Source organism: Lepeophtheirus salmonis, chromosome 1 (genome assembly GCF_016086655.4).
Source record: "Lepeophtheirus salmonis chromosome 1, UVic_Lsal_1.4, whole genome shotgun sequence".
Taxonomy (NCBI): Eukaryota; Metazoa; Arthropoda; class Copepoda; order Siphonostomatoida; family Caligidae; genus Lepeophtheirus; species Lepeophtheirus salmonis.
In genome coordinates, this window is record NC_052131.2 from 1,129,994 (window position 1) to 1,199,386 (window position 69,393).

General features: G+C 32.2%; 10 protein-coding genes and 5 long non-coding RNA genes across 22 annotated transcripts; 8 read left to right on the forward strand and 7 right to left on the reverse strand.

Moving 5' to 3' along the window:
- Positions 1 to 4,300: 4,300 nt before the first annotated feature.
- Positions 4,301 to 5,976, reverse strand: LOC139904880 (uncharacterized). Its single transcript, XR_011779140.1, has 3 exons — positions 5,286 to 5,976; positions 5,096 to 5,234; positions 4,301 to 5,033 (listed from the first exon to the last, which is right to left on the reverse strand). It is a non-coding gene; the product is annotated as an uncharacterized lncRNA (long non-coding RNA).
- Positions 5,977 to 14,801: 8,825 nt separating this feature from the next.
- Positions 14,802 to 16,144, reverse strand: LOC139904881 (uncharacterized). The gene is made up of 3 exons (XR_011779142.1): positions 15,759 to 16,144; positions 15,584 to 15,708; positions 14,802 to 15,518 (listed from the first exon to the last, which is right to left on the reverse strand). It is a non-coding gene; the product is annotated as an uncharacterized lncRNA (long non-coding RNA).
- A 2,286-nt stretch (positions 16,145 to 18,430) lies between these two features.
- On the reverse strand, positions 18,431 to 19,165 carry LOC121132646 (histone H2A). Its single transcript, XM_040728073.1, has 2 exons — positions 19,127 to 19,165; positions 18,431 to 18,946 (listed from the first exon to the last, which is right to left on the reverse strand). The coding sequence occupies exon 2, from the start codon at positions 18,917 to 18,919 to the stop codon at positions 18,521 to 18,523; it is 399 nt and encodes a 132-aa protein (XP_040584007.1). The 5' UTR covers positions 18,920 to 18,946; positions 19,127 to 19,165; the 3' UTR covers positions 18,431 to 18,520.
- Positions 19,166 to 19,418: 253 nt separating this feature from the next.
- On the forward strand, positions 19,419 to 23,423 carry LOC121132657 (vam6/Vps39-like protein). Of its 2 annotated transcripts, XM_071886871.1 has the most exons (6): positions 19,445 to 19,540; positions 19,873 to 20,477; positions 20,553 to 20,997; positions 21,055 to 21,393; positions 21,462 to 22,375; positions 22,495 to 23,423. In XM_071886871.1, the coding sequence occupies exons 2-6, from the start codon at positions 20,274 to 20,276 to the stop codon at positions 23,173 to 23,175; spliced, it is 2,583 nt and encodes an 860-aa protein (XP_071742972.1). In that variant the 5' UTR covers positions 19,445 to 19,540; positions 19,873 to 20,273; the 3' UTR covers positions 23,176 to 23,423. The 2 variants fall into 2 exon arrangements, with proteins under 2 accessions (XP_040584017.1, XP_071742972.1); XM_040728083.2 differs by having other exon boundaries at positions 19,419 to 20,477.
- A 231-nt stretch (positions 23,424 to 23,654) lies between these two features.
- On the forward strand, positions 23,655 to 25,468 carry O-fut2 (O-fucosyltransferase 2). The gene is made up of 6 exons (XM_040707311.2): positions 23,655 to 23,804; positions 23,857 to 23,974; positions 24,030 to 24,168; positions 24,234 to 24,676; positions 24,725 to 25,035; positions 25,096 to 25,468. The coding sequence occupies exons 1-6, from the start codon at positions 23,731 to 23,733 to the stop codon at positions 25,286 to 25,288; spliced, it is 1,278 nt and encodes a 425-aa protein (XP_040563245.1). The 5' UTR covers positions 23,655 to 23,730; the 3' UTR covers positions 25,289 to 25,468.
- A 3-nt stretch (positions 25,469 to 25,471) lies between these two features.
- LOC121132665 (uncharacterized) lies at positions 25,472 to 27,612 on the forward strand. 2 transcript variants are annotated; one of them, XM_040707293.2, is made up of 5 exons: positions 25,472 to 25,669; positions 25,786 to 26,296; positions 26,580 to 26,728; positions 26,790 to 27,186; positions 27,238 to 27,612. In XM_040707293.2, the coding sequence occupies exons 1-5, from the start codon at positions 25,472 to 25,474 to the stop codon at positions 27,468 to 27,470; spliced, it is 1,488 nt and encodes a 495-aa protein (XP_040563227.1). In that variant the 3' UTR covers positions 27,471 to 27,612. The 2 variants fall into 2 exon arrangements, with proteins under 2 accessions (XP_040563227.1, XP_071742990.1); XM_071886889.1 differs by lacking the exon at positions 25,472 to 25,669 and having other exon boundaries at positions 25,786 to 26,018; positions 26,072 to 26,296.
- Positions 27,613 to 27,792: 180 nt separating this feature from the next.
- On the forward strand, positions 27,793 to 30,032 carry LOC121113585 (uncharacterized). Its single transcript, XM_040707407.2, has 3 exons — positions 27,793 to 28,724; positions 28,791 to 28,918; positions 28,995 to 30,032. The coding sequence occupies exons 1-3, from the start codon at positions 28,689 to 28,691 to the stop codon at positions 29,752 to 29,754; spliced, it is 924 nt and encodes a 307-aa protein (XP_040563341.1). The 5' UTR covers positions 27,793 to 28,688; the 3' UTR covers positions 29,755 to 30,032.
- On the reverse strand, positions 29,942 to 31,970 carry Sirt7 (sirtuin 7). Its single transcript, XM_040707353.2, has one exon. It carries the CDS (start codon positions 31,968 to 31,970, stop codon positions 30,315 to 30,317), a length of 1,656 nt encoding a protein of 551 aa, XP_040563287.1. The 3' UTR covers positions 29,942 to 30,314.
- Positions 31,971 to 33,031: 1,061 nt separating this feature from the next.
- Positions 33,032 to 35,983, forward strand: atos (atos homolog atossa). 6 transcript variants are annotated; one of them, XM_040707393.2, is made up of 5 exons: positions 33,032 to 33,140; positions 33,983 to 34,228; positions 34,548 to 35,201; positions 35,258 to 35,498; positions 35,581 to 35,983. In XM_040707393.2, exons 3-5 carry the CDS (start codon positions 34,643 to 34,645, stop codon positions 35,747 to 35,749), a joined length of 969 nt encoding a protein of 322 aa, XP_040563327.1. In that variant the 5' UTR covers positions 33,032 to 33,140; positions 33,983 to 34,228; positions 34,548 to 34,642; the 3' UTR covers positions 35,750 to 35,983. The 6 variants fall into 6 exon arrangements, with proteins under 6 accessions (XP_040563327.1, XP_040563310.1, XP_040563302.1 ...); XM_040707376.2 differs by having other exon boundaries at positions 33,115 to 33,256; XM_040707368.2 differs by having other exon boundaries at positions 33,139 to 33,295.
- A 366-nt stretch (positions 35,984 to 36,349) lies between these two features.
- On the forward strand, positions 36,350 to 39,089 carry Hrd3 (HMG-coA reductase degradation 3). The gene is made up of 3 exons (XM_040707343.2): positions 36,350 to 37,007; positions 37,078 to 37,301; positions 37,363 to 39,089. Exons 1-3 carry the CDS (start codon positions 36,578 to 36,580, stop codon positions 38,533 to 38,535), a joined length of 1,827 nt encoding a protein of 608 aa, XP_040563277.1. The 5' UTR covers positions 36,350 to 36,577; the 3' UTR covers positions 38,536 to 39,089.
- On the forward strand, positions 39,000 to 39,981 carry Der-1 (derlin 1). Its single transcript, XM_040707420.2, has one exon. The coding sequence runs from the start codon at positions 39,113 to 39,115 to the stop codon at positions 39,860 to 39,862; it is 750 nt and encodes a 249-aa protein (XP_040563354.1). The 5' UTR covers positions 39,000 to 39,112; the 3' UTR covers positions 39,863 to 39,981.
- A 181-nt stretch (positions 39,982 to 40,162) lies between these two features.
- LOC121113525 (dymeclin) lies at positions 40,163 to 43,164 on the forward strand. The gene is made up of 8 exons (XM_040707323.2): positions 40,163 to 40,643; positions 40,727 to 40,921; positions 40,984 to 41,429; positions 41,487 to 41,926; positions 42,034 to 42,202; positions 42,252 to 42,472; positions 42,531 to 42,656; positions 42,713 to 43,164. The coding sequence occupies exons 1-8, from the start codon at positions 40,354 to 40,356 to the stop codon at positions 42,848 to 42,850; spliced, it is 2,025 nt and encodes a 674-aa protein (XP_040563257.1). The 5' UTR covers positions 40,163 to 40,353; the 3' UTR covers positions 42,851 to 43,164.
- Positions 43,165 to 43,579: 415 nt separating this feature from the next.
- Positions 43,580 to 45,445, reverse strand: LOC139904896 (uncharacterized). Its single transcript, XR_011779156.1, has 2 exons — positions 44,439 to 45,445; positions 43,580 to 44,353 (listed from the first exon to the last, which is right to left on the reverse strand). It is a non-coding gene; the product is annotated as an uncharacterized lncRNA (long non-coding RNA).
- A 601-nt stretch (positions 45,446 to 46,046) lies between these two features.
- LOC139907167 (uncharacterized) lies at positions 46,047 to 47,604 on the reverse strand. The gene is made up of 3 exons (XR_011783595.1): positions 46,977 to 47,604; positions 46,785 to 46,924; positions 46,047 to 46,722 (listed from the first exon to the last, which is right to left on the reverse strand). It is a non-coding gene; the product is annotated as an uncharacterized lncRNA (long non-coding RNA).
- A 381-nt stretch (positions 47,605 to 47,985) lies between these two features.
- On the reverse strand, positions 47,986 to 50,486 carry LOC139904897 (uncharacterized). The gene is made up of 2 exons (XR_011779157.1): positions 48,870 to 50,486; positions 47,986 to 48,807 (listed from the first exon to the last, which is right to left on the reverse strand). It is a non-coding gene; the product is annotated as an uncharacterized lncRNA (long non-coding RNA).
- Positions 50,487 to 69,393: the final 18,907 nt, after the last annotated feature.

The window sequence follows — 69,393 nt, forward strand, 5'->3', positions numbered from 1 at the left end:
TGTGTGGCCTGGCGTTGTCCTGATGGAATACAATCCCTCTCCTATTGGCCAAAGATTGCCGCTTTTGGGCAATGACTTCCTTCAGACGATACAATTGTTGTCAGATCAAATCCGAATTAAGAGTTATGCCATAGGGGAACACTTTATAGTAGATGATTCCCTGCCACCAAACACACAGCAAAATCTTACGGGCCGTTAATGCTCGCTCGGCCACCATTTTCGTCTGTTCATTGCTATTGGTTCACGACCGTTTTTGCTTGATGTTGTTGTAAGTGACCCACTTTTCATCACAAGTAACCATCCACTTCAGAAAGGGATCGATTTTATTGCCATTAAGTAGGGATTTGCAGATGGAAATTCGATCCATGATATTTTTTGTTTCAGCTCATGTGGCTTCCAAACATTGAGTTTCTTCTTGTATCCAACCTTTGCAAATGGCTGCAAACTATCTATGATCGACGTTCATCTCCTGAGCGATGCTACGACTGCTAACTCGATATTTCCCATGATTTTATCGACATTTTTACAACAGGCTTGTTAGTACGTGGCGCATCATTTACTTCCACTATAACAGAACGAAATAGATCGAAACACTGTTGTGCAGCACTAACGAAAAGAGTATCAGTTCCGTATACATCACAAATATTCATGGTCACTTTCTACGTGTTTTTCCCTTTCAGGTTGTGAAAATGTAAAATATGGTGAATTTCATGCAGTGAGATTTCCATACTCGACGCACAATAATTCAGGACTGAAACGGCGTAGCACAAAAAGTATACACACAGCTTTATAACACCTTATCGTGTGATCCGATATGACCTAATATGAACAAGATATGCTTAGTTTAAAAAAAATAGGGCGGGAAATAAGCAATTACTTTTTCACCGACCTAATATATTAAATTAGGGATAACCATTCTCTTTTGCAAGAAAGTGTTCTCTGAAAATCGACTTAATCCATAAAAAACCCCAAGAAATTAATTAAAAAGTCTTCCGGACACTATGGGCAGGATGTAAAAAGAGGACATGTCCTGGGGCATAAGAACAGTTCGTCATCCAGCTTAATGGAGGTCCACTTCTACATTCAAATAGAACAAAGATACTTTTTAGGCCAACCACTTTTTTGACTCTCTATAGAAATAGTAATGCAAAAAAAACAAAAAAAAAACACATTCACTATGGACAGACCAATCTGAAGTAATTCAACGCCATAGCTAAGGTTTTAGCTTGTGCCCCTGAAATTGAATATCTTTTATTCTATCCATGAAAGACCCCTTTTTCCTTGTTTTATATGTAAGGGACATTATGAAATATTATGTGTTGTTCATTGGAGCGTCCCAGTAGATCGACACCACTGGTAGAGTTGGCGATCCTATAGATTAATTGGTTGTAGGGCTCTTACCCCCTGACCAACTACCCCCCGTCCTTTAATCCCCGATCAATCACCTCCTTTTACCCATAAGCCTTTTATCCACAAGCCTTTCACCCCCAGGCCATCTACCCCCAGCATTTCACCCCTTATTACAATAAATAGCAACTATACGACCAAACATTCAAGCCTTTATCAACCATACAAACGTAATTATTAATTTAACCAAGGAGACCTTGATTTAACTTAATGACGTAAATATTAGTGATACGTATTATTATTAATTAATATATCTCATCAAATACGAGATAATAATTATATACATCTATGTTAGTATTTTGAATCTTTCCATTACAAATATGCCGTTGATATTACTTGAGCAGATTTTGGATGACTATTTGATTTTTGTGATGTTGACACACATATATTAAAAATTAGATATATGTAATTAACCTATTTATTTTGGATATGCATGACTCAATTGCACCATATTTAAGGAGTTATCCGAATATTTCTTATCAGACATTTATTTTAATATCATGTGTATTCTCGTTCAATATAATCAATCCCTAAATTCATCGTATACATAACCTACTAAGACTCAATGTTTTACCAACTTTTTTTCATAGGATTAAGGAAATTAGATTAGACATTATTATAATTTTTATTGTATCTTATATATCATGCCAATGGTTAAACAATCAGGCTAAGTCTGTATTTTACTTGAAATTTTATTTATTTTAGTATTAAAATTTTGATGGCTTATAGAACTCATAATTCCTTTCTGATTCGAACTTGAAAGTTTCATTACTCGACAACCGCTCCAAACAACCATAACATTCATTTATTACTTTGGCCCTCTATCATTTACTAACTGTACTTCTCAATAATAAAAATAGAAAAGAATAGGGGGAGGGGGTAAAGGGACCAGGGTGATGAAGGACGAGGGATAGTTGGTTGGGGGTAGGTGGCCTGTTCCCAGAACATAACATATAGATATATTATTACTTAGTCTAAATAAAAATAATGTGGCCCCTATAGTATAAATTTAATTTAAATTTTGCCTATGGTAGGCACCTTTATAATAAATTCACTTGATAATACAATTTAAGTACGCTTAAAATTATCTAAATCGTTCACTTAAAGTCATTTTGTAAAGATTTTCTCCTCTAGAACATTTTCCTCTACTCATTATGACAACTTCAAATTACAAATATATAAGTACTGCAATAAATCAGATTACGAAACGTTTGATTTGTGAGTCTTTTAACTGAAAATACCAAATGCCCCTTTTCAATTAGAATAACAAGAGAAATTCTTAGATTTTAAGATCAAAGTTTCCTTGGTATACGCAGTTAATATTCTTAACATTCCAATACATTTTACCTCAGATGATTTTGAATGAAGAACAATTCGTGTGAACTCGAACAAAGGACTTGAAATAAATTACTTGTGGCTCAACTTGTCAAAATGTTGAAAGACTTGAGACTCGTCTTGGGCTTCAACATATGTGACTTGATACTTGACTTATGCTTGAGTTGACTTCCATGACTAGAGAGAACTTGCACGAAAAATTCTATTAGGTAAGCCAAGAAATATTTGTTTATTTATTGAAGGAAAATCGTTTTTGGCTCTGGAATTATTAAATAATTTCCATATTTGAGAAAATAATTATGCTTAAGAAGCAAATTATAAATATTAGTCAGTTTTGAATGAATAACATTCATTTGTCATGGATTACGTCCTTAATTATTTTAAATTACTGCTGGGTTCCTAATAATTAGAGAGCCGGTACAAGGAGTTGAATTTTTATTATTAATAAGTGCAATAGCTGTTATAGTATCGTTCACTTTTGAAGTATACAAATTAATTATCAAAAACCCCAAAAAAATAAATATATATATATATATAGCATTAATAAGCCATTTAGGCAATCCTATTTATAACTTTTATCTATCCAGATAGTGGTCCTTCAAAACGGTTCTATCACTTCAAGATTATTATTTGCTAAAGTATATAACAAATAACGTAAACAAACTAGAATTTAGACCAAAATTATGAATCTGAAGTTAGCAGGACTAATAGTTTTAATTATTTTTATTCGCAAAATGTTTAATGAAGATATACTACGTATAATTGACTTAGACGTTTATTATCCGTTACAGTAGATTTGAAACCCTCACACTCCATGAAATCATTACCAACATCCTCCATTAATTTAATGATGGTTCCTCGGGAAGGGTTTACACGTGTACCTATTTCTCAATAAAATTTTGAACGTAGGACGATTAGCAATGGATATGGGTATATTACATCCAATAAGCATCTTTGTGAGATCAGATTTAAAGTCTGAATAATTAACTTGATTTTTTAGATGAATACCCATGCTCTTGATATAAGATGAGGATAATGAGTGCCGTTTAATTCTAGATGGGGGACTAAATGCACATTTATATCGACAAATCCGACAAGCCATCTGTTTCTCGTCCGGTAAGTATTTCCAAATTCCTGGGCCTGCATATCCAGAAATCCAGACAGAAGAAGACGTTATTTTAGGCATTTTATTCAGTTCTCTATCGACTATCCCCATCTAATATTATATTAATATTAAATAATAAAAGCGGTAATTGATAAAGCTCTTAATAGAGGAAGATGTTTATTATTTTAGTCACTGGACAATGATACCATAAGTATTTCTTCCCTTCACCTCGCACGCTTTTGTATCCTTACCAAAATTATCAACCTTAATTATAAGTATAGTTGATAATATTGTAGAGAAAAACGCGTGCGAGGAGGAGGGGGGAAAAAAGACATATGGTATCATTGTTTAAAATACTGATGTGATTATCATCTGCCTGCTTTATTACAGTAGATTTGAAAACGTCACACTCCATGAAATCGGAATTCATTATGAACCTTATTCTCAGAATAATAGCTAATGAAACGACAAAGTAGAGTATTTGAAATATATTTGAAGCTCAAAGTTTAAAAAAGAAGGCTTTAATTAAATATAATCTACATACTAAAAAATAAACCATTAAACATTTAAGTTAAATATACAAAATTAAACAATTAAAATCATATAACTATTAATAATAATAAATTATAAGTACATAATATTGAAATAATAGATTGATCCAAATAATATTTTCTTGTTCTGACATCGGAATTCAGTTAAATATGTCATAACTTTAGGTTGCAATACACAAGCGAGACGTGGAGTTTAATCAAAAAGATAATCACCCCTCTTCTTCGTGTGGAAGTTGCTATATACAATTGTGCACAGGATAGATATATCTCTACCGATGAGATCTAACTAATTATTAATAATAAAGTAAATGTAAAAATCATAAAATTAGACAATAAATATACTAATAAAAAATTTTTATAAATAAATTCATCGTAAAGATTTAGAGCAAAAGCTAATTATGTAGTAATGTCCGGCGATATTACTCCCTATTAAGAGCATCAAAAAGATTTCCCCCCGTTATTTAGGTATGCTTATATAACAACATACTATTATCATGATGGATATACACAATTGTTAATTATAATGCAACACCCAATGTAACTACCCTCGTTGTTGTGACCATTTAAACAGTTGTTTTTGCCTTTTATGAGTTTTCTGAACACCATTTCTTGGAGCCCATCAACCATAGCTAAGCCTTTAGTGATAAAAAAGTAATATTTATTGACTATGTAATATTGGAAAACCTAATTATCATACCCAAGTCTTAAAGCGAAGTAAGTAGTCTCAGACAAACTAGTTGCAAACCATCCAAAGCTACTACCCCCGTGTTGTGACCATTTAAGCAGTTGTTTTTGCCCTTTACTGAGTTGTGTATCATAATTCTTGATATGTTTAGCTAAAATAGAATCATATTTTATGGTTAGATTTAAAAAAATTGAATACTTACTGTGAGATAGTACAAAATTCAGAGTTCCATTTCGATATTCGTAAATACTTTTTACTGATAACTTGATCATCATTTGGTGTGGATGACTCAAAACATTTTTATATGTATTTCTATATATGTCATCAGTACCAACATCCTCCATTAATTTAATGATGGTTCCTCGGGAACCAATATGTTTACCCTTGTATTTCTCCATAAATTTTTTGAACGTAGATGATTAGCAATGGATAAGGTTATATTACATGCAATAAGCATCGTTGTTAGATCAAAGTTAAAGTCTGACTTGATGTATTCATCGTCAAATTGATTTTATAGATGAATATCCATACTCATGTTATGAGATGAGGATAATGAGTGGCGTGTAATTCTAGACAGGGGACTAAAGGCACATTTATATCGACAAATCCGACAAACCATCTGTTTCTCATCCGGTAAGTATTTTCCAAATTCCTGGGCCTCCATTTTCATAAATCCAGACAGAAGGCGACGTCATTTTGGGGATTTTATTCAGTTCTCTATCGACTATCACCATCTCATATTATATTAATATTGAATAATAAAGGCGGGAATGATAACGTTCATGATTGATAGAAGAGGATGTATATTATTTAATCAATGATGCCATAAGTAATTCTTCTTTTCTCCTCGCACGCTTTTGTATTCTTACCAAAATTATCACCCTTAATTATAAGTCACTTGACCAAAAAAGGTAGGCCATTATTTAAGAATATAATCGTAAAAGTAATGACTTCCCTCATAGATTTAATTTAATTTTTCTACTCAATAATTATAATAGCCTCAGAGAGAAATATGAATTTAAATGAATAAATAAAAATTCATGATTTAATATCAAACAACATTATTCATAAATCATGCTCCTATTGCATTTTTACCTTAACATCAGGGTTTATCCTGAAGCGTGAACGTTGGAGGGTATTCAACTAATCCAAGAAATGAATACTTAGTTCATCAAAATATTTCCATATATCAGGACCGACCGAAGGATTATATATTTTTCCTTTTTTCTTAAAAAAACAAAAATATTTTAACCCATATTTTCTTAATAATATTTTTCTTCCAGACGAAAAATAATTCTAGAACACAACAAAAATTCTTTCATTTGGGTGGGACAACAGTCTTTCAGCCCCCTTCTGCGGACACCCCTATATATATGTACATACTAAGCTGGTATATTGAGTGAAAAATGAGTACCATTTGTGTTTTCCGTTCATTCTTGAGGGCCTGAACGGGCAAAAATTGAACGATTCGACATAAAAGTTCCATGAACAGTCTTCCTTTTTTATTGTTCTCCAGAAACATAAATTGAGAAATGATGAGCACATTATCCATTTTTTAATTTAATTGGTTACAATAGTATTTTTTTATCCGTTAGAGGTCACCGAGAGTATTATAAATTAACTAGGGCTGGCATTTTTGTAAGGAAACAATGCTCCGTTTCCAAAAGGACAGGAATACAATTTCTTATTTTCCCTTGTTGCATATTTATTATTTCGATGAAGAGATATTGACTATCATTTAGAAATACAAATATATAGGAAGGCTTTCAATAAAATATTATAATACAGTATCGAATTAAATATTATGTAATAATTCAATATTAAGACATATATTTATATATGACCTTCATTTCTAAAATTGTAGAGGAATAATAGGACAATAATAGTCTGTAAGTACTTAAGAAATATATATCAACTTGTGTGATTGACTTAAATGCCTACTTACCAGATGATTTCAGGGCTTTTTTCTGTTTCTTTCTGGAGGAAAAGTTGCGTGATACAATAAAGATAACGACATTATTATAATTATATTATATTATAATTATATTTAAATTCAAATATATATTTATTTTATTATATATTGTTAAAGCAAAGGATAGGCGAGAATGCTTACGTCAGAGTGAATACCACGACGACCTATTAAATAATGAGCAAGAAAAAAAATGCTCTCAAGAAACAATCACCCTTCTTTTCTTATTTCTATACAGAGTTTTTCTTTACAAACATGTCAACTCTATCTATACCTAACAACGGAAACTCAATGAATTCAATTATTTAATATAAATAAATCTTTAAGAAGAAGCAAAAATGATATACGTACCTTAAAAGTGATATTTAGCAAGGAAATAAGATTTTTGTTCACTATTTAATACGGAATACAATTAATGATGTAGTTTCTCTTAAAAATAAATTAAAGAATGAGCACCAGAACGGAATTTTTTTAATAAATGGGTAAAGTGTGAATGGATCCAGTCCTGACTCATGGATTTGTCAGACAACCAATATCAATAGAGTATATTATTTTTTTATACTTTATATACTGCATTCATTTTTATTTTTTTTAACATAGAACTAGTCAAAGATGTGACTGATGGAATTATTACATTTTAGGTTTTTTTAAGTAACGAGTGAACAGTCTACTTTTTTTTTTTTTTTTTTTTTTTTTTTTTTTTTTTTGCATAACAGGGTTTCAACAGAAGGGAAAACAATTACATAAATTACTCCAATGCTAAAAAAGTACGACGTTACTCCCAACTCTGCTCATAATATTGATACGCTTTTGAAAAGTTAAGAATATTTGAATTAAATTTTTAATAAAGAATTCACGAGCAAAATATGAAGAAAAAAAATATTTTCACGTACAATTTGTTAAAGGAAATGAAAATAATTAAAAAAATAACTCATGTAGAAATAGCTAATTTGAGGTGTCTTATAAAATCGGTATTCTTGATTTAAGGAGAACGAAACAAGTAAAATATATATGAATTATAATGGATACAGATGTTTCTTATTCATTCTATAAAAAGTTGTCTGATACTATGATTTGAAATCCCATTCTTCAAATAAGCTATATAAATATATACTTATATACAAGTTTGTCAGCGGAACGCGAAATTTATCGGCGTTCAGCAATTTTTTTTAAGTAAAAGGCTTAAAATGGAATTTTAGAGTTTTGTTCCACTAGTTTTCTCGGCATTTACTCTTAAAGTTGGAATTACTTGCACGATCAGTGTTTCTATGATCAAAAAAAGTATTCTTACAGAATACTTTCTTTTGAAATTATCTCTAAAATTAACGGTTGCCACGAATCCAACACCTATAATCCAGACATCACTTATTTAAATTTCAAGCCTTTTTCAACGTGTATCATATGCAATTGGGAAAAACACCAGATTTTTCTGAACTCAAGCCAAAATCATATAATTTTAAACCAAAATTTTTGTTAAAATCTAAAAAAAAATATTTTTGACAGCGGGGTGAGTCGTATTTTAACTTTTGTTATAGTGAGTGGGACGGGTTGTCAAAAATGCTATCCTTTGCCTCATCGTTACTTTTATGGTATTACACAACCTTATAACCGAGAAGAATCAGAGAAAATGGCCCAAAATCAGCTGGTAGTTATCCAATTCTACCCTACTATGGAACTGTTGTTCAATGATTGTTGAGAATTGCTCACAGCTTACAAGAAACTTATTATCATTCAACCAATCAACGTTCAGAGTACATTGACTAGGAGAAAATAAGCAAAAGCATCGAGAGGTGACAAGAAAATTAGTTTTAGTTTTTTAAAAGGACATTATAAGGAATAGAGAAGAAAAAAAGAAAAGAGAATAAGACAAAGGATTTTTGACAATAATTCCCAAATCGGAGCGAACGATAGTTCAACTTGAATATTTATTCTTCAGTAAACCTTATAATCTTCTTTAAAAAAGGAGAAGAGTTCAGAATTAACTATAATTTCTTAATGTCCCGGGAAACGCCGGGAAAACCTACCAAAGAATAATATAATATATGAAATTTCGTCAAGAGGTTGTTAGAGAAAGTAGGAGAGAAGCTAATAATCCAATCCGTTCCAATAATTCTCACTGCATTTATCCTCAAAATCACCTGTACGAACAGTGCTTAACACTAAAAAAATAGTGTCTCTCACGGATACCTTCAGAAATTCTTTTGAATTTTTCTCAAAGATTGCCAAGAATCCAACACCTATAATCCAGACTCCTTTTTTTTTTTACATTTCAAGCCATTTTCAACATGTTTTGTGTACAATCGGCAAAAACACCGGATGTGGGCTGATGTATTGCCAAAATCCTATTTTCTATCCCAAATAAATTGTCAAAATCTAAAAAATATATCGGTTTGTATTTTAATTTTTGTTCTAGCCGATGAGACGGGTTCAAAAATACTAACCACTTCCACGTCGTTACCTTTATTGTATCACGCAACCCTTCATCATAAAAGAAACCAAAAAAAAAAAAGTCCAAAATCAGTTGATAGTTAGGCAATTCTTCCCAAATATTATGAAATATTATTCAGTAATTGTTTTTTAGCTTATACGGATGTAATTATAATTCAACCAATCAACGTTCAGAGCACCAATTAGAATAAAAGAAGGAAAAATCATGACAGCTGACAAACACGCTATATTTTTGAGTTAGTGAGGTAACGCAGTGATGCATAAGCAGCATAACTAATATAAATGTATGTCTCACCGAATTACTCCACAGATACCTGATTTCATTTAATTTAACAGGAATGGAGTAGGGATAGAATAATTTGAAGTGTTGAGTCGTAGATAAATAATTTTTAGTGATTTAAATGGAGTTATTAAAATTTTAAAAATCAATTTTTGAGTCTTTAATATATTCACTGACTTCTCATCTTTGAAAGCAAGACTTTATCTTGATGTTGTTATTTCAGCAGAGTAGTTGAACGCTCAACGAGAACGTTGCTTTGAAGTGTTGTTAAAATCTTTATTTGTTAGAGTTTGGCAAAGACAAAATGTGCATAAATCGTAACATAAGAATCATGCTTCTAGTTCTAAAGTTAATTGATAATAAAGATTTCATCATTCCAAACACACTATTTATACTAAATGAATTGAAGCTAATTTGTTTGAATAGTTTATTATCAGCTCTATCACTTTATTTAACTAAACTTTTACAAGAGAGTTTAACTCAACCTACCAATTCAGCTTTACATATTGCCTGTAGTCCCCAATCTATTTTGTCTACTTCATGAATTGAACATTGAAAGGAACGCTTACAAGTGTGCTTTTATGACATAATCTGTCAATCATATATAACTGTTCAAAATGTTCAAGTTATATGAACGGCGTTGTAAATAAATGCACTTTCAAATCAAATGTTGCTGATGTTAATAAATATGACACATAGACAAAAATTTTAAAACAACGGAATTTATTTATAACATTATCCATAAAACTTAACAAATCAAATGAAACTCTCAACTTTTGTGATAAAATATGATTAAATTCCACTCTTTCAGACACTGACCAGCTGTCTATTATTACATCAATGCGAAAACAGCATCCTCGATTAGTCTATGGTGGTAATCAAATGAAACTATAATGATCAAAATTCAAGATGAACAATACACTCCAGATAAATTATTCTTTTGATCTTAATTTACGTAAGTTTGATTCACAGTCACTCGAGAAGGAAATATACATCATCATTTATGTAAACGAACTTCAAAGACAATTTCAAGGTGAGATGGAGTAAATACAGTACTGCCGTGTTTACTTGTTCCGAGTGATCCATTAAAATCTGAACACTTTAAAATTTTAAAATTCAACAAAATATACATTTATTAATTAACAATAGAATTTCAACAAAATTAATACTATAAATAGATGTGTGCCTGAGCTCTCTTAATCAATAATGTAATCGCCCTTAGCAGCAATGATGGCTTCCAGGGGATGACAGAAGGCCTGGCAACTGCTGCAGATGTAGTCATGGCTCCCCAGTGCTGACCTGACAGTGGCTTAAGGCGTTTGGTTTTTGACACTGCAGGCCTTCCACTCGACATGTACCCAAATGGTGTAGCCGAGGGGGTTGTCATCATCAGGACTATAGAGAGGGGGGATGTCAAAAAATAGTTCAAAATAACTCATAAGGGTCTTGGAACGGAGAAGATGGGTTTCTTTCATTGTTGGTGTCAAAAGTGGTCTTTTCACCCTCACAAGACTCTTTCCATTCACTTTTTTGATACCTCTCTGGACAAACTATTGTGAAATCCCGAGATCTCTTGGATGGGGCCTCATGGACTTGATGGTATTGGCCTAGGTTGTTTTCTTTTCCTCCTTCGGATCCAGTTTGACCTTTTTGACATACCCCTTTTTCCTCTCCAACGTTTCGCCTTGCTTGCTGACAGCGTAAATGGTGATCCTGGAGATGCTTACAACTTGGAGCGCACGAATAGAAATTCGTCGATCACGTTCAAGTGTCATTTTTTCGACTTGTCTAGAGAGCTCATGTTTTTTTTGTAACCCATTTTTTATGCATTAAAATATCGAAATATGAATTAATTTTTATCCCTCAACTTTCATTAATTATTGAATTAGTAAGTGGACAGATTTCAATGTGCCACTCAGTACTTAATCAATACCATCTGACCAATAAAAGAACCGTGAAAAATATACTAATCAACGGGAAGAACACGTGTTATTTGAGGTACCATTATTAAGGTGATGGATATTAATTATCTCGTAAATTACACGTGTTAACTGACCCCATCATAGAATTTATTCACAATGAAGAGCTAGTGTGAATTAATAACGTCTATTATAATTGTTTTTTTGGTTTTTTTCTTTTTTGAGCGATGACCAATAAATAATCTAATTATAAACTTCATAGGTATTCGTGATTTTTTGTAATGTGAGGAGTGACTAAATGGTTCAAATTCAATGCATAGGTATATCTATTCCATATTTCCATTCAGGGACTTCTGCAAGATTATATTTACCTTTTTCAAGATTTCAAAATTCCAAAAATTGTTGTCATATTAATAAATATCTTGCATAAAAAACAGTGGTTGATGTATACCTTCAAATTATGTTGTAAAACAATTATTTATTAACAGTTAAGTTACTTTTTTGATCCATATTTTGATTGTAAAATTCGAAGTACATTTAATATAAATGTTAAAAAGTTGAAAAAATAAAAATGAAAACGTTATATTTTGCTAGAAAAAAAGCTAGAGAATTCTTTTTTAAACACATAATACAATAAGTACTTTAGACAAAAGAAGATAAAGTATTTAATAAATACAGGAAATACAAAATGATGTTAATAATACTTTCTTTAGGGGGGTTACTTTTTATTGTTAGGGGGTAATTGTTCCTCAAGCAGAAGTGGTATACTGAAACGTGGTTTTTTGCTTATGTGTCGGCAGAGTTGGGATTAGCTTAGTGAAGTTATATATTTTTAAAGAGGTAAGCTTAAAAAGCTGATAGATTCATAATCTATTTATAGTTACCCCTCCTCTTTAAAGCTTTTAGGGAAGAATTTACAATTCTTTTGTGGCTCTCAGTCAAGCTTTTAGTTAATAAAAAAGAAAAGGGAAAATTTTCTATTCCTACAGGGTTAGCTTGCTTAGGTAATTTATATAAAATGCTCATTTGTAGGGTAGGATATAACTTCAAACACACACACAACCCTGCTTAAAGGATATAATGGTCGAGGGGGTTGTCGATGAGGCATATGTCTAAGAACCCCCTAATTATATAAAAAATAATTATACGACAAAACATTCATAGTCACATTATTGAGAACTGAAAATCAAATTTGAAAATTTTATGCAATGAATACGGCCACAACATATAACTATTTAATTCCAAAATATCCGTTCTCAAATCTTTGAAGCATGATCTTGATCTTTACAATAATCCTCACTCACAAAATTCATTTACTTAGTTACATATTATTTCTTTCTATGTGTGATTAGTTGTGTCTGTACATATTGAATGATCTCTAATTAAACATAAAAAATGATCCTCATCTCAATCAGGATCGTCACTAGGATTTTATAAATAAAAAAGTAAAATGCACATAAAAGATTCATTGAAGATTTGTTGCGGAGTTATAATTGTAAGTCCTTGTTGGATTCAGAGTGTAATTGAGGATCGACAACGGAGTAATTCTTGCCAATTTCCTCGTTTATTCCCTTCTTTCCCTACTCACTTGTCACTGCTGATTGTATTTGATCTAATTGAACACCATGACAGACATCAAAGCTGCTCTCCTCCAAATTGTCAGGGTTACCATTGTGATTTTCTGTTCCTTTTAACTTGTCCAAAATACACATTTTTTCAGTCCTACAAAATATGAAAAATTACACGGTCTTTGGATTAATAAAGAAAACCTTTTACTTTGCTCCAATTTTTAACAATATTAAAAATCCTTTTAATTGCTTATAAAAATATGTTGCGTATACTGGATTAAATAGTACTAAATCCATATTGATTGTATCTTTTTACAGTAATTAGATTTGTAATCTTTAAGAAATGGTACTTGAAATCAAACTTGCAACTCAACAGGATCACGATTAAAGACTTGACTTGGACTCGAGACTTAATTAGATATTATATTAGGACTGGTACGGTACGGGGTTGTATCGTGGTTCTGTTCGGTACGTTTTCCCCTTTGGTGCGGTACGACGGTACGTATACATATTAAATATTTTAAAATAATAAAATTTTGGTTACTATTATTATTTTTTTAATTAATAGATTTAGATAGTGAGGTAAGATATTAATCCATAAGCATCCTATTACAGAAGAAATAATTTATGTATTTGTTTGTAAAAAAGAGTTAATGAAATATCCTACTAATTGATAAAATACATCCCAGTTGACGACAAACACCCAGTGGTATGGTGAATGATAATTTGAATAAAATTTTCAATGTTTCCCAGTTAGCTTGTCGATACCTTGCAAATGGAGGAACATCAGTATTAAATTAATTCGGGCGGGTCTATGTGAGGAAATTAGAACTGTCTGTAATTGTGTAGGTAGCCATGTATCTTAATCACATTCTGCTTTTTGATTTTTTAAATCGAACTAGAAATGTCATCGCAGTGAGATTCAATGCTTAGGGCATCAATTCATCTTGGTGTGGGTCACACTCCAACAAAAGTGGTCAAGCTGACGGAAATGGATCGTTAAACCATCTACAATATTAAAAAGAGGCTTGACCATAGAGAGGAAGGAAGGCTCCGTAAAAAAGCCCATCATTAATGCGGATATCCTCAAGGACGATCCTAATCTGATTCCCAGAGGGTTACAGGTTCACAACAGACGTGTACATCGACGTTTTCAAGGCAAATCTGCTCTCATGGGTTAGGCAAATTTCCCCGATGACAACGTAGTCTTTCAGCAAGATGGTGTCCGCTCTCACTGCGAAAATTAGTCAGACCTTCTTAGCTAACAACAAGAAAATGTGGCCACCCTACAGACCGAATGTCAATCACCTCGACATTGCTTTCTGGGACAAGAAAATGTGGCCACCCTACAGACCGAATGTCAATCACCTCGACATTTCTTTCTGGCCACACATCGAGAGGGGGACCTTTAGCATCCTTCACCTGAACATTTAAGCCATGAAGGGCTCCGTCGACGAGCAGTGGGCTGCCATGGACTCGAACTTCATTTGGAATACTTGTAATTATTTTTGCAAGAGGCTTGTCGCCCTCTGTGAGGCCAATGATGGGCAAATAGAATAAATCAACTTGAGATTGGCTATGTATTAGAAAAAGATTAATAAAGATTTTTTGTTAAATGTACAATGAAAGAATGGCAAGCTGTTTTCTTTTTTCTTTCCATGTGTGTAAGTTTCAAGTTTCCATCCGGTACAAAATATTGATCTTTCAATTTTCACTGGGTATAATGTAGGCAGAGATGGGGAAAGTCGGAAAAACTTCTTTTGGGGGTCAATTACTCGGAGCTGCTTTACTTCAAACTCACCAAATTTTAACACGACATACCAACATATGTTTGCCATTGTTTGAATCTATTTAAAAATCATAATTACTTATATTATAATATAAAATATGTAGGTAGAGGAATTGAGTTAGTCATAGATAACATAAATAAACATTTTTCAAAGTGTCCAAATATCTTCTTCATATTTTTGGTAGTATCGTACAAAATCCACTCCGTTTTTCCATCCATAACACGACACATTTGGAATCCTTAAAGAGAAGGCTGAGTATGGCGCTGTAGTAGATATAAAAATTGTTCGTAATTATTCAGCTTCCAGTGGTTGATAGGTCCATAACTTGTTCGCAAAGCAAAATCCAATGCCTTAATATTATCAAAGGATGTCCCACTATTTGATACTCCAAACAATATCATCGCTTTTGTTAAATATGATTCGATTTTTTCTTGTCCATTGACATTTAATGATATGGTCCCCTTTAAAATCCGAACATGAAGACAATCAACAAAGGCATGAGTGGTATAATTAAAAGTTATCTCACAGTCTTTGCATGGAGCATTGTAAGGAATAAGATTTGCTGATATTTGAAGTTGAGCTGGGAACCCCTTGTCATTGTTTATGTGGAGCAATGAACCTTGATTTTGTTGTATCAAGGGTTAGGCAAGTCTAAAAGTTTCATATAGTAATCACGTAGCTTATTAACACTATTTACTTACTATTGGCTATAACACAGAGGAAAACTAAACTGATTCGTTAGTTGCATCAGTCTGCGTAGCAAGAGACGGTTGAAACAGCTAAAAAATATTGAATTTGAGTTATATATTGGAAAAGTGAGAAATTATATTATTTTTTAGTGTTGGCGGTGATTTTTAACGTGCTTGGTGTCTTTGTTGAAGCCTTTATCAATCTACGGGACCGGGGTTTATTTTGAAGTATTTAGAGGGGTTCTAAATGTTTTCTGAATTAGCGGTGGTGGTTTATACCTGCTTGGGGGCCCTGTGATTGCACAAAACAAGTTTTGGGATAAGTTACTGTGATTTTATTACTAAATGACGAGAATTCTTAATTAATTAATATATCTCATCAAATACGAGATAATAACTATATGCATCTAAGTCAGTATTTTGAATCATATATATGTTGTGTACAAGTTGCGATGTAACAGCTTACAATTTGTATATACAAATTGTAAAAGTTGCAATTTCTTCCTCTTAAAATGGATTATTTAATTACAACAATTTTTGTTGAATTCATTGTAAACATTGATCTTAAATTGGCAATCACAATGAATAAAATGACTATAATATTTTAAATTCAAAAAGTCATGATTTAAGAAATACAAGTAAATCTGATCCATCTTTAATTCCATCTTGAACAATAAAGAAAACATTTAACTGGGATATTTTAATTTTAAAGTGAGAGGCTGAGCCTTAGCTTTAAGTTAGTTGCGCAAATTTTAATTCAAAATAAGTATTTACGATATAGGAGACCCGGAGGAACACCATAATCGAATTTGCTTGTCATAGTCTAGCGTATATCAACAAGATGCTCAGATATCCAAAGAGCACAGTCTACGACGTCTACAACCATTGGAAGGAGGAGGACCATATAAAAGAAAATCCCTCAAGTCCTGGAGTGATAAAAAACGCACTCCCATATTCTTCGTAGGCCTGAAACGTTCCTTGAAGTCATCTACCTGGACTCTGATTAACGCTCTTGCCAAGAAGCGCCAAGTAAGCCGAGCAACAGTCTCCAGGGCCATAAACACTGACCTGAGGATGAAGTCATACTGCTTTTACAAAAGAAATATCCTTACAGACAAAATGAAGGACACTTGGAGCTTGCCCACGGAAGAAAATTGCTAAACGATTTGAAGTCCAATAGTAACCAAATCATCTTTTATTCGGATGAGAAACAATGGACTGTTGACAGATCCCAAAAGATCCTGAACGACAGATGGTTGAGCACAGTGAGAACTAATATCTCCCACGTCTTTAAAACTAAGTTTCTCGCCATCATCATGATCCTTGGGGTGATTGGGATCAGCGGCAGTGTCATGTCCCCCATTCTTCTTTTAACCAAAGGAGAGGGTGGGTGCTGACAGATACTGTGAACTCCTTTCTGACCATGTGATACCTTGGATGAAAGCTGAGGCTAATGGTGTCGAGTTCCAGTTTTAATAAGACTCAGGCCCCTCTCACAAGACCCAAAACTTATTTGAAGAGGAAAAGGTGTCATTTTGACACCCCCACGCCTGGCCCTTTAACTCTTCTATATGAATCCCATAGATTACTTCTTTCAGAGGGAGTTAGAGAGGAAGATCTCTGGTAATTCACAAGCAGCATCGACTCCTTGAAATCCTCTTTTATTAAGTACCGGAACAAAGTATCCCTCGCGACATGGTCAAGGCCTGCAAATCCTTTAGGATTTGCATCGAGCGAATGATTGGCGAAAATGGCAAACATATTTATTGAATTTTTTCTTTCGTATTATTAGAACTTCTACTTGCTTCTCTTATTGATCAAGATGCAGTTAAAGGTAGTCCGGATTTACCTGAATGATCCAGTCTATTGACCTGGACAACTTAACGAATAAAGATTCTTACTATAAAGCCTGAAATTTCATATTAAGCCCAATATCATTTTTGTTTTCTGGAAAAAAGTAACATATTCTTCTGATGATATTAAACTACTATTTTGAAATTCGGTCTTTGATAAGGAACCATAATATAAATTCCATCTTGGATTGATAAAAATAGTCTTAAAAAATGCACCTACAGAATCATTTAATAAATGTTCGATCAAAATTCAGTTTATTATATTCAACCTTAAGAAACTTAGATAAAGACTTACTATCTTGATGCCATTACCCGTATAATTTGGTATAAATCCCTCAATATTTGAATTTTATGAAGCCACTGACTTGATCATGTTTCAAATCACAATTTTGTTACTGGAGGCGAGGGTTGGAGTGACTCAATATGTCGATAAAAACTATTTAAAAATATATATATTAGGGTTCCCATTGCCATCCTAAATCATGATTTATGAATGATGTTAAGCGAGTAAAATTTCCTTTCTATTATTCCTGTGTAAACTTTTGTTATTAAAAAGTACAGGCTAGTCGATTTTTGATATTCAAGTATCTAAAATAATATTTTAACTCTGTACTCAGTGAGCCCGATAATTGGCTTTTGCTCTGATATTTATCAATAATCGATCATATTTGACACTAATTTTTGATAAAAGCCTCTCAGGATATGAGTACCTAAATCGAGCCATGTCGTATAACTTGGGCAATTCATTCTAGTATAGACTGAGTAGATTAGAATTAGAAAGAACGAGGGATAAAGGATGAAAACCTAATGGAATGAATTTAAGACAGTCTATTGTTGTAATATGATTATATTATGTTTAAGCGCATGAAACTAGATAAATTAGAAATTTACAATAATAAATATATATTGTCATTTAGGAGTTTAAATATTCTGAGAGGATCCTTTCACCTTGGAGGACTCGGACTTTTTAGGCAAAAGAACAGCCTGGATATTCGGCAAAACGCCACCTTGAGCAATGGTCACACCAGCCAAAAGCTTATTCAACTCTTCGTCATTACGAATCGCCAATTGAAGATGACGAGGAATGATCCTGGTCTTCTTGTTATCACGTGCAGCATTACCCGCCAATTCCAAGATCTCAGCAGCTAAGTACTCTAGTACAGCCGCCAAGTACACAGGGGCTCCTGCACCCACTCGCTCTGCATAATTGCCCTTACGAAGCAATCGATGAATACGCCCAACAGGGAATTGAAGACCAGCTCTGGATGAACGGGACTTGGACTTTCCCTTGGCTTTACCACCTTTTCCACGACCGCTCATTGTAATGGACTTCCTTTTCAAACTGACCTAGGATTTCCCGGGAAATTTATTTTTTAATAAATAAGTTAAGAGAGAGAGAGGGGAGAGCATAAACAGACACAGAGAGAAAAATGTGAGAGAGGGCGGAACATGTATATGCGCTACGCTTTTAATAAAATATGACATTAATACAGTATCCTAAATTAATATCAAGGATTATATATATACCTTAGTTAATATCTACTGCTTATGCTACATAATATTGAGCATTCATTAAATTATTGCGGTTGAATATTAAGTCATAGAATAAGAAAAATATAGGTCTGAAGGGGATTTGGCTGCTTGGCTGAAAGGCATACAGAAAATAAATATTATGACTATGAGAAGTTTAATGGAGCTGTTTTGTTTGGTCTTTTATATTAGCTAAAATCCGATTTTTATCTTTGATGGCTGTTTTGGCACAATACGTGCAGGCATAAGCATACCAAAGTAAACAGCTGAAGGCAATGGATCAGTGACCACTCTATTTTCTCTTTCTCTATCACCACTACGTTCATCCACAATCGTATTGAAGTCATAGAAGTATTCAGCAAACCTCTTTTCTAGCTTATTCCTCTTGAAAAAGAGGAAGAAATTAAAATAGTAAGTACCTACATTAATAGAGAAGACTGGGTCATCTTGTTACCATGAATTTATATATTAATTATTTGATGTTTTTGGAGTTTGAAATTTATCTCTGAAATAGTCTATGTATATTATTTTATGAAAAAATTCTACGATATTATTTACAAGTTACCTATTGACTATTTTTGTCAAAAAATTATAATGGAATTGTTTGTTTCCATTAGCATTTTCTCAAATTAATATATTACTTTTGATCGATAAAGGATTAGAACTAATATACTTCGTTTTGCTCACTAATATGAACATATTTTGAATTCATAAATTAAATTAAGTCTTTATATTATTTTAAGATACATAGGTGTAGTGGTATACTCTCTAAGTAGAGCCATTTCTTTCATTTTGTGTTAGGGACAACCTAACACACACCCCCCCTTAAATGCAATATACCAATAAAGGAAGCGAAATAATCAAATGGTGCTCTTGTTAGCTCTCCTCGCGCGCATTATACATGTAAGATGGTGATTAAGAGAGCGAGAGCGAGAACTCCCCCTGCTTTGCGCAATATTAATGACATAATCGGTCGCCGTAAACTATATAGGGGGTACATTATTAAAGATATCCGTCAGATGTAAAAATCGAGAGAGCGCCTAGAAAAAAATTGAGTTTGACTAAGGAGTTGAATCAAATGAGGCGCTGTGTGTCTATGTGAATAAATAGGAGAATCCTGGAGAAAGGATTCTAAAAGAGGAGTATGTATAACGCTTACTCCCTCAAGACATTGGGGAATCTTCCTGTGAAAATTGCAAGTATTGAAGCCTACGATGACATTCTTTTTATTGGCACAAAGCAAGGACATCTCTTTATGTACCGTGTGGCTGACGGAGACGATCTCCAACTCCTTCGCTATAAAAAGTATCTTTGTAAAAAGAGCATTACAGGCCTCAATGCTGTCAAGGTGAGCCATTGATTATTTAACATTTTAGTGGATTCGTCATAACTCATTCCAATGTCTCATTGACTGACTTTATAGGACTACAACATACTCTTGGCTCAGTCAGACGGGTCCCTGACCCTCTATGACATTGATCTTTCCCTCACTAACTTCCCTGTGATTGCAGACCTCAAAGAAACACGAGGACTCCATCTTTATGGAGCGGACATTACCTCCACTCGAACTCTAACGGGAGCAACAGTCACGTTCAGAGTCGCTGTTGTAGTTAAACGAAAAATCTTGTTTTACTATTGGAAAAATAGATCATTTCAGAAATTGAGGGAGGAAATGAATCTACCTGATGTTCCTAAGGCCATGTCCTGGTGTGGTGATACTCTAGTCCTGGCCTTTCGATTCGGGGAACCTTATCAATTTGTCAAGATTTCGGATCATGAATCAAAGCTGATTCCCACACAAATCCTTACCTCAACCCAGTTAGATCCCTTGATTTTTGTAATCAAAGACCAATCTAAATTTGCCTTGGGTATGTATTTTGTTTTTTATTCATGTAATTAATTACTTATTTAATTATTTTTTAAAGTTCAAGATGAGCATACACATTTTCTAAATTTTGATGGTACCACTTGTCCCGATACTTTGACTTGGCTCAAGACCCCTTTTGATATGGTATATGATTCGCCCTTCTATATTGCGACGAACTCGGACTGTTTAGATATTATGACAGAAGCACCTTCCTTGTTGGTTCAAACATTCGAAAAAGAAAAACCTAATCTGATACTTCGAAGTCAACAAGGGAGCATATATTTGGCATCTGATACACATATTTGGATACTTTCAATGCTTCCCATCTCCTCTCAAATCCCTTCTTTGCTTGAAAAGAAACAATTTGAACTGGCTATATGTCTTTGTAACAATTTGGGTAAGGTTCTTTAGATGACAAATTATTAATTCTTTTTTTTAAATTATTATATTATTATTCTTGAACAGATGACCCAACAGATGAGTCAAAAACAATTCAACTAGTTAAAACATTATATGGATTGGATTTACTTGTTCAAAAAAAGTTTGGAAATGCTTTTGAAATCATTTTCAATCTTGATATTGATCCGTCCCATATTGCAAGCTTATTTCCAGGTATTCTTCCTCCAACTCTTCGAGTGCAATTTATTTTACCCGAAGAGATTACCAGCATGGAAGAAAGTGATATACTGAGTGGCCTACCTGCATTTAAAGATTATTTGCTTAATTTTAGGAACAAAATGATTGCCTTAACCTCAAAAAAATTATTAAACCTTCATCCCTTAATTGAGGGAATCCCTGTTCTAAAATCAAAGAAAAAGATTATGATGATCATCGATACTAGTCTTTTGATGTGCTATTTAAAGAAACAAGAAGCTTTGGTTAATTCACTGCTCCGCTTAAAAGATAACAACTGTCATATTGAAGAAACAGAGATTGCTCTGACTAAAGCCAAAAAATATGAATCGTTAATTATTTTTTATAATAGCAAAGGCTTACACCGCAAGTCTTTGGAACTTTTAAAGACTCTAGTAGCATCGGAGGATTCAAAGTTATTGAAAAATATACAAGATATTGTAATATATCTTCAAGGACTTGGATCTGCTTATTTAGAGCTCATTTTTGAATTTGCAGAAGATATTATTAGAAGCAATCCTGACGAGGGCATTGATATTTTTATTGAAGATGTTTGCGAAGTTGAAAATTTACCTCGACGAGAAGTATACGATTTCTTGGTACAGTTGAATTCAAAATGTGCTATAAAATATTTAGAACATATTATCAAAGCTTGGAAGGAAACAAGTATTTATTTCCACAATCAACTTGTCTCTCAGTACACTAAGCTTCTTCAAGATCCAAATTTTTCAGAATATTATAACGAGGTAAGACTACTCTTTTTTCTATATATATTTAAGTTAATTAATTAATTTACCTTAAGTGTTAAAAGAATGAAGTAATTTCTCTGAATCAAAATTAATTTTAGCTTTTTCAACTATTTTAGCTTAAAACTAATTTGTATGAACATCTGAAAACTTCTCAACACTATGAACCCAAAGACTTAATTTTTCAATTCCCTAAACACTCTCTTCACGAAGAACGGGCCATATTACTGGGTCGTAATGGACAGCATAAGGATGCCCTTTTTACATATTTGTATGTTCTAAAGGATCTTCCCAAAGCTCTTTTGTATTGTTCAGATATGAAGAATAACTCTACCTATTCACATCTTATTCATTTGCTATTAAATCCTCCTGAAAAGCAATCACCAATTTTAGATGAAACAAATGTATCTCCTTTTGAATATGAATTATCTGATATATTATCTATTTTGCAAACCTATGTTAAGCAAATAGATGTTAAAATCATAATTCAAAATCTACCTGATCAAGTGCCTCTTGCTTCTATTAAGAAAAATCTTCAAGTAGGAGTATCAAATAGCATTTCTAAAAAACATCATTCCCAAATCCAGAAAGGCCTAACTCACTCAGAATTTCTTCGTGTTCAAAGGAAAAGAGTTCTCTGTGAGTCTTACAAAATTGAAATGTCTGATCTTCACATATGTTCAATTTGTAAGAAGCGTTTTAATGCTGGAAACACATTTGTACGAGTCCCTGAGGATTTGAGTATTGTTCATTACTCATGTCAAGAAAAGTATAAGAATTCTCCGTCTCAATTTTTCTGAAATTAATATAATAATTTTTATATTTGTCTCCGAAGAAAGAAACAATATAGTCAAGATTCAGTCTTCTCCTCCCATCCCTCCAAACATACATATGTAGAATTATCACATATATCATGTTTCTATTAGTTGAACCTCCACTGTGATTTATTTAAAGCCATAATTTTATAATATGTTATTAGATTTTAACATGAATTGTTGTCCTCAATTTAATTATATTTAAAAAGATAAATAAACAATTCACAATCGCATCTTTTATTAGCTATTAATTATACTAATATAAATGTACCTACATATATAGAAGAAAAAATAAATTATTCATTAATCTTATTCTAAGATTAGATTTAAATTCCTTCGAAATGTTTTTCTTCATCTTATAGCGAATAATAATTTTGCATATGTACTGAAATACAATATCAAAAGTAGAAGAGAACTGGATGTATGTTTGCTCATAAATATTAACGTTTTTATTGAAATAAAACATAGTTTCATTACCCCTTTTGGTAATTAGTTCTTCAACGTTTTAATGTTGTTCATTGATTCTTTTTCAGTTGAATCATGCAATTAGTTCTTAGAATTATACTGGTCTCTTTGATATTCCTTAACTTTGTATCCTCAGAAGTAGGCAGAAGGTGAGATCTCGTAAATTTTTTGTTCACTATGAATACATATTTTTCTTCCTAGATATATATTATATGATGTTAATCCTGGAGAGGGTTTTAATTTGCGAAGAGATGTATTTAGTAGAGTTGCAGTATTTGTCAAGAAGTTGAATCTTAATACAAATATCTCTTTCACTTTGGTAAGTATCATAGTCTGTTTTTTAAGAAATGGTTACTATTTAGATACTTCCTTAGGTTCTTCCTCCATGGGATCGCCTCTATCATTGGCAAAGTAAAGATATATCAGATCAGAGACGTATATCCTGGAGTATTTTTTTCAACTTGGAAGGAATATCTAGATATGTTCCTGTTATTGAATTCACGGACTTTCTTGGTATGATTTCATATATCTCAATTGATCAATATAATTGAAGTATTCTGGTTTTACTTATTTTACAGATATAAATGGCCTCATTATCGATAGCACGTACTACTTGCAATCTTATAAAGAAGGTTGGGAAGATGGTAATTTTGAAGAAAAATGGGATTATCGGGAATGTATTGACAGACCTCCTTATAAAAAACAAGAAAAAAATCGTTATAGGGGTTATTTTTGGGGATACTCAGATGTTGAAACAAGAAATTTTTCATGCATATCAGTCCAAGGTACAACACAAGTGATAAAAGACCTAGTTAATCAAGGAGGTAAATCTGTAATGATTGATCGTGCAGAGAATTTACTACATGATTGGTTTGGAGATGAAGAATATTGGTCAATTAGAAGAGCTACAAGATTTAGTTCTTCTCTAGTTAATATAGGCGAAGAATTTAGAAATACATTTTTGGATTCGAATGACGAAAAAGACGATACAGTTGTACATGAGTTATGGGAGCATTTTCAGGTATATCCTTATTATAATAATTTCATCTTTGTAGTTATTGCCTTTCAGCCTGAAAGAAAGATTACTAGAGGTGGACCTTATTTAAGTGCACATTTAAGAAGAAAAGACTTTTTAACCTCACGTAATGATAAACTACCTTCACTTAAAGGAGCAGCTGAACAATTAAGAAAAAAGTTATTGGAGCTTAATTTAAAAAAAGTTTTTATTGCTTCTGATGCTCCTGACGAAGAATTCCGGGTTTTAGAATCAAATCTTCAAGAATTTGAGGTCTACAGATATAGTCCTCCGACAAAAGTAAAAAGAGTTATTAAGGATGGAGGAGTTGCCATCGTGGATCAAATTATTTGTGCTCATGCTCAGTAAAACTTTATATAACATTAAATCCATAGGTATATAGTTAAAATGTGATATTTTTATAGGTATTTTATTGGAAGTTACGAGTCTACATTTTCGTTTAGAATACAAGAAGAGAGGGAGATTTTAGGGTTTATGGTTGCCAACACATTTGATATTTTATGTCCTGATGGTCAAGATAAATGCTCTAAAGGCTCCGTTTGGAAAATTGTCTATCCAAAAACTAAACAGAGCAATAATAATCATATGGAGCTATGATTTTTTGATATCCTACTCATATATTTTGGTTATTATTATTATTTTATTTTTTTAAATATACCTAGAAACATTGATTATATGATCAGTGTCTGCTTATACTCTTTATATAAACGTGGCGTCTTCCATACTTTATCTAATCAAAGATTATTTTATGTAAATACAAATCCTTATCCGCACTAACTGATGAGCAATGGACCAATAGTTTTATTGTATATATCAACAGAAAATATGCACATTTTATCAAGATTTACTTTCCTCATAACTAGTCTGTTGAATTTCAAAGTATTGTATAGTCAAACCCTCACGTCCCTCTATTCAACTTCTGATGCTAATCTCAATTCCCCAACAACAGACGTTCTACAATTTCCAGGACATTTGAAGGTTGTCAGCAAATGAATAATAACTATTTTATATTGTATTGATTAAAGAGTACAATGAAAAAACTATGATTATTGTATTTATTATATATACTTTAAATATTATTTTAACTTCCATAGCAATTTGCATCTCATCATCCCCGAAATAAAATTCTGGAAAAAAATGGATTCATGGAAACGCCAGTTTCTTTCATTAAAAAATATGTCGAACCTAAAAGACCCGTTCTTTTTAAAAAGATTGAAAATGACTTATTTGGACAAACCGAATTTCGTCCGGAAATAAATTTGCTGGGAAAATCAGGAAGAGCATTTTTATCTTACTTAACGACTCCTCATGGATCATCTAGATCTCTGTATGATTCTCTAAATGCTAAATTAGATTCCCAGTCATCATTTATTCCTACAGCCATGAAAACAGAAATAGAACTTCCTAGTATATTAAAAGATTCGAACGTAATTGATAAACTCGTCTCAACAAATTATATACTGATGAATTCCACATTTTCCTTTCCTTTGAAAGAAAGTGATACAAATAAGCTCATTTGTCAAATTGAAGGAACTAAAGAAGTACTAATCATTGATAAGGCACATGATTTCTCAGAATATGACAATTTTGTGGGAAGGATCTCAGGTATAATTAGGATCAAATTGCTCAAGCTTTCATCTTTATCCTACAATAATTCAAATGGTTCTTTTTTTCAAATTTTGGCATTTATTAAATTAATTTATTTCGCAACATTACGGGAAATGTATATAAATATGACTTAGCATTTAGCAATATCTCCATTAAATGGAATAATGTCAAATAGAGAAATCTTTTCATACTAATATGATTACACATATTGCATACAGTATTCTGATAACAATTACTTAAATGACAATGGCTAATAATTGTATCTATTCCATATATTTAGAAAAACATGATCAACATCCTGGAGATATAATAAATTATGCCGAGGTTGACTACCAAAAGTTCTCAGAGCTATTAGGAATAAAGAGGTTTTATATTTCAAAACTTGAGCCGAAATCATGCCTTTTTATTCCAAGTAACTGGATCATTCAGGTACGATAAAATTTGTATTCATGTCTAAGAAATGTGATATTAAACTTCTAAAGTTAAATAGGCTACTTCTTTCGAATTGGATCATTCATTTGAAATCAATTTTAAAGATATAAATGATCTGAAACAAAATTTGGAAAAAAATTCAAAGCTTCCTCGAATCATGACTTTGTATGATTGTATATGGCCCAAAGAAGGAATTTATAGTCGACCTCCTGTCAAATCCAGAGATAAATATCGTATTTCTATGGATAAGTTTATACACACCATTGAACATTATGTTATCACTCCAGAAGAAGATATAAACTTTGAAAGGTTTTTAGCAAGAGTTAAAAATGATACTGAAATAGCTGAGTATCAAATGGATGAGTGGAAATCTGAGTCTTTAGAAGAAGTTGAACAACTTTTTATGACACTGGACATAAATAAAGATTTAATAATAAATGAAATGGATTTTCGAGGTAATTTAGAAATACTATGTTACATACTTAAGTGAATCAATTCTTTTTAAGGACTTCCGGCCAAAGTAATGGATAAAGTTCGTCTAAATGTCTTTTTCATTATTGGTAACATCGTGGATATCACCTATGATTACAAAATTGATAGTCTTGGACCAATTGAATCTACAAACCCGCGTTTAAACATACAATTACTTATTCAAAGTCAGGAAGTTGACAATAAAAAAAAGTACCTCGAATCCTTGAATAATGGTCACACTACAGTAAATGCCAAGGATGAACTTTAAATGCTATTCATTTACCAGATAATTTGTACGTTTAAAAAAGTCCTTAACAACAAATAAATTGTACTTTGCTAAATGGAAAAAATAAGATTTAAGTTTCCTAATTGATTAAAAAATATATAATCTTTGATATTCTTTCAACCCATTATGATATAGAAATTGTTTATCAATTTTATTTCAGAGGTATAACTTATTCCATTATAGTTATATTATTTAATATGATTAATTATAATCTATCACTGGAGGATTCAAAAAATTCAAACCAAGTTATTTATAAATCTTATTCCTTAATTATACACAGGGGCACAGTTAGAATTTTTAAACTGGGGGAGAAGAGCAGCGCACTCAGCAAAATTTGAGTATTAAATCAACTCTGAAGAATCATGCCTACCCCCACCATCAACGGAGTTGTACGGCTACTTCCTATTCTTAGTATATTAGATATAAGGATTTTTACGGTCCTGTAAGCCGTTATTTGTTATTGTATGAAAATCATTAATTATATAATTGACAAAAAAAAATTAAATATTAAGATTGAACTTATTCACAATTTTAGTATATCAAGAAAACATATTATTTGGTTAATAAACATAAACTAATTATTCCAGGCTTAAAAGATTTGAACTGTTTAGATACATAGAAAAGGCATCTTTTGCTTATATTATTGAAGCATGAATGACCTGAAATAAAAACGATTCATCTTAATAAGAGAGAAAAAAACAAAAACATTTCTGTCTAGTTAATTAATTATTTTTTGATAAATTAATTTCAATGTTAAATTTTATTAGTTCTTTCAAAAGATGGATTATAGGCTGTATAATATTCAAAGAATATGTTCTTTATCTAAAATAAACATATTTACTAATTATGATGTATCATTTCATTCATTGCTTGCATTATGGGTCAAATTAATCATAAGTCGTAACCCATAGGTTGACGTCAAGTTCTTGATTATTTATAATCCATTCATATGTAAGAAAATATACATTTTTTTTTTAATTTTTCCAGGCTTGCGCTTACTCTTACCTGTGGTATGCAGCTTAGTTATTATACCTTATTTAAACCTTAGTCTCAGTCACTTTATATTTTATTTCATTCTCTAGAGACAGTAACTACCACTTGATAATAATAAATCTAAAGCTACTGAGACAAAACCATGAAAAAGAAGTCATTTTGATTCTCTTCGCTCATTGATATTTCAATAAACGACAATCAATCGCCATGGCAGTCAACACAAATTATAATGATCAATCGAATGTATGTAAACATCTAATACTAAATACTTTTCAAAATTGTCATTAATAAGTTTTTCCGCCTTTAAAGACGAGTCCTGTGGATCAAATATTAAAGGATTGGGCAAAAGTTGAAGATCAGAATTTAGCTGAAAAAATTCATTTTGAAGAATTAAAGAGTCATCTTAGTGAAAATAAGAGAAAAAATATCCAAATAAGGTATATGAATTCAGATATTACCTATATATTAATTAATTAATTTTTGATACCTCATGTAAATCATTTATTCTTACAGAGAGGATTTTCCAAAAGCCTTACTCGAACAAGAACATGAGTTTCAACTCCAACTTGAAGAAGCTTGTGCCTGTGATATGTTGGATCCAACTCCAAAAGTAAAATACAACGATAATGAATATAAAGTGGAGTTAGCACGCCCAGCCATGATACAAGATGATGAACCCATTTATGAAAATACATCCAGAGGAGCAGGTATGATACAAGCCTCAGACTCAGTGTTCCAAGCTCTTAGTTACAGTGATATAGCATCTTCAAGAAAGGCAGAAGAAATATTGAAACAGGAGCAAGAAGATGAAAAATTAGCAAAAAGGCTTCAAAGTTCAGAAAACTCATTTGACGAAACGAAGGACTATAAATATGCTCTACGTTTACAAGAAAAAGAGAGAGCTAAAATAGCTAGAGCCAAAGAGCGGTCACGAATAAAGAAACTAGTTTTGGAAAACGCCAAAGCTCAAAACACCGCAACGATTGCTGAAGTACCTGCACCCATCACCACTACTGAACCTCTTGATATAGTCATAGCTCCCGAATCACAATCTGCAGAAAATGAATCAAAAGATACGACAAACGAGCCTCAAAAGCAGGAGCTTTCAGAATCTCAAAAACATCTGTTAGAAAAATACAAGCAACGTTTAGATCAGTACGATGATATTGTTCCTCCATATATGCCTATGCAATGTCAGTCTGGGAAAAAGTCATTAGCCCTCGAAGACAAACTAAAGAAGAGAAAAGAAAAGGAAGGCTGCTCTCAGCAATAAGCTGTCAAATTTGGATTAAGAATTAATTAAAGAAGAATATAGTTATTACATTGAAAAATCAATAATTGATTAATATAAATCGATTCAAAGTTGCTATTATATTAAATAATTTAAAACTTCCTATCACGGGAAAGTTTATGTTATTATGTATGCATGTACCAAGAAGGAAATGAATGAAGTCAGGGTATTTCTTACCAATTATTATTTCGCTTACTTTTATAAAAACAGTCTTATGAAAAAATATAACAAAACTTCAAAGCATTGAAGATTCGAGAGTACATTCCTGATCAATTATTATTGTTAAATGATTGATTTTAAAAGAATCAAAATGAATTAATTATCACCATTCTTACGTTTTTGACGACTCGGGATGATTGAAAAGGTAAACTAAACATTAAAAAAAAAAAAAAATACATGGTGCTCTATAAATACAATAAATGCTAAAAACAATTGAAAATATCCAATTATAAAATACGAGTAACACACAAACACTCTTAAATGAAGTAAAATTATTATTATAATTAACACATTATATAACTGATGAGTATTTGAGCAAAAGTTTACGTAACTTTAATTCTTTTCCGCCTTCCTTTACCAAACCATCCCGGATTAGAGCTAACTTTAGATGAAGAGGCAACACAAGGAACTTTTTGATCAATACTATCTTTGGAATCCGTATCCTCTTCAACCTTAATGCTCCCTCCGTCCTTGGAAGAGGAACCTTCAGTCTCATCACTCTCATCCTCCTCATCCTCAGTTGAGGATTCATAGTTTGAACGCTTCTTTTTAGCAGGATCACAACAATCACAGGGGAAGGATAGTTCATCTTTATCGTCCTTATTTTCCATGAATTCAAATTTATTTTCATACGTTAAATATAAAGCATCTCTTGGCCAAGAAATACTTTTAAAGTCTATTGGCTTGCTCTTCTTATATTGTCCAATAACTATATTAGATTTGACTCTAGATTGTCTTTTCCTTGGAAATTCTTCAAAAGATGTATAATTATGATCAAAATCTATTGCTTCCTTAATTTTTTGAAGGGCCTTCTCTTCTTTAATATGGGGTAGATCACAGAGAGGAGTTTTTGAGGTAGTATGCAACTCTAAAGCATTTAACCTTGTAGCAAATGAGAGTAAAGGATCATTTAAGGAATAATAGGATGGCACATCCAGCTTAAGATGATCAAATACTCTTTTCATGATTTCATCACAGCGTCCATTAAGCTTGAGAGTTGCATGTTTATCTTTTGGTGTCCATTGCAAGTTAACAATAAATAACTTGGGTCTTTCATTCTTAGGTTTATCCATACACCAAAGCCAGGGATAGCGGCGCAAAACCTTCAAGCTAGATCCTAAGCAAAGAATGACATCTGCTCTATCAGCAGCTTTGGAAGCACCATCCCAATTGATGGGCCATTTTAGAGAGCCTCTTTCTCCAAAATGAACAATGGTGTCCACCAAGGAATTTCCACACACGTAGCAACGACGCTTCGTAGAATGTCTATTTTTTGAGGTTCTCTCTGTGACATCGAATAAACGAACAAAAGGTCTCATGGGACGACATCTCTTACAAATTTCGATAAACATATTCCCATGGAGTTCTGAAAGACTATGTCTAGGAATTCCTGAACGAAGATGAAGTCCATCACAGTTTTGTGACACAATATGCTTGAGCTTCCCCCTTTTGAAGAGTGAGAAGAGTGCCATATGCGTTAGCGTGGGCTCAGATCTCTCCAAATGGTACTCCCCAATGTCCAGCCCTTTTTCTAAGCGGGTCCACACACCATTAGGACCTCGATAATCAGGGATATTAGCAGCTGTTGAAATACCAGCCCCGGTGTACACCACCAGTGACTTGGACTTTCGAATGGCCTCAGCCAACTTGATACACTTCTTCTCCATCATATCCAGAGGATCAGCAATTTCCTGTCTTCGAATCAGTTCCGTTTCTCTTTTGGAGGCCCTTTGGGACACTACTTCCAAGAGCTGGGGATGTCTTTGCAAAAGAGCTGTCTCACTCGCATCTCGTCCCTCGGGGGCTTTCTTGAAGATGCCACTCATCTTTCGAAGAAGGACTCTCTCCTTTTTCAACATTTCCTCCATTTTGTCAAGTTTTCGGGTACGGAGCTTGGAACGAGGCTCCTCCACCACCTCGTCCTCTTCATCCTCCTCCTCCCAAGAGGACGAACAACATTTCTTCTTCTTGCGATTCATTTCTAGATTAAGAGGATTCTAGATGTGAGCTCATGGCTGTCAAACAAGGACCGACCCCCACAAACAGTTCTACTAACTACAGTAACAGTCAATTCAATTCACAATCATTGTCAATTGACAATTACAGTCATATTACATCAGCGGCAGCAGGCAGCAGTCCATCACCATCATAATACAAACAATAACAATAACAAACAGTCAAAAAAAAAAAAAAAAAAAGAGAGAAAGAAAGAAAGAAAAAAAAAAAAGAAGAAATTAAAGCTAGAAAAAGAAAAGTCGATGTAATACTGGTTACTAGCTAAATATGTATATTTATCAATAAAATACATAAAAGTAAAAAAATATGGACATGCAAGTATCTAATATGGAACTCTTCCTATAAAAATCTCAAAACTATAAAGTATCAATTCTCTCTTTTTTTTTTTTTTTTTAGTTAAAAAGCTATTGAAAGAGATTACAAATTATATTTATACATTTTAACTTAGTCCTAGAGCATCCATCGGAGACTCTCAGGCCTGATTATTATATAAAATATATGTATAATTGGCAGAAATTCAGAAAATGTGCCAATTTCATAGCTCTTTAGTAAGAGCGTTACGAATGGAACTAATTAATTAAATGTACAAAATAGGAGTTATTTTCGTACTTGATCATTCCGAGTTTTTGTCAGGTAGGAACACTCAAAGTACTTTTGATTGTATTGCTATTCATAATCACATATATATCTTAAAAAAATCATCAGAAGGCCTTCAGAGTTAAACAATGTTTAATCATTATATTATATTATAGAAATTATGACAATATATTTGTTTTTATGTAGCTCATAAAAATGAGGTTGCGATATTTTTTGAATATATTTGAGGCAGCCTATGAATTTGTGATATAATGTAATAAAAAGCACCCTCTAGCGATGGTGCAATCTTATTTCGACCATATATGGTACCCCTCACACCTTGGAGGGCTTGCTCTAAACGTCAAAAAACTTCATTAATAATAATATTCCAGATGACGTGACTTTTTTATTTTTTCACTCTTCCGTTTAGTTTTCTTTCTCTCTCTCTCTGTATTTATCTCTCTCTATCTCTCTTCCTCTCTTTTTTCTTCTGTCATACTCTACTGTATACTAACTACTTCTACTACTCTCGACATAATATCCCTTCCTTCCCTTCAGTAAGTTCTTAGCTATGTCGTGGTGATTTAATTCGCAATTCGCTTTCATTCCCTACTTTTCTTTTCTTTTTGTTCTGCTACCAAGACAAGGAAAAGAAAGAAAGAAAACAAGAGAGGTGCCTTCTTTGTTGCAAAATCTATAATATTATCATAATGTAAAAAGTTATTCATCATGCTGATTTGATTTTTATTCCTTGTTGTTTTGTTTTCTTCCTCACTTGAGTTCAAAGAGAAGTGATATCCTTGAGATCAGATAATAACCATTTGTTGTGCAGAGGTTATTATTTATATATATATATCTCGTCGTATTCTGAGGTTTGGCCCTTTTTGGATCTCATATCCTTATTCTTTTTTTTTTTTCGTGTTTCTAACGGGTAAAGAAACTACGATGCTTAGAAAGTATTTTTTTAAAGGAAAGGTCATCATCATAAAAATTTAAAGAATTAGTTAATTTTTTGTTTCTTTGTCAAACACAAAAGACTTAAATAACTATTTAATCAGAAAAATAAAATGGAAAAGGAAATTTTTTTAATTCAATTCTTAATAATACAATTATCATGTAAAATTAACTTATTATAATTATAATATGTATAGCTCCATCTAATATAAAACGCTAATAGTATTGATTAATTAACTGATGTGGTACGGAAGTGTTTCTTTTTCATTATTATTTATGTATTAATTATTATGAAATCAAGGTTAACACTCTTATTTGAAACTCCTGAAATGCTCTTAGATACAGTATACAATTGAATATGAATATTTAAGCACTTTTCCAAAAAAATAAATAATATAAACCTTATACTAATACGTATTTCCTCTTTTTGATTGAAACTTGTTAGGTCTTTTATATTGGATTTACAATGACATTAAATCACCAATTATTAAGAAGAAACAAGTCTTCTGAGTCTCTGGTCTTGTCAATAAGAATGATCTAAAATTAAAGGGGAAAAGAGACATTTTTTTTGGTGTATGTGTGAGTGTTCATCGATTGAAGAAACAAGATGATGGTACTATTATATTTTTTTGTTTCATCAAAACATTTAATAACGGATCGCAAAAGTATGGAAGACTCTTACTATCTGAAGGTACGTTCGAAATTTTACAATAGAATTATGTAACACCCACCTTATGTTCGTAATATTATTCTTATTTGAGGGCTTATAAATAGTGAAATGGGATTTTTTGTTGTTCATTGTTGTCAAAAATTTGAAGGGTATACCTTATTATACATGGGTGCAATAATGTCTGATAATGATTCCTTGATTAATTAATTAATCATTAAATAATGTTAAAAGTATTTTTTTAAAATATATATGTGTATACATTTTGAGTCTTTTTGTTAGATTATAAGTGTATTATTAATTAATTACAACATGTTTCTTTTATTCCTTTTCAAAAAATAAGGGATTATTGCAATAGTCTCTTTGGTTAATTGAGAAAAGTACTTTAATAGTCTGTTTGGTATATCTTGGCATTGAAAATAATAATCCTCATTCTCAATGGTATTCAATCATAATTTGGGTGGGATAGTTCATAATTCTTCCCCTGCTCCAATTCGTAGAGGGAATGGACACTTTGGCTTTGATCCATCCATCTCTTCTCCACTTGATGTAAAAAGGGCATTATTTGACAACTCTAATAATCATGGAAGTAGCTTGCCTAAAAAGCCCAAGACAAGTGAAGATGATGAAGAGATTGCAGAGTACCCCTCAAGTAATAGTATAAAAGAAAATGGCAATATTTTACCTTTACAACCCATCATTGGCAATTCTCCAATTTCAAGAGTTAAAGCTAAATTCAAACTCTGTGGTAATAATTGCCCCTCCAAACTTTTTTCATCCACCTCCTTCTCTTCAGAAACTGTCACATCCTCAAGTCTAGTGTGCAATTTCGAAGAGTCTGTTCTCAATGGACGAATTTATCCCGTTTCTCAAGTTGATGGCTTTATTGCTAAAATTGGAGCCTCGGGAAGTTTTCATCCCAGGCATTTGACTCTTCCAGTAACAGTTTACTATTACTCTTTATGTGATAATTTGAAGGTTTCTTCACCGTATATGGGTATTGTATAGTGTTTATATAATAAAACATACTGTATCATTTTTAATTTCCATTAGGTCATATTGATATTGGAAAAAAGGGTTATCGAGTTCCAGACAAAGGAACAATCCAGGTCACACTTTTTAATCCCCTTGGAACCGTCGTGAAAATGTTTGTTGTGATGTATAATTTGTCAGATATGCCATCCAATTCACAAACATTTTTAAGACAAAGAACGCTATATATGCCTTCAGATCTACCTATTGATGCTACTGACTCTGAGCCTCATAAATGGCTCAGATACGTAATTCATTTGAGGTGAGGGATTTATTTTATATATAATATATCCATTTTGTGTAGCTTTATCTTATCTCTTTTATATATTTATTTTACTTTGTAGATTTGCTAGCTCTAAATCTGGAAAGATATATCTTCATACTGATATTCGAATGATTATATTTAACAAATCCGACTTGGACACCGCGACAGACTTTTGTCAGGATAGAGAATTTGAATTAAGATCTTATACGAGAACCCCAAACAATCCAAAATTTTCACCGAGGAAATGAATAATTGATTAAACCCTTTTTTCTCTCTCTCTAGTAGAATGATGGATTAGTGTTTTTTTTCAATATTATAATTTTATGATTATGTCTTTCAGTTACAAGTTTGTATATATTTATTATGTAATAGTTGAATGCGATAATAACTGAATATACTAATATATATCTATATAAATAAGTCTATATGTTAAAATAAATTATTCTCAAATATCGCCTGAGTTACCAGTGTTCTACAGCAAATATGTTATTGTTAATTATTAAGGATCGGTAGGCTATCACTTTGCAGGATTGCAAGTTTGGAGACTAAAGTGTTTAAATACCTCTAAAAATTTAAAATAAATGATCATACGAATGTTCATTATATATACTGGGATATTGTTATATACGAACCGTTACTAGTAATTTATTTAATATTAAATGTAGTATGACGTAGCTACGTTCTCAAATAAAAGAAGTTCTTGCATCATTCATATATTTCATTACTGGTTCAGTAGGTAGGTTTCATGAAGAAAGGGGGAAATTAGAGGTATGCTGCCTATTAAATATGAATTGTCATTTGATGGCTGTAGGCTGTATTTTACGGCCACACTATATGATATTTTAGCTATAGGAGGTAGAAGCTACTAAAGGACACGTCAAATAACCAAGTAATATTACGTATCTTTTATTATTTATTAGGATTTAAGTTCGGATCGGGTCATTGAGGTACAATATTGTCTATTGTGAATCAGAATTGTCTGTTGAATATAAAATATTGTGTCTTATTAAGTATTTTCTGAAATGGAGTCAATTAGCCGCCACCCTGGCTCATTTTGTTAGAGAAGTTTGAATAGGATGGATCTTTGTCTCCTCATTGTCTTGTCCCTTTGTCCTCTCGGACTCCTAGGGGATATACCGACATTTAATTATGCTCTCAAGTACTTTAATGAACCCGTGGGATCCGGAACGTTCCAACTCCTCTCTGGAGATGCCCAGAAGAAATATAATGCGTGGAATTACCTCAGTATCGCCTCCGATTTTGGACATCCAACTGCGAGGTTAACAATAGCTTGGGCCAAATTCCTGGGGATCCTCCATGAAGAAAATTGGGACCCTTTCCCCATTTTCCAAGATCTTGCTTCCACTGTTGGGGATCCCGATGCACAGTTCAGTCTCGGGTTCTTGTATGCCACTGGCCTCACTATTAATTCGAGTCAAGCCAAAGCAATGCTCTATTATTCCTTTGCAGCCAATGGAGCCTCTCCTCTTGCTCTAATGGCACTAGGTAAAGGGCCCATCCCACTTTATTCTCACTATATCAGTCTTACAATTTCATGAATATGTACATATTTTAGGCTATCGTCATTTATCTGGTATCGGAGTCCCTTCTAGTTGTGAAACCTCTTTAATTTACTATCGTAAAGTAGCCGAGTCTGTTGTTAAAAGTGTTAACTTTTCATCGGGAACACTGCTCCAACGAATACGCCTCCTTGATGAAGAAAGTGAATCAGGAAATGGATTTTTAGATTCGGACAAAATTGATTATTACCAATTTCTTGCCGACAATGGAGATGTTCAAGTGAGTTCAAGAGAGGGATATTGTTTTGTAGTCCAAAAAATTTACAATTATTTTCTTATAGGTTCAAGTAGGCCTTGGTACTCTTTATTATCAAGGTGGAAGAGGAATGGACAAGGATCATTCATTGGCATTAAAATACTTTAAAAGAGGAGCTGACGCAGGGAATCCTGTGGCTATGGCTTATTTAGGAAAATTATACCTTGAAGGAGAAGTTGTGGAGCAAAGTAATGAAACAGCCTTACTTTATTTCTCAAAATCTGCCGAGGCCCTCAATCCAATCGGACAAACGGGAATGGGAATGTTATATCTCGAGGGAAGAGGTGTTAAAGCAAACTATGGAATTGCTTTTACCTATTTTGAGAAAGCAGCAGAGCAAAACTGGGTCGAGGGACAACTCCAATTGGGAAATCTCTTTTATAAGGGACTTGGTGTTGAACAAGATTATAAAACAGCTATGAAGTATTTTTTCTTGGCTTCTCAATCTGGACACATACTAGCTTATTACAATCTAGCAGAAATGTATGCATCTGGTATTGGAACTCTACGATCCTGTTCCATTTCCGTTGAGCTCTACAAAAATGTAGCAGAAAGAGGAAAATGGGCGAGTTTTATGATGTCAGCACATACTAATTACAAGGAAGGAAAATATGATCAAGCAATATTGAAATATTTGTTACTTGCTGAAGCAGGCTCTGAAGTTGCTCAAGCCAACGTTGCCTATATTTTGGATAGAAAAGAATCCAATTTGTTTGAATCGAATGAAATGCTTAAAAGAGCCTTAGTATATTGGTCGAGATCTGCTGCTCAAGGGTACTCCGCCGCTAGAGTACGCTTGGGAGACTATTATTACTACGGTCTTGGAACATCTATAGACTTTGAAACAGCTGCATTTCACTATCGCATTGCTTCGGAACAAAGTAACGCGCAAGCAATGTTTAACTTGGGCTACATGCATGAGCTTGGTGTTGGAATGAAAAAGGATATTCATTTGGCAAAGCGTTTCTATGATATGGCATCAGAGAGTTCTAGTGATGCCATTGTTCCGGTTTCCATAGCTTTAGCCAAATTATCCTTTGTGTATACCTTTTCTAAATGGATGGAATATAATGATGGTCTTCTCACTCCTATAATCCTACAATTCTGGGACCTCTATCTCCTTGTAGTACTATTTCTTCTATTAGGAATCATTTTCCTTCTCCGAAAAACACACATTAATAATGGTCGCCCTCGATAAAATTATATTCCTCCTGTTGCTGATCCTAGACCTTGAACTCTTGTTTCTGCATTTGTGTGTCAGACATTTTTTTTCTTTATTTACCATAATGATTTTTGAGCTATGTTCTAAAAATATTACAGAGGAAATCTTTATCAAACCACTTTATGACTTACTAAGTATAATATACATATATGTTGTCACTTGTACTGGCAATTTCTTTCAGCAAACAAATTTTTTTTCATTTTTAAAATTAACTATAATTCATTTTGATTGAAAATTATTTATTGTGTATCATTGTGCAATGTCAATATATTGTTTCCCCAGGAGCTCAATTTTTTTTCTTCTTTTATCATTTAACTGTGATTAAAAATTATTTTAAATATATTTTTCGTTAAGTAAGTGTAGAACGGATGATAATGAAAAATATTTTTTTCTTTTGTGTGTGTAAAGGCCACAGTTTTATACATTGATATATATATATAGCTTCCTTCAAATAAATCGTTATTAAAACAATATTTTGAACAACTTCAACCAATAGATCTAATGTGATCCATTGTTCTTTTTTCACAGAAGGAAGATATAATTGATTTTGAAGATGCCAGCTGGTGGTGATATTGGAGATTGGTTTAAAAGTTTGCCCATATTCACGAGGTATTGGTTTGGACTCACTCTAGGCTTTACTCTTTTTGGACGTTTTGGACTCTTATCGCCACATTGGCTCATACTTCTTTGGGATTCATTTTTCCATGAATTTCAACTATGGAGGCCCGTTACCGCATTATTTTTCTATCCATTGAACCCAAAAACTGGATTTCCTTTCCTTTTAAATTTATATTATCTCTATAATTATTCAATTCGCTTAGAAACCGGGATTTTTGATGGAAGGCCAGCAGATTACCTTTTCATGCTTATCTTTAATTGGCTTTGCTGCGTGATTGTTGGATTCTTTATGGAAATTTATGTTCTTATGCCACCCATGGTATTATCTGTCCTTTATCTTTGGTGCCAATTGAATAAAGATACTATCATAACGTTCTGGTTTGGAGCTCAGTTTAAGGCAATGTACTTACCATGGGTTCTTTTGGCTTTTAATGTTATCATAGCTGGAGGAGGATTAGTGGAATCTGTTGGAATACTAATTGGCCACATGTACTTTTTCTTAACATTCAAATACCCACAAGACTTTGGAGGACCGCGACTATTGGCAACGCCTCAAATTTTGTACAAGTATCTCCCCAATCATCGGCAGGGAAGCCAAGGCTATGGATCTGCTCCTCAAGCTGCTCCTGGGAACAGGGGAATGAATCATAGTTGGGGTACAGGAAGAACTCTTGGAGGGAATTAACCGCGCACTCTTCCATTAGTTTTTTTTGTGTTATTGTTAATAAGCTATTCTATAATATATAAATATACATTTGAGATACGGATTCGATGTAAAAATATATGTTTTTAACTTTTTTCTAATTTATTAAAATTATTATTTTTAATAAGGAAATCCTTATGAATTAAACTAATTCAAAGAGTAGAAAGTTTCTCCAATACACATTGGCATCTCTGGTCCAAGGTAGTTAAATATTTCAACATGAAAATACAGCAATGATGAATCACTAATCATGATAGATATCTACGTAAGTACTAAGTATGTAAATAGAAAATAGTCTAGTACTCTCTCTGCACGTAGTACATGTTTGAATGTGACGTCTTCAGCTGACGAGGCTTTGATGTAGTTGATGTTACGTTCGTGAGACGTCGTCTATATTGTCAATTTGTGTAATTACTAATTAACGAAGTGTTGGTTGGTCTTATTTTGTAGAATAGTACAGCCAAGAGAGCAACATGGGCACGGGTACAAGTTCTCTTCGTCAATGTCGAGAGAATGAGTCCTTGGCAAGGTTTGTTAGTCTTGAGCCCATTTCTGAAAACCATCCCTTTTGGAACGGATTCCTCTCCTTTCAATCTTCTCTCATACCCATGGGATATGAGGACTCAAAAAAATTGGAGGAGATAATTGAACCATTGGCCAAAAGATTTATTCTCAATAATTTAAAAACTGGAAATTTTGGTATCCTCTTGGATCTGTTTCTCAAGAAAAAGACGGAGTTAATTGCATCACAACATTTAGAAAGGTATTTCAATGCCTTCATATTTAAAATCTTTAAAATATGTTTAACTAACTTGAACGGATTTTCTTTGTGTTCTCTCATTTCAGCTCCGTATTCCTTCTTCAAACTTGCAACAATCTTTTTGTACTGAGGACATGCATGAAATTCTTTATAGAGCGTATCAAGGACGAGGATCTCGAAGCACAGTTTGAAGCACAATCTGAATCCTCTGAAAATGTCAATCAAAGATTTGAGTTGCTCTTTCAATCTCTGATTGATACCATTCTTGATATACCTCTGTCGTAATGCATTATATTATTATAAGTTCTTTTTCCCCATGCTTATTTCCCATATCTTTGCTTAGGAAATCAACCTATACACTCCATACAGAGGCTACACTATCCTTACTCATTATGCTTTCATCCACATTATATTCATCTCAGCCAGCTATTCACTATAGGTCCTATAAATTAATCATGTCATCACCCAAAGCAATGGCCCTCATCAGGAGTTTATTGACTCGCTTTATGGATCGAATGGAAATGACTGAGAGGAATGAGAGTGGAAGTCTGGTGGTTGGGATTGCTTCTGGCGTTTTTAATATGTTTTCATCCGCTTTTTATGACTCTTCTGCACAAGAGTCTTCTGACAAAAAAGTTACCAAAACACCATTGGCAGATTTTTCTTTGTTACTACTCTTGGTACTGGTAAATCAGTGTACTCCAGCTATGATGGGTAATACTGAAGAGATCGAATCAAAGTATAAAAATCCCTTCCGATCTGCTTTATTTCGTCTTCGAGGAATACAAGGTAACTATAATACAAAAAAAATTCTGGTATAAAATAATGTCTTACATACCTTTAAAGGAGATTCAAATGAAGCTCTGAGTGAAGATGTTAAAGAAGAACAATTTGATTTTGCTAAGCTTTTCAAGTCAATTTGGTCAACTTTGGACTCTGATGAATCTACCTTGCTATTGTACCTTTTATTGCACCAAAACGATTGTTTCCGTATTCATGTTCTGGCTTCCTCCGACATGGATCTTCTTGTAATACCCCTTTTGAAAACTCTTTACCGTGCTCCAACAAAAACATCTGGCAATCATCACATCAATCATCATGTCTATATGTCGCTCATTATTCTGCTTATTTTGAGTGAAGATGACTTGTTCAATACTTCAGTGCATGAAACTATGATTAAAAATATCGAATGGTATAGTGAGAGGTCTTTAACGGATATCTCCCTTGGAGGAACATTAATACTAGTTGTCATACGTACGATTCAGTTTAACATGTTGAAAATGAGGGTAAGCGTGAATATTAATGGACTGTATCCTTATGTATTATAGTCCATTCTCAAAATATTAGGATACTTGCATGATATTTCAGCCTATACTTATCTATTTTACCATAGGATAAATATCTACATACCAACTGTTTAGCTGCATTGGCAAATATGTCTAGCCAATTTAGAAGATTACATTCATACGTTTGTCAACGTATAATCTCAATGTTTGAAACTTTAGCCAAGAAGCACGGAAGAATTATGTCTAGTGTACAATATGCAGATGATGAGTCTGAAGGTACGTAAATTTGTACTCTTGGTTATGTTTAAGATAATTATTTTTATAGTTTCTATTCATGTGGATGATGAATCCATTGGCGATACAATGGCGGATGCTGAAGTATTAGAAGAAGTTCTTAAAATGATTTTAGAAATAATTAACTCCTGCTTGGTTCATCAAATTAAAAATAATCCAAATTTAATATACACCTTACTTTACAAAAGAGATTTGTTTGCACCCTTTGCATCTCATCCTTCATTTCAAGATCTTACCCAAAACATTCAGACTGTAAGTATAGGGATAGAAAAAAATATTTATTTACTTAATATAATCCCTCATTTTTCAGGTGATAAATTATTTTGGATCAAAGCTTGATCAGACCCAGGAAAAGAAAGGAACTGCCCTGACTGTCGATGAAGTTCAGGAGATTATTTGTCATACAGTCATTCAATTTCCAAAAGAGAAATTAATTGTAAGTATTCAATTGATTAATTACACCCACATGTAACTTCCTTTTTTCCTCTACAGAAATTTCCTGATCTAAAATTCAAATATGTTGAAGAGGAAAAACCAGAAGATTTTTTTATTCCCTATATATGGAGTCTTATTATGGGAAAACTCTACTGGAATCCAGCATATATAACTCATTTACATCAAAAAGAGTAATAATTGTAAAATAGATACGAGAAATATCTTTAAATTTGTTTGACATAAAAAGAATCCTGGAATTTTCTTTCCTTGTTTGGGTTTTATTTTGGTTTACATATAAATATTATAATAAAATATACATATTTGTTATATTTTCATGATATAACTTTTTATGAAAAAATAACATGAAATATTAATGTTAATTAGTTATGTTTTATTTTTTGAAATGTATATGAGGCTATTGCAGCAGGTTAATTATAATTCTTCATTTGTGTAGTTATATCCCTATTTTTTGTATTGAATAAATAATTAAATATACACAAATTAACAAATCCTTTCGATTTATTCGATTAATTAATAAAAATGATTGTTATCATTTACTTAAAATGAAGTGAGTTAATTAAAAAACAAAACAATCTTCAACAAAAATCAAGAAAAAGAGAAAATTATGTCCAGTTTTTAAAATATCATTACTCATGTATACATACAGCCATGGTTAGCGGGAGGACAGGTCTCTGACCCTCAATATTTACTATATGAAAAAATATATTCGGACGATAAAACTATTGAATGATGAAGAAGCTTGCCATGAAAGACGCCATTTCATATCCCCGGCCCTCAGGCTGTATAGGTAAAGTGCTAGCCCCCAAAGTAGTTTAAACACTACAGTTGCCACGTTCTATGCACCTTGTACCTTTTTGTGGAATGTTTATGTGAAGTATGTTATTAAATATAAATTTATAAATATAAAAGGTATGAATACCTGCATTCATTATTTATTGGACAAATGGATTATTATACATATGCTATTTAATAGAGTTGATGGTCAAAACCCGTGGGCTTGGATTTATCATAGCATATTGTAAGAGGTCCACGGTGCTTAAAAACCCTGCATTTGACTGCCTTTTGAATCAGCATTTCACCTGTACAGCCGGTGTACATTTTTGATATTAGAAGGGTTCTTTGATGCTCAAGGAAGTGACAGTGGAAAAATTTAGCCCTCTTCGGATGATATTCCTCATCACTATCAAGGTTAATAGAAATTTAACCTTGATCAATATGTATTATGATTATGAATGAGTTATAAGGGGCTAAATATGAGTGTCGTTTTTCATCCTAAAAATGAAAATATATAGAGTTCAGAACAATCAATAAACAATAAAATCAATAAAAACATTTTTAAATAAGTTTTATTAATCCTATTTATAATTTCCTGATTTTTTAATGGTAAAAAATAACTCTGAACGATAAAAGTCCCGAATTACTATAATTCCAGATATTTCAGAATTCAGATGACCGAGAGAAAAACTGAGATCAGTTTTGGATTCTGCATTCAAACATTTATTCCTTTTTTGCCTTGAATTCATTTATACAAAATGAGTGTAGTTAATGTACACGATGATTTTACCACGCAACGATATTACCTCAACCATTTTGTCCGCAATTTTTTTGCCTCTATTATTTTATTGGGCGCCGGGTAAAGTCTAAGGTTGCAGTTAGAGGTTGCGTATATTGTCGATCCTTGGTTAAAAGTGTATAAATTATGTTCCGAAAATTATGAATCAACTAGTACAGATTAAAGCATTAAACCTTATTTTAATCTAACCTATGGATTTGATCCACGGAAGGACCTTGGCTTCATAGCCTACCGTTGGAGGCCACGAGACCCAACATCATCACCGAAGCAGGGTGTTTTGTTGTTGCCACATAGCGGTGCTTATCTTGCACATCTCCAAAGCTCACAACACTGTCATTTTGCCTGTTGAAAACAGGATCGAGCGTAAAAGTTTTCTCATCTGAAAAAATGATTATGCGTCCAGATGAGCTCTTGATATCATTCAAGATTTTCTGGCACGCTCAAGCATGACTTCTCGCTGACGTTCAGTTAGCAGAGGGCGTTCAGTACGCCTCAGGGACTTTCCTTCAGCCCTTTTCAATGCCCTTGAAACAGTTGATCTCGACGTTCCCATCGTTCTGGCCATGTCGGCAATGGACCTGTTGGGAGTCCTCTTGAACACTGCCTTTACTTGCCTTGTTGAGACAGTGGGCTTCCTGCCAGCCCCAGGGGAATGCTTGAGATCACCCCCAGCCTCCAAGGGCTTGGAAACGTTGTAAATTGTCTTCAACGAGGCCCCCACCTGTTCCTTAATGTTGTTATGAGTCACTCACGCTCGGAGGAGGGCTGCAATTTCGATCCTCTTTGTTTCCTGATTGGACATGGTCTCACGTGTGGAAGTTGTTACGCTCTCACAGGAAGGATTTTTGTTTATTTTAACAGTATCAATACGAAACAATCAGATTGGTTGCCACCAAACCTCTTAAAAAGTATATTTACATCATCAGTAAATAATTTTGCACGGCCCGGTACTAGGTTAGACCATCATGTAATCGGGCTTACAAGAATTTTCAATCTGATGTACAATGTTGCTAGGTTAGCTGATTTCCAGACAGATCTAGATGATTTTTGACTCACAAATGGCGACCGCACAGATCCAAGATTTATTGCGGGAAATTTTCAATTTGATGTATCGTACCGACTGCTGGGTAAAAAAGACAGATTTTGACAAAACACGCAACCACTCATATACTACAACGTCAATATTACAAAGCGGTGTGGAATCAAACATCAGTCGTACACGCGTTATGGCATAACCTTGTATTTCTATTAAACTTGTTAATATAAATACAAGATTATGCATAATGTAATCGGCCTTGCTAGAATTTTCAATTTGATGCACCGTACCGACTGCTGGGAAAAACAGACAGATATGACGTCATAGAGTGTAACAGCGGTACTTTAACAGTAGGAAGGCGATATTTATTAATATTTTTGCTAACAGTTATATTCTTTTACGTTACTATTCAAAAGCGTGGGGGAAGTTTTACATTTGTAGGAAATACCTTATAGTTATAGTTGATAATATTGTAGAGAAAAACGCGTGCAAGGAGAAGGGGGGAAAGACATATGGTATCATTGTTTAAAATACTGATGTGATTATCATCTGCCTGCTTTATTATGATTTTTGAGGGTATAATGAATGTATTTATTAGCAAAATGTTTAATGAAGATATACTACGTATAATTGACTTCGACGTTTTTTATCCGTTACATTAGATTTCAAAACGTCACACTCCATGAAATTGTAATTCATTATGAACCTTATTCTCAGAATAATAGCTAATGAAACGACAAAGTAGAGTATTTGAAATATATTTGAAGCTCAAAGTTTAAAAAAGAAGGCTTTAATTAAATATAATCTACATACTAAAAAATAAACCATTAAACATTTAAGTTAAATATACAAAATTAAACAATTAAAATCATATAACTATTAATAATAATAAATTATAAATACAGAATATTGAAATAATAGATTGATCCAGATAATTTTTTCTTGTTCTAACATCGGAATTCAGTTAAATATGTCATAACTTTAGGTTGCAATACACAAGCGAGACGTGGAGTTTAATCAAAAAGATAATCACCCCTCTTCTTCATGTGGAAGTTGCTATATACAATTGTGCACAGGATAGATATATCTCTACCGATGAGATCTAACTAATTATTAATAATAAAGTAAATGTCAAAATCATAAAATTAGACAATAAATATATTAATAAAAAAATGTTAGAAATAAATTCATCGTAAAGATTTAGAGTAAAAGCTAATTATGTTGTAATGTCCGGCGATATTACTCCCTATTCAGAGCATCAAAAAAGATATGCTTATATAACAACATACTATTATGATGAAGGATATACACAATTGTTAATTATAATGCAACACCCAATGTAACTACCCTCGTTGTTGTGACCATTTAAACAGTTGTTTTTGCCTTTTATGAGTTTTCTGAACACCATTTCTTGGAGCCCATCAACCATTGCTAAGCCTTAAGTGATAAAAAAGTAATATTTATTGACTATGTAATATTGGAAAACCTAATTATCATACCCAAGTCTTAAAGCGAAGTAAGTAGTCTCAGACAAACTAGTTGCAAACCATCCAAAGCTACTACCCCCGTTGTTGTGACCATTTAAGCAGTTGTTTTTGCCCTTTACTGAGTTGTGTATCATAATTCTTGATATGTTTAGCTAAAATAGAATCATATTTTATTGTTAGATTTAAAAAAAATTGAATACTTACTGTGAGATAGTACAAAATTCAGAGTTCCATTTCGATATTCGTAAATACTTTTTACTGATAACTTGATCGTCATTTGGTGTGGATGACTCAAAACATTTTTATATGTATTTCTATAAATGACATCAGTAACAACATCCTCCATTAATTTAATGATGGTTCCTCGGGAAGGGATATGTTTACCCTTGTATTTCTCCATAAATTTTTTGAACGTAGATGATTAGCAATGGATAAGGTTATATTACATGCAATAAGCATCGTTGTGAGATCAAAGTTAAAGTCTGACTTGATGTATTCATCGTTAAATTGATTTTATAGATGAATATCCATACTCTTGTTATGAGATGAGGATAATGAGTGACGTGTAATTCTAGACAGGGGACTAAAGGCACATTTATATCGACAAATCCGACAAACCATCTGTTTCTCATCCTGTAAGTATTTTCCAAATTCCTAGGCCTCCATTTTCAGAAATCCAGACATAAGGCGACGTTATTTTAGGCATTTTATTCAGTTCTCTATCGACTATCCCCATCTAATACTATTATATTAATATTGAATAATAAAGGCGGAAATGATAACGTTCATGATTGATAGAAGAAGATGTATATTATTTAATCAATGATGCCATAAGTATTTCTTTTCTTCTCCTCCCACGCTTTTCTATTCTTACCAAAATTATCACCCTTACTTATAGTTATAGTTGATAATATTGTAGAGAAAAACGCGTGCGAGGAGACAGGGGGGAGAAAGACATATGGTGTCATTGTTTAAAATACTGATGTGATTATCACTGATAATCACATCAGTATTTATCAGTTGCCTGCTTTATTATGATTTTTGAGGGTGTAACGAAAGTATTTATTAGCAAAATGTTTAATAAAGATATACTACGTATAATTGACTTAGACGATTTTTATCCGTTACAGTAGATTTGGAAACGTCACACTCCATGAAATAGTAATTTATTGTGAACCATATTCTCAGAAAAATAACTAATAAAACGACAAAATAAGAGTATTTCGAAATATATTTGAAGTTCCAAATTTAAAATAGAAGGCTTAAATTAAATACAATCTACATACTAAAAAATAAACCATCATACATTTAAGTTAAATATACAAAATTAAACAATTAGAATCATATAACTAATAATAACAATAAATTATAAATACAGAATATTGAAATAATAGATTGATCCAAATAATATCTTCTTGTTCTAACATCAGAATTCAGTTCAATATGTCATAACTTGAGGTTGCAAAATACAAGCCAGACGTGGAGTTTAATCAAAAAGACCATCACCTTTTTTCCTTATGTGCAAGTTGCATATACAATTGTGCACAGGATAGATATATTTCTACCGATGAGATTTTAATAATTATTAATAATAAAGTAAATCATAAAATAATGTTAGATTTCAATCCATATCTTCTTCCAATCTTAGTAAGAACAGCTTTTAGAATCCCACTTTCATTTATTTCATATTTATCTAAAAAAAGAAAAGTTAATCCATGCAGTCAAATTTAACTGATAAGGCAGTTCAGGCAACCATTCTTGACTTATTGTAGTTTTTTAACATGACATCGTAAAGATTTAGAGCAAAAGCTAATTATGTAGTAATGTCCGGCGATATTACTCCTTATTAAGAGCATCAAAAAAGATTTTTTTCTCCGCTATTTATGCTTATATAATAACATATATACACAATTGGTAATTATAATGCTACACCCAATGCAACTACCCCCGTTGTTGTGACCATTTAAGCAGTTGTTTTTGCCTTTTATGAGTTTTCTGAACACCATTTCTTGGAGCCTATCAACCATAGCTAAGCCTTAAGTGATAAAAAAGTAATATTTATTGACTATGTAATATTGGAAAACCTAATGATCATACCCAAGTCTTTAAGCGAACAAAATAATATCAGACAAACTAGTTGCGAACCATCCAAAGCTACTACCCCGTTGTTGTGACCATTTAAGCAGTTGTTTTTACTATTTAATGAGTTGTGTATCATAATTCTTGATATGTTTAGCTAAAATAGAATCATATTTTAGGGTTAGATTTAAAAAAAGATTGAATACTTACTGTTAGATAGTACAAAATTCAGTTTCATTTCGAAATTAGTAAATATTTTATACTTTTTACTGATAACTTGATCGTCATTTGGTGTGGAAGACTCAAAACATTTTTATATGTATTTCTATAAATGACATCAGTACCAACATCCTCCATTAATTTAATGATGGCTCCTCGGGAAGGGATAGGTTTACCCGTGTGTTTCTCCATAAATTTTTTGAACATAGATGATTAGCAATTGATAAGGTTATATTACATGCAATAAGCATCTTTATGAGATCAGAGTTAAAGTCTGACTTGATGTATTCATCATTAACTTGATTTTTTAGATGAATATCCATTCTTTTGATATGAGATGAGAATAATGAGTGGCGTGTAATTCTAGATAGGAGACCAAAGGCACATTTATTTCGACAAATCTGACAAACCATCTGTTTCTCATCTGGTAAGTAATTCCCAAATTCCTGGTCCTCCATTTTCAGAAATCCAGACAGAAGGCGACGTTATTTTAGGCATTTTATTCAGTTCTCTATCGACTATCACCATTTAATATTATTTTAATATTGAATAATAAAGGCGGGAATGATGACGTTCTTGATTGATAGAAGAAGATTTATATTATTTAATCAATGATGCCATAAGTATTTCTTCTCTTCTGCTCGCACGCTTTTCTATTCTTACCAAAATTATCACCCTTACTTATAGTATAACCTTGTATTTCTATTAAATTTGCTCATATAAATGTAAACGATTGGTTTATTAATTTAGGAATTCCTTTTTATGTAAAGACATTATACAAATTTCAAATGTTATGTTCATTCCAAATCTTATCAAAATTTAGTAACGTTGAAAAATTGCATACATTTTAGTGAAGTATTGCAGTAACAATATGCATATTTTGCATTTAATTTGAACAAACATTTTTTGAATTTGCCAAATATTGTGATGTTTACATTCAATCAATGTCAGGGTTTTATTTAGAACTTTGTACAGTATATATTATTAAAACATGGTTTTCTACAAATAATAATTATTGTCTTAAAAGTTAGTAAAGCATTAGTGAAAAAAGTCTGAGATAGTGATAGTTTTTTTAATAATCAGTATAACCTGGTGAATAATGCTATACCATTCTTCGTTTCATTGCCTTCTTCGATGATGGTCACGGTTTCTAGTAATTTTTGTCTTCATAATCGTACTACTATTTAATTTTCATAATCAATTGTTTCATTGATTTATGTTACTAATAAACTTCATATAAAACTATGATTCATTAATTATGTTTTATCTCAAACCTTTAAAAAAACATTGCATCTAGACCAAGGATCTCTTCTAACTCCACCTGTTGTTGACAATACAACATTTATATTTACCTGGATAAGAGGTATAATACCATTTACAATAAATACATTGACCATTGTATATTGGATGACAAACTCCCTCTTAAGGATCTGTTAGACTGTAGGTTTGTTACAAAAAAATCAAATTCATAATTTTCCTTTTAAACCTGTTTCATTGAATAAATAATGGTAAAAAATACATTTTGATAGCAAAATCATGTCTTTAACTTCAATATTAAGAAAGTTCACGCCTTTTTTCCTACTGTTTATGTTATAATATACACCAAAACCTGTTATCTACAGGGTATAGTTTTACAATTAAGAATTTTCGAGACAAGGACATAAACCTTTTTATTTCTTAAATCAGTAAAGGTATTTACAAATCCATTTATATACAAACGTAAAGACCCTCCATGAGCCTTATTTATTCAATCCGACCACCCTCAGCCTCAAGTACGGCCTCCAACCTAGCGCGGAATCTGCTGCACGCCTTGATCAGGGGATTTTTATTCATATTGTTCACAGCCTCAATAATGGAGGCTCTCAGAAAAGCCAAATTGTTGTAAACATACTTGTTGGACCCCCTCTCTAAAACGCCCTACACGAAATAGTCCAAAGGATTGCAGTCCCAGGAGCTAGGGGGGGGGGGCACATTTCCTGAGACCAGAACATCTCCAAATTGTTTGAAAGCCAATTTTGTACGCAGATCGATCCGCCTTCTTCCTTGCTGGTCTTCCCATCCCTCCACACTCTTTGAACTACTACGCGACTTTGTACACGGTGGTAAAGGATAACTTGAGAAAGTCGATGATCTCTTTGGGCGTACGGCCCAATGATCAATGATGAGGGTGACAATGATCGCTACACGACGGCTGTACTTGGAGGATATTTTCAACGCTTTGTAAACTAAACTTATACAAAATTGTCTGCTGAATATGATAAACTGGTTTTTAAAGCTTTACAACTAAGGGTTCCTAAGAAAACTCGGTTTAAAAAAAAATTCTTAATTGTAAAATTGCATTCTGTAATATGATATTTCAATAAAACAACACAATTTTCTTAAACATATAGAAAATTGAATGAAATTTCAGGAATTGCAGAATACAATAGTGTGCGAACGTTACTTTTGAATTCGTGCATTTGAAAAAAGAATAAAGAATAAGACAAGGTACTTTCATATTGTGCAGTAATAAAAATTGAAGGTGCTAATGTTGGGTTGAAATTTATATACTTTGCATCGACAGATTGGTTCGAAACTTTACAAAATACTGAATCAATAAATGCAATAACGATCATTATACCATTTATCATCCCCCCCCCCCTATTACACCTCCTCCTTGGTTTTGAAGGCTATCTTGAGGTGACTTATTTTCTTTCCTGCGGATGGTGCGATTAAACAAGGCAACAACGTATTAAAAAAAAAAAAAAAAAAAAAAAAAAAAAAACGGAGTGAAATATTAAAAATTCATCTACATTAAATATAAATGACGCCAAATTGATTTCCCCCATTTAAGTAATGAAAAACAGACAAAATAGCTGACAAAAAATACACTTTTTTTTGTGTTAGAAAGGTAACGCCACCCTATGTATTCTCTAGGAGAAACCCCTCTTCTGTTTTCTCCCCTATGAGTCGGGCATGATCACCAAGGGTTGTTTACTTATATTAGCTTGTAAACAAAGCAACTTAAAATAATGCCATCTTGAGGGAAAATGATACAACCCCCTGAATAATAAACCAAAGTTTATCCGTATATATATATATTGGAATGAAAAACAGTCATTTATGGTGGAAGAAATAATAATATGTAGTCATATTTAATAAATCTCGAGGGCGTCTTAATTGTAGCATCGAGTGTGTATAGCTAAGGCTCAGTCAAGTAGTGCTGTAGGAACTAAAGTACTCCCTCGCTCATCAGTATAGATGAGATTTGCGTAAGAGCGCGAGGAGAAGGCGGGATCAAGACATATGGTATAAATGAATCAAGAGGCTTTTTAATATCAGCTGCCTGTTAGATGATTTCGAAGAGAAATTGAGTTACTGCTATAAATAGGAGGACCTTCTACATTTAAAATATAATTATTAAAGATAAATTATGTAATTATATTTAAATTCGGTACTATGAAAGCTGGCATGGGAAAATTGCCAGTGGAAGATTGCCATGGAGGAAAATTTCCAGGGAGAAAATTGCCCGTATTTTGATCAACCTTCATGATGAATAATAACACATTATAAATTCGTTTAATATTATTTATGACAAATATCTAAACTTATTCGTTTGTTGCATCCCCTGAGGGAGTTCATTCAAGTATGAGTAATATTACTGCAATACAATTTCATTGCATTTTTTGAAATTCAGTCCAATCTTCTAATAAATGGATCGAGAGGATTGATAAGGGGGGGGGGAGGATAAATAGCTCATGCCTTGAACTAGGTTGTGGTGTTAGACGGGTTCATTGGATGTATTGACGGTGGTTTTTAACAATCCCATTCTACCCCCTAGACTTTGACCAATCCGAGGGAGGAGAGTGTTCAACTATATTTTAAGAACCCCTTAGCAATTTATTCCCCCCCCCCTCCTCCTATATTGCAATAATATTATCCATGGCAATCTTCACTTCAAATGACAATTTTCCACGGGGCAGTTTTCCATGCACGTTAAATTCATTTATGTATATATTATAATGAATTTTAAAAATAAATGCACCCTAAGATAGGCGAGAATACTTACTTCAGAGAGAAGAGTTAACCCCACGACGTAGTGAACAAAAAAGAAGAAAAACCACATGTTTAATAACAACAATAAATTTATAAAAACAAAAATATGTCGTTGTAAGTACACTTATAGTCCCCCATCCAGAGTCCAACGAGACTTAATGTCCTCTTCCCACATCAAGAATATTAGTGCATACAAACAACATCTGATTCATGATGATTCTGGCATTCTAGCTTTAACAATGCCCTCATAAAGATGTCTGTTTCATGTAATATACCTTTTTTTTAGCGTGAGGAACTCCAATATCTCAAAATTTATAAAGAAATATGTCAGTAGAACCGTCCTTAGTAGAATGAATCTGCATAGATTAATGAAGGTTATTAGCAAGGTCGTAATCTTTAAAATTAAAAGGAAAATTTGATACAAGGATATTTTCATAGCTGTTGATGAAACTAAGGACAATGGGGAAGGATGAATGACAGCATTATTGATGGGTCTTTTTGGATCGTCCATATCTAATTAACATGATAGACATAAAAGTTGCTAATGAAAAGAAGAATATCATTTTTAGAGCAAAATCACGTTATATTCTATCATCCAAAATCATAACATCATAGGCAGCTGATTTTTTAAAATAAACTTTTAATATATGTTTCATTCCCGCCCTTTCCTAGTGCTCGTTCGTATGCCCAGCACTACTCATCCGTGACTCATGAGTGCGAGGAAAATGGGGGAGTGAGACATTTGGTACTATTGATTAAAGTTATGGTTTTCGAGGATGGAATATCACGTGATTCCGGTATTAGAAATGATAATCTTCTATATTTCGAGTAATACTAGAACAACTAACTAATATAAAAAGTAGTCGAAATTTTCAAATTCAGGAATACATGATTTACTTCGTGAAACTCATAAAAAACACACACATATTTCTACATTATAGATCTATTAACAAAGAGATCTCTTTAAATTTCTTTCCTTAAAGTCGCTACTATGATATGTCATACACTGAGTAATCAAACACTTATAGCTAACACTTTAGCCATTGCAGTAGATTACTTGATTTATATTTGTGACATTAAGTAAATAATGTATCTGTAAAAATTGAGGAAAACAACTGAAATAACGATTATCTATTAAAAAAAATATTAATTATAAATTTTAGTAGAAAGTTGGACATAGAAAATCAAACAAATTAATGATGATAAATGATACAACATAGAAGCTATTAATATTACAAATGGATTCAATAAATTATGAACGACAAATGTAAATTATACATATATACAAAATACATTTTACTCAGAAATAAATTTACTAATTATTAATAGAAATAAAATCTGTTTTCATCCTATCATACTTTAAATAGACTAAAAATACTTAAAATTATCTATAAAAAATCAACATCTTCATGTTCGAATTTATGGAACATACCCAAGTGTACACCCAAAGAAACAGATGAGTGAATGACAAACTCCTAGCACACCATTTGAAGCTACGACCCCATTTGAGACCATTCAGCCAGTTCTTCGTTATTTGTAAATCCAGATACAACTTAACTTACAACTCCAAAAATCAGGGCCTGTATTTTTGATCCGACGAAAATACGGAAACTCTTCAAATATATTCTCCAATAGATAGGATCAAAGCCAGACAAAGGAAATTGAAGAAAGATACTCAAGAGAGCCGATTCGACTCCTTCCTTACGATAGATATTCCAAGATTGCCAAATTGAAGAGATCCATTCACGATGAGTAAGGGATTTCAATATTTCAAATATAATTAGTGTTTACTTAATTTCAATTTGTACGAGGCACGGTTTTATATAGGGATATTAATTATTACAAAGTATGACGTATTTATTATTACATTGAAATAGTGAACATTGTTAAGATAATTTAATAAAGTATTATAACGTATGTTTATAATAGCAAGTTAAAAAAGTATGGGTAAATTAAAAAAAATATATATATATAACTAACAAAACAATTATATTAATTATAAATTTTATTAGAAGTTACAAGCAGAGAATCAGACAAATTTAAAATGACAAATAATACTATATAGAAGTTATTAATATAAAATACAACAAATAGCCTCAACAAATTATTAGTGACATTATGCGTATACAAAATGAAATCTTACATTTTTATACAGAAATAAATATAGTTATTAGCAGAATATGTAGAATATGCATTGGCAAGACAGATAAAACTATCGAGAATAGGGAGGCATAATATATTTAAAAGTCTATAATTATCTTCCAGACGTTTTCCATGAAAAAAAAGGTACACAATCAATAAAGAAATCAAGAGTCCAGGTTATATAATTATCAATATAGATTAGGCATCACAAACTCAACCTTATAAATGGAATTCTGATTGAGATAAGTTATCTCTGCGTTATATACACAAAGGAAACTGAAGGACTTTTATAAATGAAATATTTTTCTTACAATAATAAGAATCAAAGCTGAGTTGACTTAGAAGAAAATAACTCCAGAATTTCAATGAAGGAACAGTGGATGCAGAATGAGAACTCTTTCCGTTCCTCACTTGGGCTTTCAGTCGATTATTCTGCCTTTTAATGGAACTCATCAGTTTTTAAAGCAGCATACAATTATTCTATAGAAGATTTGAAGGAATTTGTGTATTTTTGAGCACAGAAGCAATGATTGACGAAATCAGAAGTCACTATCACAGACCTTGATGAGAAAGGGCATCTGTACATTGCACAATGAACGATCCTTCGATGTAAGAACATCAGTCCCACCAAGTGAGACACACAGAGACGAGATCCCTTGAACAGAACATGAAGAGAGGATCAGAAGACGTGTGGCTAGGATATCCAAATGGAAAAATATGATCTCATATAGAAAATGGATAGATGCAGATCCAATTAATTGCAGTTGAGGCGGAGGGGGGACTTTTTTAAAGGCATTTGACTAATAAAATTAATATATATCAATATTGGACTAAGGAAGGCGTCGTTATTAGAGGGAGATGTTAACACAACAATAATTAATAAATAAAAAGGAAGAAAAAGGGCAGGCAACAACGGTTTTCATTTTGTGTATCTCAAAACAGTAATTTACTTGACTAAACGTACCCAGCCATACTCATCTGCCAAAATGATATTATAAATTTTGTAATGAAAAAACAATGCATAAAAAAAGAAAGAAAAACGGTTACCGCATGTGTTTTTTCCTCTTTTTGTTTACTACTTAATAGGTCGTCTCGGTGTTAACTCCCCCTCTCTGAAGTAAGCATTCTCGCTTATTATATAATAAATAAATATGGATTTAAATATAATTACAATATTTTCCTTATTTAATTCTATTTTAAATATAGAAGGTTCTCTTCTTTATATTAATAATTCCTTTCCTCCCTCCAAAATCATTTATTTTGACTAGCGGCGATATAAAAAACCTGTAAAGGTCGACTTATATTTAATGCTTATAATATATAAAGATTATAATTCTTAATAAAAGTGAAAAATTTTAAATACAAATATTATTATTTTTTTTTTAAATAACGTGATAGTGAGAGAAAAGGTATTGCAATCCAAATACTTATCGATCTGTAATAGAAACTATGCTTTAAGTTGTCAATCTTTGGTTTTGGTGGTTAGATGGTACTGTGAGTAGAGAGTCTCGTTTTGTGGAAGAGATAGCCTTTATTTAGTGCCCAGGGTGGGGGATCTTCAGCTTTGTGTTTAAAACTTGGTGGAGCGTAATTATAAATTTAATATCACGTTTATGAGACAAAGTGATGAGGCCTAGTCTTTTGATTTTGGATTCATAGTCCTCATTATCTCCCAATGATGGAAACAATGACACAAATCTGGCTTGACCTTTTCTAAGGAATCAATCAAGTAGTTTCTATAAGGATTCCAGATCTCAGATCCCTACATTAAAATCGGGAGGACATAAAGTTATACCATAAACGAAGGATCACAAGTTTTGAAGCTTCTAAATATATAAAGGTCAGCGGAAATTAACAAAAGTCTTAATTCAGGTGTCCCATAAGCTATTATTACTATTTTTTATTCTTGAGGAGATAATTGAGTAACTACGTGTAAGTGTACTCGAAAAATGGTGAGTTCACTGAGGATTTTTTTGGTAATTACAAAGACTTCCAGTGGACTTTATTTTGGAGTGGGCTTCATTTTTTTAGAAGTGACAAAAAACCTTTTTAGAATAATGTAGAGTTAAAATTTTTGGGTCGTCCTGAATTTTAACAAATTTTACCCATTTTCTTGTTTAATTTTTTTTACAAGCCGATAATTTTTAGGGTAGAACGACAATTTTTTCTCGATTGTGGGATTTCGATTTCTCAAGTCCCTCCAGCCACTCCCTTCCGACGCAACCTGAGTTATCTTTATATTTTTCAGGTAAAGGTGTCTGTTGGAAGAACCTTTATAATTCCCATGATAGATAGATTCAGGATGCCAATTAGTATTGCTAATATAAAATATAGGCATAATATTACTCAGAAAGAGGGCGCTATGAAAATTCTTTTCAGCATGCTACATTTAAAAAAATAATAAACAGCTGCAGACTGTCACACCACCTTCAGGATAATATTAATTGCTATTCTTAGACTCCAACTGTGAAAAAGTTTAAAATCTTTATTCTGATATATTAAGACATTTGACCAATTCTACATATTATATGAATGCCGAATATGAATCTCAAGTCCTTTCGAAATATTATATTATCAGAGCAATCGTAAAAATAGATATTGTATGTATTTATATATGAAAGAACACATTGATAGAATTTGGCTTTTTTCCAAAGTGTCATAAATATTTTATGCATACTTGCATATAGCCATGTTAGAAGATGTGATTGAAAGACTAATAGGAGATGGAGCTAGTGAATTCATGAATATTCACATTTCTTTTGGGAAATAATCGTATAGAATATATTTCTAAAATAAATAATCAAAAATTATTATATTAATTTAAAACACGTCAAATCCTCTTACACGTTGCCTCAAAGTCATTATGCCATACCCATTCATCCAGAATGTTTGAATAAATCACATATGACCACAATGCAATTTTGAAGTTTTTATATCTTCACATAGAAATTTTAACAACTCTTTTAATAGATGATTCCTTGAAGATCGTTATAGCCAACAGTACACAATCGACATTGTACCATTTTTATGAAGGTTCTATGAATCTTAATTACTAACATGGGTGATCCTATTAAATTTCACACTGGATTTTTTGTTATTTTTGAATCTTTTATATTGATCAGACACAATGAGGTCCTTTTTTTCGAGGGGGCAGGGCTGGAGCTCCCTTAAAAGTTTCTGAAGTTCTCCCCCCCCTCCCAAAAAAAAAAATGAAATGTATAAAGGGTTGATCTTATCTAGTAGTACACATTTAATTATTTCCGGAATTACATTGGTACAAAATCACGGAGGACGATAACAAGACATTAAATCTCTCAACAGAATAAGCTGAGTCGGTTGGAGAGAGCAAAGAAAATTCTAGATTTTCTCTAGCCCAACAAAAATTCGGGGTAATATTTAGCTCCTATCTAATGAAAAAAAAAATCCCCGTTGATGCCAATGTGAATAAAAAGAACATCCATTACATCACAACCTAAGATTCAAACAGTGGCTCAGCTTCAGTGAGACATGTCTTCAGAACAAAAAATCCACCAGGAACCATGGTCTTGGGCGTTGTGTAGTCTACCCTCTCATTTTTATGGAGAAGAAGGAGCGAATCAATGCAGATGGCTACATCGAACTACAGGATGAGGAAGTGCTACCTTGGACCAGAGAAAAGATCGTGGATAACTTTATTTTCACTCAGGATGGAGATCTGTGTCTTCGTGGCGCTAAGACTCAGGCCTTACTGTGAGACACATTCCCGGGCTTTTGTGACCTGAACATAGATTGGATTTAGACTTCGTACTGATGAAACTATATGAGCTGAGGGCTCACATATTAAATAAAAGACACATGAAGGAGCTGGGGGTGTCTCATGAGAGGGCAAACTCGTCAATCGAAGACAGCGGAGAGCCACAAATACAGGAACGATAATAAGAAAAGATTCTAGCTTACCTGGAGACATAATTTCAACCTTCTTTCTTGCAATTTTTAAAATGATTCTTTTACTCTCGATATCTCATAAGATAAAGAAAAGGAAAAAGTAATGCAAGTTTATATCAATGTGTGAAAATTCGAGTGATTTTATCACTCTTCTAAAATGGCGAGCGCACCCTCGCTCATTTTTCAAATCGATGAGCGCGTTCTTGATCATATTTCAAAAGAATGAGGGCGCTCTTGCTCAGTTTTCAAAACAATGAGGATGCTCCCGCTCAAGAAATTTGAGTGGCACTCACTAATGCTTTGCCTAGATCTCGATCCCATCAATTATTAAATTTAGGGTGTAATGAAGATGAAGGCTTGACAAGTCCGTCACCCCAGTATTATCACTTTCAAGGCCTCCATTGAGCATAAGCGGGCGTTAATCAATTAGAAGAGCTTCGTTGAGCATGTTTGAGCTTATTCAATTGAGTCGTCACCAGAGGATACACTTTAAATAATTAATCTTTACTAATATCTGTATCCACCTGAATCATTTTCTGATATTTTGATTAGATATCCTAATTATTGACTTCTCCTTAAAAAATGGAAAGAAGAAAATAATATTAGAAATTGAATTGAATTTTTTTTCAAAAAAAAATTAAATTATCTGTGAATAGCCAAATTCTCCAAAAATTAAAAAAAAAAATTACGAATAATTGAAAGTATTCACGTTTTATGTCTGAGAAGGAAGTTAACTTCCACTCTCCACCGCTGGATATAAATCCCATTATCATATTATTTTTAAATCTCTTAAATAAAACTCTTAAATGGATGACTACTTTAATAAATAGAGTTTTTCGATCCCTAGTGAGTCTTCATCAAATACCTGAAGTAAATGTTGAAATATTTTACATCAAATACGTCATTGTTTATTAGTCAATGATGTCAGAAGTGAAGAGTATTGGGAGATCATTCAGGGTACACTGCGTCACCTCAATAACATAAGAAACAAGCACTTACAAAGGTATTTACTCCAATACCTTTAACTATCACAATACCCTCAAAAATATAATGTTTCTTGATCAAAGTTCTCTACATTTAATTTAGAAAGATCGGTGGTCGTTATAGGAATCCCAAATAATTTCTAAAGACTCAAGCCCCCCCCTAAAAGTATCTGAAGCCTTCCAATTTTTTTATCATATCCGTTAAATATTTATAAGTCTGTTTTTGGTGTTATCACATATGGAATTCAAAATGGTCGTCCAGATTAGTCTAAAATTTAGTAAGTAGACGTATAAAATAGATAAGCATGTTCCTATTAAAGCATTAAACCAAATAGCGCATCGAGCACTGTTAGCCTGAGGAAATAGTATGGTCAATAATTTTCATAATATTTTCACAAGATGTTGCTTGTCTATGACGTCAGTCATTTATTTATTGTACGTACTACGTAGTATCAATAAGTTTGAGTAAGTAATAATACGTATCATATAATTTTTTCTTGTCTTAAATAATTATATATTTACATATTATTATGTAGCAAATTTGAAACAAATTACTCAAAAATAATGAGTCATTGTAGTGTCCAAGGATGCAAAAATAGAACTGTGTCAAATTTCCAAGAGCTTTAAAGAAACGCTCGCTTTTTTAAATTTCGCATTTCCAAAATCCAAAAGAAGTTGCAAAAAGAAAAAAAAAAAAGTGATTATCAAATCTTAAATATCTTGATAATTGGAACACCGCTAACGATTCTGTATGTGAAAATCCTTTTGAATCATAATTGTTCAAGCAAAAAGTATATGAATAATGAAGTAAATAAAGGTAGAAACAGTTCACTCATTCACGAAATAACAAGTAATGATTCTCCAAAATGCTTGAAATAATAATACCTCTAGCGGACAAAAAAAAGTACATTTTGACCAAGATATTCCTTTTCCCTAATAATGAAATTAGCCTTTGATGTGCAACTTGGTTTAATGCTTGAGTTCCTATGATATTTTGGCCTCCAAAGTCATTAAAAATCAGTTTTTGACCGAAAAAACCTTTTTTAGCTTCTCTCTTTCTCCTTCTGTTTGTCTTTTCCCTCTTCCCTTCTCTTTGTGTATCTTTTTACATCCCTCTCTCTGTCTCTTTTCTTCTATTTCCATTCTTTTTCTCTATTCCCCTCTATCCAGCCGTGCAACGCAGGTACTCTATGCTAGTATATAGGTATATACAAAATAAGTCTATTTATGTCAGTCGTTATATGACAATGGCGATAATTTTTGGGGCTAAGCCATCCTAAATGATGAAAACTTGCGACGCACCGGGTTGACAGTATTTTAATAGTTAATAGTAACTGAGTAAATACTCTTTATATTTTATTTACTTGCTGACGATTTTTCAAATTATCTTCTACTATAAATTTTTTAACGTGGATTGGTTAAAATTGAATGAAAGCTTGTTATGATGTTACGAGTACCTTAAAATAGGAAACATCACCTGATTTATCACCTAATTCAATCTTTAAAACACAGCGTTACTTCTCTAACACGAAAATACCCTAGGTATTTTGTTGTCAGCTGTCAATTGCCTCATTTTACTTGATACGTCATGGCTATTTCATAATGTACTCTTTTTGACAAATAACCAAAGACATTAGTTATTCTATACTTATGCTCATCTTTTGTAAAGTTATTGCTTTGGCAGAAAGAGTATTATCAAGTCTTCAGTGTCTTATCAAGTCCTCATGTTTCCAATGTTTAAAGTATTATACTAAAGACTCTAATGATTACTCTTCTTTCAATTTACTTTCTATAGAAAAGTCTTTTACGGAAAACTCTTTAATTTATTGTAGCAAATCTTCAATTTCATTGTTTGAAAAAGCTAGTTATATATTTGAGAGCTACAATCCAAGAATATGGAAGATGAACTATCCCATTTATGAGATATTTTCATCTATTCTCACCTAATCTTTCGAATGAATTTATTACTTCTTGTCACCCTGAAGTATTTGGTAAAATTGTAAAAAAATAAAATAATTGTAAGCTACACTTTTATTGATGAGAAAATAATATAGAATTTGAAAGTGCCGCAAATGTCTTAGTCGCAAATAATGCAAGCAAACACTTAAAAATGAGGCAAATGTTTAGTTTTTAAATTTTCTCTCTATTATTTTCTATGAATATATTTAATTTTGTAATTAATTGAGTATTTGATTCAGGTTTTAAATTATTACTTTAAATAAGCTTAGGGTTTTACGTTATTCTCTTTAGATTTTGTAGCTAAATCATTAGTCTAAAAATAAAATAAATAATTAGGATTAAAAACATTGCTCATTAAAATAATATATATGTATATTTGAAGCTGTTAAAATATTCCATTTCAATTGAAAAATAAAAATAGATTTTCACTCCTGGAATATATATACTGTATACAGTGTAGCATATTAACCTACAAAACATTTTGTAGTATTTTTTTGTAGTAATACCGGGTGGTTCATTGAAATCGGAACACTTATTAATTCAATCATTAATGAAGGTTAAGAGATTGAAATTAATTCAAATTTTGATATATTAAAGCATAAAAAATAAACAAAAACTTGAGCTCTCTAGCTTTCGTACAAGTTTAGAAAATGACACTTGAACGTGATTGACAAATCTCCATTCGCGCATTCTAAGGAGTTGGGCGTCTCCAGGACATATGTATACACCGTCAGCAAGTACAAAACGTTGGAGAGGTAGAAGGGTTCTGTCAAAAAGCCCAAACTGGACTTGAATAGGTTAAAGACAACAGACTAGGCCTATCCCCTCAATTCCATAAGGTCCCGTGCCAGAGATCTTGGGATTTCACACCAGACTGTCGAGAGAGCTAAAAAGGAAGTGGTCGGACAGAGCCTTGTGAGAGTGTAGAGACTAATTTTGACACTATCAATGGAAGAAACCCATCTCTTCCGTTACAAACCTCTTATGAATTAGTCTTTTGAAGTCTTTCTGACACTTTTGGTCGCCCTACAGCCCCGATGGCAACATCTTTTGGGTTCATGTTGAGGGGAGGACCTGGAGTGTCTGTCATCTTATCACCAATGCCCTCAAAGTCATTGTCAGCCAGCACTGGAACGCCATAATGGAGGACTACATCTGCAGTGGGTGCCAGGGCTTCCCCCACCGCTTGAACTCCATTATTCCCCCTAAGGATGGATACATTAAGGATTGGAAGGGCGGAGAAACAATTTTTGTTGTCATCTGAAAATTGCCTCATTTTGCTTGATACGTCAAGGTTATTTTATAATGTATTCTTTTTGACAAATAAAGAAAATAATGAGTTATGCTAAACTTAAGCTCTGTTTCCAAAAGGACAGGAATACTATTTCTTGTTGATCCCTCGTCCTGTATATAGTATATATATTGGCCATTTTATTGTTTCTATGAAACAATTTTGGTTATCATACACAAATACAAATGTATAACTACTCTTTTAATCAAATATTACTAAGTAATATTATAATACAGTATCGAATAAAATACTATGTAGATTTTAATTATAAGTAATTCATTTTAAAAATGATGAAGACATAATATGGGAGTACATAAGATATGAATGACAGTTGGTATGATTGATTTATTTGGCTGACTACCAGATGATTTCCGGCCCTTTTTCTGGTTAGTTTTTAAATTTTCTGTCTATTATTTTCTATGAATATATTTAATTTTGTAATTAATTGAGTATTTGATTCAGTTTTACATTATTCATTTAAATATGCTTAGGGTTTTACGTTATTATTTTATATTTTCCACTTTAGATGGTGCGCAAGATGAGCAGATGCTCCTTTTCTATATGTGTACTTAGTAGTTTTTAAAGTATATCACATAGTTTTACTAGAAATAGGATAATTCTATGATTCAATGAACAATTCAAAGTTCTCTTAATTAAGTTTCAAATTTATAGCTAAATCTTTAGTCTAAAAATAAAATAAATAATTAGGATTAAAAACATTGCTCGTTAAAATAATATATATGTGTATTTGAAGCTGTTAAAATATTCCATTTCAATTGAAAAATAAAAATAGATTTTCACCCCTGGAATATATATACTGTATACAGTGTAGCATATTAACCTACAAAACATTTTGTAGTATTTTTTTGTAGTAATACCGGGTGGTTCATTGAAATCGGAACACTTATTAATTCAATCATTAATGAAGGTTAAGAGATTGAAATTAATTCAAATTTTGATATATTAAAGCATAAAAAATAAACAAAAACTTGAGCTCTCTAGCTTTCGTACAAGTTTAGAAAATGACACTTGGACGTGATTGACGAATCTCCACTCGCGCATTCTAAGGAGTTGGGCGTCTCCATGACATATGTATACACCGTCAGCAAGTACAAAACGTTGGAGAGGTAGAAGGGTTCTGTCAAAAAACCCAAACAGGACCTGAATAGGTTAAAGACAACATACTAGGCCTATCCCCTCAATTCCATAAGGCCCCATGGTTGGAAATCTCGGGATTTCACACCAAAGTGTCGAGAGAGCTAAAAAAGGAAGTGGTCGGACAGAGCCTTGTGAGAGTGTAGAGACTAATTTTGACACTATCAATGGAAGAAACCCATCTCTTCCGTTACAAACCTCTTATGAATTAGTCTTTTGAAGTCTTTCTGACACTTTTGCTCGCCCTACAGCCCCGATGGCAACATCTTTTGGGTTCATGTTGAGGGGAGGACCTGGAGTGTCTGTCATCTAAACACCAATGCCCTCAAAGTCATTGTCAGCCAGCACTAGAATGCCATAATGGAGGACTACATCCGCAGTGGGTGCCAGGCCTTCCACCACCGCTTGAACGCCATCATTTCCCAAAGGATTAACAGGGCTGAGACACACTTTTATTTATAGTATTAATTTTGTTGAAATTGTAATGTTAATTAATAAATTATATTTTGTTGAAGTTTAAAATTTAAAAAAATACGTTTTTATTGTACCATTCGGCACAATGCTCAAATAACATGTTTCTGTATCACAGTATTTGGGATACACGTGAATACTAAATATGCTACAAAATAACTAATTAACTAACCTTTGTTACATTTTTATTCATATAAGAGTGATTTTAATCATTTAATATTATATTAAGTAATATTAATAATATCTTTGACAAACATGTTTTCATAAAATATATTTATATAATACTGTAATTAATTGTTATCGATGCATATTGAAGATATTCATTTTCATTTACATCGACACAAAATGAATTTTGTTGTTATTAAAAAAAACCACCAACATTCATACTTACTAGCGTTCTCTCTTGCGGCATCTCGTATTTTTCGGGATTTTTGAAAATATAAATATAGAATAATTCTTAAATTTTTACTTTCTTTATTTTTTATTTTATATGAAGCAAAAGAGTTTGGAATTAATTTCAATTTATTGTTCCTGGGCAAAGGTGGACAAACCTACTGCAGTAGTTATTAATGATAATACAGAGGAACAATTATTAGAATTTTGTACAAATGAATTGAAGACAATAATCGAATTTATCAATAAGCACAGAATCCAAAACTGATTTCAGTTTTTTTCTCAGACATCTGAATTCTGACATATCTCAGATTATAGTAATTCGGGACTATTATTGTTTTGAGTCATTTTTCACCCTTAAAACAATCACCAAATTAAAATTAGGATTAATAAAAATTATGTAATAGTATTTTTATTATTAAAAAGTCTTATTATTGATTCTGTATCTTGTTCTAAACTAGAAATATTTTCATTTTTAGACTGAAAATGGTGAAAAACGACACTCTTCTTTAGATCCTTGTCCTTGAGAATGAGATACTAGGGTCGAAACAATAAAGCGATCCATTCACAATTAGTAAAAAACTTTAATATTTCCAAATGGGATCACTTAAAAAATACAAAATGGAACAAAATCCTTAGAGATGCATATTTTTTTAAATAGATCTTTATTTAAATTGAATATTTTTGTATAATATAAGCTATGATATTCCTTATCACTATGTATTATGTATAAATTTTAAGGTTCTAAAGAAAAATGTAAATTTGTAGCTCGATAAAAGACTATTCCATGCCAAATTTTAAGACGATTGAACGTAATTTGGAAATTCTCCAATCCTGTTGAAACTATATTTTTATATATTTTGTGAGCTTTTTAAGTATAATTTCTATTATTATCAATCTAACTACAGATCTCGCAACTTCAACTAAATTGGGTATATATTTACTATTCGAGTCATTTCTACAGTTCCATACTTACAGAGTGGTTAATTAAAATCTGAACACTTTGAATTTTAAACTTCAACAAGATGTAATTTATTAATTATTAATAGAATTTATACGAAATAAATACTATAAATAGATGTGTTCCTGAGCTCTCTTTATAATAAATGTAGCTGTCCTTAGTGGCAATGATGGCTTATAGTGGCTTTGAGGGTTTTTGTGTCTCGATGGAGTACACTACAGGCCTTCCCCTCGACATGCTCCCAAAAGGTGTAGCCGAGGGGATTTTGGTAAATCAAAGTTTCCTTAGTTCAAAGAATATTCAATAGGAACCAATTTATCTAAAATTTTATCTAATATATTATCAACAATAAAATTGTTATTACTTCTAAAATACCATTATTGTATTATTCCCAAGAAGACAATTCGATCATCTTTATAAAATGCGTATTCAGTGGTTTATATTACGTAATATAATTCAAGAATAAAGAGGTGAAGAACTTGTTTTATAATTTAAAAAAATTCATTTGAGGTTTGTTAAAGTGATTACATCATTTTTCTAAAGTTATATATTGAGATTTATTTTTAATTAACTTTAAATTATGAGGACCTTATATTTATTATTTCAAATTCATATTAGAAAGAAAATGATTGAAATATAGAGATTACTTAAATAAAAAATAGGAACCAATTTATCAAACTTTATTGACAAGACTCGTGGTTTTTTTGTTTTGAGCATTTGGGAAATCAGGAAATGTATTTCTTTAAATGGATGGAACAATTAAATTTATTTACGGGAATGAAGTACAAGTACTTTCAAGTTCAAAAAATTTGATTTTTTTTTTCCAGAATCCAAAGTTACTTACAAAAATTTCAAATGTTTTGCTCTGTTGCATAATTTGTTCGAATAACCTTTTTTTTAAAAAAATAAATCTTTAAAAACAAAAAAAAAACAATGCTCTATTTTCGCGTAAAATTTTTTCATACTGACCAAAAATAGTTCTAATAAAAACCCAAAATTCCTTAATTTAGGAGGGTACTACAGCTGACGGTCCTGATGAGTAATTATTTAGTTTTAAATGTATCCTTCAATGTATCAAAGATTTATATTTGTCAGCCTAATCAAAAGAAGGAGTATAACTTCTTCTTTCAAAATGCTTCATCTCATTTTTGATACCAATTTGTATGCAGTAGATACAGGTTATGAATACCACCTTATGAGGAGTTTCCAAAGAATGTAGTCTACACAAAGGTGTGACGAAGGATTTGGATGTTCATCATGTTGAATATCTAGGTACTTACATATACGCAAAAAGATTTCTTCATAGTTTAAATATATACTACAACAAACAAGACGAATTTTTTGTTCCATAATATGAAGAAATATATTAGTTCACCTGTGTTTGTCGTCATGCAGCTGCAATACAATATTTTTAAGGCTTGATTAAGTTTGAAGTTAAATAATTGAACTATAAAATTTACTTTCAAATAAAAAAAAAAAAAAAAAAAAAAAATTGCAACAATCCACTGTTGTCCACAAAAATTATATTTTTTTCCAAAAAAATTCAAAAATCCACGACTATTCCCAGAAAATTTAATTTTTTGGAAAAAAATTTGAAAAATTAAATTGAATTTCAAAGATTTAATTTTCTAGTAAAAATAAAAAAATATATAATCACAGCTACAACCCCTCCAGACCACCCCCTGCGGACGCCCATGATGAGTATTACAACGATTTAAGTTGTAGCGACCATTTGGCATTGAAGTTGAAAAACAGCAACATCTGTTTAAAAGTGTTCCAATTCTGTTACCGATATATGTTTTGGTTTTTTGATACTATTCGACTGTAAATATGAACAAAACGTCATTGAGGGCAATTGACATGCACTTATAAGGGTGTTTGCATATTTTTTGTTTGGGGTAGGAGCGATCTTAAAAATTTGACGACTTTTTAATAAAATTACTTCATATTCTTGTTTTTTTTTTTAATATATAAAGGACAATTTTGTTTTGAAGGGTGAAAATTTGATGGGTTTGACCATAAGCAGGTCGATTTTTTTATGAAGTTGTAGAGCTACATGTACCGGTTCTAATATCAGTTCATTGTAGTACCGTTTTAAATGCATCCGTACCCCGATACCGCTATATTCCGGGCCATCGAGGAGTACTAACACAAATACAATATTATTTGAATTTTCTTTCATAATATATAAAAAAGAAAACGCACATATAGTATGATTTATGATAACTCGATACTAAATATGTATAATTGATATACATAAAAATGATTTGAAGTAGGAATGGGCCAGACCATGACAATCAATGTAAGAAATATTAATGATAAAGACGGATAAATACTCGTTCTCGGGTAAAATTAAAAAAAAAAAAAAAATTGGTATCTTTATTTATTAGCTAATACCCGTTTTTACTTGGGTATTTATCAAATTTGCGATTTTTTTTATTTTGTATGAGACCTTTTCTACCCCAGTGATGACTCTGCAAATGAAAATGATTTTTATTTCTTCATCATCTGTCTTGAAAACTACGCAAGGAATGCTTACAATTACGTCACATAGAATGATCTATTATTTGTTTTGCGGGCTCTCAGTCATCACCAGGGTCGTTGGAATTAATTCTATAGTTTATAGAACCGAATATATTGAAAACAATATAATCAAACAATTTTTCATTGTTATTGTCTTTCAAAAAGTGGAAAAAGTTGAATGACCACTCTACTTGTTTCGGCACCTATGCAGGTCAATTCTTAATAGTAACTTATTTGCATAAGTGTATTTTTCTGTACCTATGAAATCTCTTTGTAATTACAGGGGCGTCCGCAGTGGGTGGGCTTGCAATTTTTCCTTTTGACTTCATTTTTTTTGGTCAAAATAACTATAACAAAAATAAGGTATATTTTTTTTTTCTTTAAAAGGTTACTCAGACAAATGAGCAAAAAATTTAAAATTTAAAAATTACTTTTTTATGGGAAGCTCTGGTTTTTGAAATCTTTTTTTATTGTTGAAATTTTTTT

Coding starts and splice junctions, on each gene's coding strand:
- LOC121113585 (XM_040707407.2), top strand. CDS start 28,689: ATGGCAGTCAACACAAATTATAATGATCAATCGAAT. Junction 28,725..28,790: donor ATTATAATGATCAATCGAAT/GTATGTAAACAT, acceptor CCGCCTTTAAAG/ACGAGTCCTGTGGATCAAAT. Junction 28,919..28,994: donor AGAAAAAATATCCAAATAAG/GTATATGAATTC, acceptor TTATTCTTACAG/AGAGGATTTTCCAAAAGCCT.
- Sirt7 (XM_040707353.2), bottom strand. CDS start 31,970: ATGAATCGCAAGAAGAAGAAATGTTGTTCGTCCTCTTGGGAGGAGGAG.
- LOC121132665 (XM_040707293.2), top strand. CDS start 25,472: ATGAGCAATGGACCAATAGTTTTATTGTATATATCAACAGAAAATATG. Junction 26,297..26,579: donor TTTTGTGGGAAGGATCTCAG/GTATAATTAGGA, acceptor CCATATATTTAG/AAAAACATGATCAACATCCT. Junction 26,729..26,789: donor CAAGTAACTGGATCATTCAG/GTACGATAAAAT, acceptor AAAGTTAAATAG/GCTACTTCTTTCGAATTGGA.
- LOC121113525 (XM_040707323.2), top strand. CDS start 40,354: ATGGGCACGGGTACAAGTTCTCTTCGTCAATGTCGAGAGAATGAGTCC. Junction 42,203..42,251: donor TGCAGATGATGAGTCTGAAG/GTACGTAAATTT, acceptor TTATTTTTATAG/TTTCTATTCATGTGGATGAT. Junction 42,473..42,530: donor TTACCCAAAACATTCAGACT/GTAAGTATAGGG, acceptor CTCATTTTTCAG/GTGATAAATTATTTTGGATC.
- O-fut2 (XM_040707311.2), top strand. CDS start 23,731: ATGCAATTAGTTCTTAGAATTATACTGGTCTCTTTGATATTCCTTAAC. Junction 23,805..23,856: donor TCCTCAGAAGTAGGCAGAAG/GTGAGATCTCGT, acceptor TTTTCTTCCTAG/ATATATATTATATGATGTTA. Junction 24,169..24,233: donor TGAATTCACGGACTTTCTTG/GTATGATTTCAT, acceptor CTTATTTTACAG/ATATAAATGGCCTCATTATC.
- atos (XM_040707393.2), top strand. CDS start 34,643: ATGGTATTCAATCATAATTTGGGTGGGATAGTTCATAATTCTTCCCCT. Junction 35,202..35,257: donor GGTTTCTTCACCGTATATGG/GTATTGTATAGT, acceptor AATTTCCATTAG/GTCATATTGATATTGGAAAA. Junction 35,499..35,580: donor AGATACGTAATTCATTTGAG/GTGAGGGATTTA, acceptor TTTACTTTGTAG/ATTTGCTAGCTCTAAATCTG.
- LOC121132657 (XM_040728083.2), top strand. CDS start 20,274: ATGTATAACGCTTACTCCCTCAAGACATTGGGGAATCTTCCTGTGAAA. Junction 20,478..20,552: donor CAGGCCTCAATGCTGTCAAG/GTGAGCCATTGA, acceptor CTGACTTTATAG/GACTACAACATACTCTTGGC. Junction 20,998..21,054: donor CCAATCTAAATTTGCCTTGG/GTATGTATTTTG, acceptor TATTTTTTAAAG/TTCAAGATGAGCATACACAT.
- LOC121132646 (XM_040728073.1), bottom strand. CDS start 18,919: ATGAGCGGTCGTGGAAAAGGTGGTAAAGCCAAGGGAAAGTCCAAGTCC.
- Der-1 (XM_040707420.2), top strand. CDS start 39,113: ATGCCAGCTGGTGGTGATATTGGAGATTGGTTTAAAAGTTTGCCCATA.
- Hrd3 (XM_040707343.2), top strand. CDS start 36,578: ATGGATCTTTGTCTCCTCATTGTCTTGTCCCTTTGTCCTCTCGGACTC. Junction 37,008..37,077: donor TCTTGCTCTAATGGCACTAG/GTAAAGGGCCCA, acceptor TACATATTTTAG/GCTATCGTCATTTATCTGGT. Junction 37,302..37,362: donor CCGACAATGGAGATGTTCAA/GTGAGTTCAAGA, acceptor ATTTTCTTATAG/GTTCAAGTAGGCCTTGGTAC.